The sequence below is a fragment of the Sorex fumeus genome, unplaced genomic scaffold (genome assembly GCF_029834395.1).
Source record: "Sorex fumeus unplaced genomic scaffold, SorFum_2.1 ptg000063l, whole genome shotgun sequence".
Classification (NCBI taxonomy): domain Eukaryota; kingdom Metazoa; phylum Chordata; class Mammalia; order Eulipotyphla; family Soricidae; genus Sorex; species Sorex fumeus.
In genome coordinates this window covers 72,230,833-72,298,601 of record NW_026606120.1, presented here as the reverse complement: position 1 = coordinate 72,298,601, position 67,769 = coordinate 72,230,833, and the positions used below count along the sequence as shown (strand labels likewise).

General features: G+C 55.0%; 5 protein-coding genes across 6 annotated transcripts; 1 reads left to right on the top strand and 4 right to left on the bottom strand.

Annotated features, from left to right (window-relative positions):
• Positions 1 to 10,399: 10,399 nt before the first annotated feature.
• Positions 10,400 to 25,934, bottom strand: OSBPL7 (oxysterol binding protein like 7). Of its 2 annotated transcripts, XM_056126812.1 has the most exons (23): positions 25,772 to 25,934; positions 24,501 to 24,637; positions 24,256 to 24,381; positions 24,077 to 24,130; positions 23,506 to 23,619; positions 22,913 to 23,023; positions 22,719 to 22,830; positions 21,904 to 22,007; positions 21,560 to 21,652; positions 21,337 to 21,469; positions 21,165 to 21,259; positions 20,953 to 21,048; positions 19,463 to 19,600; positions 18,946 to 19,042; positions 17,910 to 18,142; positions 17,680 to 17,817; positions 15,181 to 15,244; positions 15,006 to 15,084; positions 13,826 to 13,970; positions 13,605 to 13,749; positions 13,389 to 13,515; positions 12,733 to 12,855; positions 10,400 to 11,429 (listed from the first exon to the last, which is right to left on the bottom strand). In XM_056126812.1, the coding sequence occupies exons 2-23, from the start codon at positions 24,573 to 24,575 to the stop codon at positions 11,321 to 11,323; spliced, it is 2,511 nt and encodes an 836-aa protein (XP_055982787.1). In that variant the 5' UTR covers positions 24,576 to 24,637; positions 25,772 to 25,934; the 3' UTR covers positions 10,400 to 11,320. The 2 variants fall into 2 exon arrangements, with proteins under 2 accessions (XP_055982787.1, XP_055982788.1); XM_056126813.1 differs by lacking the exons at positions 24,501 to 24,637; positions 25,772 to 25,934 and having other exon boundaries at positions 23,506 to 23,557; positions 24,256 to 24,375.
• A 2,644-nt stretch (positions 25,935 to 28,578) lies between these two features.
• Positions 28,579 to 35,070, bottom strand: MRPL10 (mitochondrial ribosomal protein L10). Its single transcript, XM_056127445.1, has 5 exons — positions 34,947 to 35,070; positions 32,846 to 33,015; positions 30,283 to 30,447; positions 29,952 to 30,096; positions 28,579 to 29,373 (listed from the first exon to the last, which is right to left on the bottom strand). Exons 1-5 carry the CDS (start codon positions 34,996 to 34,998, stop codon positions 29,120 to 29,122), a joined length of 786 nt encoding a protein of 261 aa, XP_055983420.1. The 5' UTR covers positions 34,999 to 35,070; the 3' UTR covers positions 28,579 to 29,119.
• A 227-nt stretch (positions 35,071 to 35,297) lies between these two features.
• Positions 35,298 to 40,138, top strand: LRRC46 (leucine rich repeat containing 46). Its single transcript, XM_056126546.1, has 8 exons — positions 35,298 to 35,471; positions 35,559 to 35,664; positions 37,014 to 37,122; positions 38,178 to 38,224; positions 38,510 to 38,619; positions 38,771 to 38,840; positions 39,368 to 39,531; positions 39,789 to 40,138. The coding sequence occupies exons 1-8, from the start codon at positions 35,459 to 35,461 to the stop codon at positions 40,136 to 40,138; spliced, it is 969 nt and encodes a 322-aa protein (XP_055982521.1). The 5' UTR covers positions 35,298 to 35,458.
• Positions 40,139 to 40,849: 711 nt separating this feature from the next.
• Positions 40,850 to 45,696, bottom strand: SCRN2 (secernin 2). The gene is made up of 7 exons (XM_056127469.1): positions 45,523 to 45,696; positions 44,677 to 44,858; positions 43,083 to 43,282; positions 42,075 to 42,290; positions 41,829 to 41,994; positions 41,424 to 41,604; positions 40,850 to 41,122 (listed from the first exon to the last, which is right to left on the bottom strand). Exons 1-7 carry the CDS (start codon positions 45,694 to 45,696, stop codon positions 40,964 to 40,966), a joined length of 1,278 nt encoding a protein of 425 aa, XP_055983444.1. The 3' UTR covers positions 40,850 to 40,963.
• A 9,806-nt stretch (positions 45,697 to 55,502) lies between these two features.
• On the bottom strand, positions 55,503 to 58,949 carry SP6 (Sp6 transcription factor). The gene is made up of 2 exons (XM_056128072.1): positions 58,893 to 58,949; positions 55,503 to 56,757 (listed from the first exon to the last, which is right to left on the bottom strand). Exon 2 carries the CDS (start codon positions 56,697 to 56,699, stop codon positions 55,566 to 55,568), a length of 1,134 nt encoding a protein of 377 aa, XP_055984047.1. The 5' UTR covers positions 56,700 to 56,757; positions 58,893 to 58,949; the 3' UTR covers positions 55,503 to 55,565.
• Between the last annotated feature and the right edge of the window lie 8,820 nt (positions 58,950 to 67,769).

Genomic DNA, 67,769 nt, shown 5'->3' with positions numbered 1-67,769 from the left:
CAGACCCTGGAGTAGGTCCATGACCCTCCACAGCCCACTCGAACCCGGAGGAGCCATCTACCTACCACAAAAAACTACTCAACCAGACACGAAGAAATAAACTGTAATCACAGGCAACAGCTTGGACAAATCTGCAGGGAATCCGACTGAGCAAAGTGAGGGTTTCTCCATTGGTTATGTACCGTATGGTGCTAATTATATCATATTTGTGAATGACATTTTGGAACCAATAAATGGGTAACTGCTGGGGCTTGGAGGATGGAGGGGAGGAGATGCACAGGAAGGGAGTGTAGTTTAAAAAGGGCAACAGGAGAGATCCAGGGTTGTTAGATCACCCTCCTAGCATACATGAGGTCTTGAGTATGATTCCCCGGACCATCTCACCCTTCTTTGAGGGAATCCCAACTCTTCCTCTTAAGATCGTTGGCCCACTGGGAGTTCAAAACTCTGGTAGAGGGTGCCCTGTACCCACAGAGGGAAGAGAAAAGGAAGCAGAAGCAGAAGAAACAAGGGGAAAAAAGAAAGAAGGAAGGAAAGTAAAAACGAAGGAAGGGAAGGAGGAAGGAAGGGAAGGAAGGAAGGAAGGAAGGAAGGAAGGAAGGAAGGAAGGAAGGAAGGACAGATCAGAATGACAACAGACAGATAGCTTGTGATGGAATCACTTAGTATCTTGAGTGTTGATGGCTGCCCAGCCTATATAGGGGAGAACTTGTAGAGAATTAGAAGCAAGTAAGACTGGGACACTTAAGCCAAAAATCCAGAAGATTAAAAAATTTTTAAAAATTTTTATTTTTATCTTCATATCAAAATCATAGCTAAAATATTACATTGTAATTTCACAAAACATTATCAACAGCAGCCACTGAACCAAGCAGATAAGGAGCTTTCTGCCTTTTTTCATCCTGGAGCAAAATGAGCCTTCAATTATCTCAGTACTTTTGTGTGTGTTTGTGATACTGGGAATAGGACACAGCATCTTCTTCATGCAAAGCAAGTGCCCTACCTCTGGGTAACTCCTCAGGGAGTTACATCCCTGTACCCTTAATAATTTAGAACAAAAACAATAATAAAGACAGCTGGAGAGATAGGGGTTAGGGTGCTTGCTTTGCATGCAGCTGACCCTAGTTCCATCCCCTGGCACCACAGATAGTCCCAGAGCATAGCCAGGAGAGATCCCTGTGCACCCCCAGCTGTATTTCAAAAACCAACAACGACAACAACCAAAGCTGGAGGGTCCAGGAACATAGCTGAAAGGGGTAGAGTGCATGCTATACAAGATAGGCCTGGATTCTATCCCAGTTACCTGGTTCCCCAAGCAATCAGGAGTGACCCCCGAGTGTAGAGTAGGGAATAACCCCAGAATGCTACCAGTGTGACCCAAAACTAATTTTTTATGAGGACCACACTTGGCAGTGATCAGGGCTTACTCGGGCTTTACGCTCAGGGATCACTCCTGGCAGGGCTAGGGGGTTCGTATAAGGTGCCAGGAATCAAACCCGGGCCTGCAACATATAAGGCAAGCACTCTACCATCACCCTGGCCCCAAAAACTAATTTTTTTTTGGAAAAAGGAACATTGGCCTTGGAAGTAGAACTTCGGAGATGGGAGAAGAAGCCATTTTTACTATTTATTTTTGGTTTGGGGGCGACACCTGGCAGTTCCCAGGGGACCATACAGTGCCAAGGATCATACTAGGCTTCTTGCACATAAAGCCTTTCCTGCTGTACTCATTTCTCATGGTGGAGAAAGGATGTTGACACTGGTGGTGGGTTTGGTGTTGAAACACTTTATTCCTGAAACTCTAGCTTCTCTATAAATCACAGTGCCTAAATTTAAAAGTAAAAAGTAAAGGCCCTCCCGTTGATCGTCGATTTGCTCGAGCAGGCCCAGTAACGTCTCCATTGGAGATTTTGTTGTTACTGTGTCTGGCATATCGAATACTCTCGGTAGCTTGCCAGGCTCTCCGAGAGGGGCGGAGGAATCGAACTCGGGTCGGCCATGTTGGCCGCTTGTAAGGCGAATGCCCTACCGCTGTGCTATAATGAAATATTTGTGACTTGACAGTGACTTGACAGTGCGACTCTAAATGTGATTGGTACTTCAGACACCAGGATGCAGAGATCTACAAGCTAAGTTCATGCTTTGCATGCAGGAGACCAGAATCAGTCCCTAGCACCACATGGTTCCCAAGCACCGTGGGAGCGACCACTGAGCATAGAGCCATTACTGAGCATTACTGATTGTGGTCCAAAAACTAACACAAAAATGATTTACAATAAGGGCTGGAGAGACAGTGTGGTAGGTAGGGCACTTGCCTTACACTATATCTATCTGGGTTCCATTTCCAGCACTGCTTATGGTCTCCCAAGTCCTACCAGGAGTGATCCCTGAGCACTGAGCCAGGAGTAAGCTCTGAGCACTGTAGGGTGTGGTCCCCAAACAATACCAAGTTATTCAATTATAATATGCATTGACCAAAATTTTAAAAATTAAAAATAAGAGATATAAGATTTAAAGGCAATTATGATTTCTTTCTCCACGTCCAACTCTATCCCCCTAACTCATGATAGTTTAGTTTGGTGTGTGTCCTCACTTACCATTCTTTGTTTTATTTGAGGGCCACACCTGGCAGTGCTCAGGGCTTACTCCTGGCTGTGCTTAAAGGATTATATGTGGTGCCAGGAATTGAATCTGGGTTGGCCACATGTAAGGAAAATGCCTTACTCATTGCCTTATCTCTCCCTTACTTTATACCTATATGAACATGAAAATATATATATATATATATACACACAAATTTATGACTTTTTTAAATTTCAAAATGAATATTAGGCCATAACTCAACAAGTAACTTAGCATATGCTTTGCATGTGGGAAGCCTAGGTTCAAACCCAAGCATCCTTTGGAGTTATCCTCAAGTACAGAATTCTGGCACCAAGCAACACAATATGTGACCCCAAAACTAAAACTAAATTAATAATGCATATTGAGTCATAGTCACATAACTCTTAAGATTTGGGGGGGGGGGTAGGACCCACATCCAGCTGTGCTCAGGGCTTACTCCCGGCTCTGTGCTCAGGAACCACTCCTGGCAGGGCTTGGGAGACCATAAGCAGCACTGGGAATTAAACCGGGATCAACCACCAGTAAACCCTTTAACTTACTGTACTATCTCTTCGACCCATGAAATTTATTCTTTTTTTTATTTGAGTAAATCATAGAAATGCTTCTTGGCCCATAAATATAAGTCTTAGTCATTGTTAAATTTTATTTTCCTTTCTATCTTTTCATCACACGGTATTTTAAAGAGCCAAATTGTTCTGGAAGGCTGGTTATGAAAAGCTTTAGCCTCCCACAGGCCTCATTATTTGTTCTTTAGCACAAAGCTCTTCAACTCAGCTCAAAATAATTTGTTTACATAGCAGCTTATTTAGTTTTTAATTTGCAACATTATCTATTTACTTCCTATCCTGGAGGCGAAGGCCTCATCTTCCGTCCATCACAGCGTGCTCACCCCACCTCGCTTTCCCTGTGCAATTATATTGTAAATGCAACTAAAGCCAGAAATGGCTTGAGTGTCCTGCTGCCCATTAGGGGTGCCACCTTACTCACAATGGAAACACTTAAAAGACTCGGAGTACTTTTCATCTTCTGAACTTTCCCCTCTGAAGCTCATCATTGCTTCTCTTTACTTATTTTTTTTTCCATGAATATATTACAACTCCAACCCCAAACTCTGGCTACAACCTAAACCTGTTCTTCTCAAGCTTTTTTCTGACCATCGTCCCCTTCAGATCATGTTCCCTTCCTGTAAAACCCCCATTTTAGGTTGTCCCCCTGGTCTCATGCCATGAACCCTCATTTTTCTGATTTTCACCAAAGACCCCCTTTATCTACTAGGGGCCCACAGAGGGAGAAACACTGTTGAGAAACGCTGGTCTGAGTCACTTCTCAGTATTTGGGTTTTTTGGGTTTGGTTTAGTTTGGGGACCCCACTCAGTGATGCTCAGGGGCTACTCCTGGCTCGGCACTCAGGAATTACTCCTGGTCATGCTCAGGGAACCACATGGGTCGCCAGGGATCGAACCCAGGTGGATCATGTGTGAAACAAGTGCCCTTCCAGCTGGATTCTCTCTCTCCAGCCCCCAAGAGCTCATTGTCTCCTAACTTCCTACGCTTTTCCTTGAGAGGTTTTCCTTTCTGATTTTGACCCTTTGTTCTTAATTTCTTTTTTGTCTTGGGAACTGTGGAAAGGCTTGGATTTGTACTCTTGCTATTTTCCTTACCTCTGTTTACTGTAGCAAATATACCTTTCCCCAAAAACTGCATTTTGTAATTGGTTTCCAAGGCACAAGGTGCTGGAGGTTCAGTTCTAATGCAAATTAGCGAAAAGCAAATGAAGATCACGAAAGGCATGATTAAGAGAGCTGAAAACAAGCAAACCCCGGACAACAGCGAACGTTGAGGGTGCTTCAGTTGGATTAGAGCTCCCCTGCCCTCTTCCCAGCATGCACCGGGCTACAGTCACTTTGGGAAGCAGCGAAGTGTCTATGATGAAATTAAACAATGTGCATAAAATGAAATACATACCTTATACAAAACTTCTCAATTCTGTGCCTTGATATTTACCCAAAGAGAAAGAAAACTTAAGTTTACCCAAAAATCTGCATGCAGATGTCTGCAGTGGCTCTAGTTATAGTTGCCAAGAAGTGGAAATAACCCAAATGTCCTTCAAAAGGTGAACAGATAAACACATTAAGATCTGTCTCCACAATGGAAAACTACTCAGCAAAAAACCAAAATGAATGATTGATACATATGACCACATGAATTCGCAAATGCTTTCTGGAAAGCAAGAGGATTCAGGTTCAGTAGCCATTAAGTGCCCTGCTGGACTAGGAAAAAGTTTAGGGACATGAAGCAAATCAAGGGTGATCAGGGCCTAGGGGTAGGAGGGAAAAGACGACACAAAAGCACAAAGGAATTCGGGTGTATGTGGTGATGGTAGTTTTACAATGTCTGCATTTGCAAAACACAGGAACTGTAAAGCTTCTTAAAAGGGTGGATTTTACTCTGTCATAATTATACTTCGATGAAATATTGCTAAAATAAAGCCATTTGGTTTCCTTTCGTGGTGTTTTGGCAGGCGGGGGAAAAATACTTGCATATGTTCAATCTGTCCTCTTTCTCTAAAACCTACCCCGTTTACATTTTAAAGTAGCTTTATAATTTCTGTTGTGTGATTTACTCATCCATTTGTCCCTGGATGGAACTTTGGGTTTTTTTCTCTGCAATTAAGGCTACAGTAAACACGTCTACAGTAAATATCTCCTCTTTGGTGTGCTATTATTGCATGGGAGAAAGTTCTAGAATTGGGATTGCAGGGTCAAGAGGCTCTTGTTTACTTTAGGGAAAGCATGAAAATGCTTTCAAGTCCATATGAGTTGGGAGGAGAGTGGGAAGTGCTCCCCAACACCAACGGTGCTCTCTGTGGCCAAAACCCCTCCCCACCACCCCTCATGTGGAGAAAATCATCTCTCTTTTCTGGTGCATGCTTGCCTCCCCTACCAGGCTCAGAAGTTTAGGTCACTTGACATCCCGTTACTCATCGATTTGCTCAAGCGGGCACCAGTAACGTCTCCATTCGTCCCTGCCGTGTGCTAGAGTAGCCCAATGGTGTCTGCTCGTTCTAAGAACACGAACAGCCTCAAACTGATCGTTCAGGGTCTTGACGAAGAAGTCTGACCATCTTGTAGGTGGGCGGCCACGCAATCTTTTGACATCCCGTGGAATCCAGTCAGTAATGGCTTTAGTCCAGTGGTCGTCTTCGAATCTCATTATGTATCCAGCCCATCTGATTTTCGACGCCTTGGCTAATGAGACAGTGTCCCTGATTCTTGACCGTCGACGGAGGTCAGAATTCTGGATTCTTTCTCTCAATTGAGTGAAGCGTGATACTCCAAGCATAGCTCTTTCGATTCCTCTTTGGGAGACCCGAATAGCGTTCTCATCCTGTTTTCTTAGGGCCCAGGTCTCTGAGGCATATGTTAATGCAGGAAGAACAGTGGAATCGAAGAGATGTGCCCGGAGCTGGAGGTTCTTCGTCCTCTTAGCTATTTCTTTGACGCTCTTGAAGGCGTTCCAAGCTGCTCTCTTCCTCCTGCACAACTCAGGTGCCAGGTCATTCGTCATGTTGACTTCTGGACCTAGGAACACATAATTGTTGCATTCAGAGATGTTCATTCCGTTGAGAGCGAATGGAACATCAGGAATGAGACCGTTTCTCATAAACATTGTCTTAATGAGATTCAGCTGTGGTTCGACCTTTCCACACTCACGGTCAAAGTCGGCCAGCTTTTGTGCTGCTTGGCTGATGTTTGGTGTTATTAGAACGATATCATCAGCAAAGTGGAGGTAGTGTAGCTGCTGACCGTCTATCTTCACTCCCATTCCTTCCCATTCCAGCCGTCGCATGACGTTCTCGAGGGTGGCACTGAAGAGTTTCGGTGAAATGGTATCACCCTGCCAAACCCCTCTCTTGACATGGATGATCACTTCTTTGTAGAATGGTGAGATCCTGGAAGTGAAACCGTAATACAGCTCACGAAGGATCCTGATGTATTGGGCTTGAATGCCCTGATTGGCTAGGGCTTCGATGACTGCTTCTGTCTCAACAGAATCAAAGGCCTTCTTTAAATAAATGAACATTAGACAGAATGGCATCTTGAGCTCCCGATCGTGCTGAATCCTTTGTGGAACCTGGCTTGCTCACATGGTTGTCCTTCATCTAGTGTTCTGCCAATACGATCAACTGGTTCAGCACCTCCATGATTGTGTGAGGAATACCAAGAGAGCCACAAAAAACCGCTGGTCTTAGAAAACTCTTGAGCTTATTCACCAACGTGGCTTGGCGCAAGCCTCAGGCAACCGCAAGCGAACGTCTGAGCTCACAAAGCAGTGCAGAGAAGCAATAAAGGAAGGCCTCAAAGAGAGAAGAGCAGGGCTGGAGTGATAGCACAGCAAGCAGGGATTTGCCTTGCATGCGGCCGACCCGGGTTCGATTCCCAGTATCCCATATGGTCCCCTGAGCACTGCCAGGAGTGATTCCTGAGTCCAAAGCCAGGAGTAACCCCTGAGCATCGCCAGGTGTGACCTGAAAAGAAAAAAAGAGAGAGATGAGCCCCAGTGCTGGCAGATGAGGCAGATACCAGGAAAAGAACTGTCTGCCTGTTCTTGGCCAACTACAAGACCAAGATGACTGCCCTCCAACTTCCTGATGGATCTATCACATCTTCCAGAAGTGCAATGGAGAAGATTATCCACGACTTTTATGACTTCTACTCGAATCTCTTCGATAGCCACATACCTGCCCACATACCAAATTCTGCAGGATGGATATGTCATTCCCAATGTTCTCCCTTCTGAAATCCGACACGCCATTTTGTTGGTAAAGAAGCAAACAGCACCTGACCCAGACAAGGTCAAACCTAAACACCTGAAGAATATGCCGTCGGTACTCATCAATACACTGGCTCAGCTCTTCACACGCTACCTGACCGAATGCAAGGTTCCGGTCCCAATGGAAAACCAGCAGGACTGTACTACTGGACAAGAAGGGGGACATCCATGATATTAGCAACTATCGCCCCATATGCCTGTTGTCTGTCATCTACAAGAAGTTTAGGTAGTAGCTGACAATTGGTACATGATTGCAATTAAAGAAAGATCTTCAGAAAGATTTAATCATGACTCAAAGATTTATATTCATGTGACCACAGAAAGGAATAATGACCCCTCAGTGAAAGGAAGGGGTCTAAAAGATGCTGCTTATCTTTGTCTTGGAGTGATTATTTTCTTTGTGCTTCTGCATTATTTTCTCTGCATTATGAAGAACAGGTTAGCTTTTAAGTTATGTAACCAATGGAAGGTGCCCATGCCACTTTACTATGCAGCCTTTGAGCTGGTCCCAGCAGAAATCGGGGCTCATTATGGGTGCTGCTCAATAGGGCACTGGGTGCTAGGTGCCTCTGGGGATATGGACTGTGAAGGACTTAGCCTCTGAAATGCTCTTACCACAAAGGGAAGCTGGACCTGAATCTAATCAATAGGCTGAGTGTGCGCTTTGCATGCAGGTGGTGTGGGTTCAGTCCCCAGCACCGTATGGTCCCCTACACTCCAGGGCTTTACCTGATTTGGAGCTCAAGGGTCATTCACAGTGGTGCTCAAGGCTCCGTAGAGTGCCAGGAACTGAACCCAAGGCCTTACGTGTACAAGGTAAGTGCTGCATCACTGAGGCACATCCCTGGCCTATGTTCAATGTTTACAATATAGAAGCCAAACTAATAATAAAATATGTTTTCTCTTCCTTAATTAAAATGCAAGTTCATTCTGATCTGGAAGACTGGGTTTGGACATAGACTTCTCAGAGAGCTTGGAGCTGCCTTCCAGGCTAAGTCAGAGGCATGACTCTGGGTCAATGACTGGACCTCAGGTCTGGGGCGCATTGGGAGGGGCTCCACATAGGGCAGACACAGACAGTCCAAGAGGGAGACCCAGGCAAGGCCCTAGTTCTGTGGTTCCAACACCACCTGGTCAGGAATTCCACCAGCAATTTCAGAGTTGTCTGCAGAGTCAGGCACCACAGCCCCTTCACCCCACAGGGGCTGGGGAGGAACACATGAGATGGAACTGGCCTTTCAAAGCCCAGGTGCTGGGCCAGGATCCCTGGGCCAAATACGGAGTCCCTATCCTACTTTTTTTTTTTTTTAAGTTTTTGGGCCATACCCAGCAGGCGCTCAGGGGTTGCTTCTCATTCTGGACTTAGGAATCACTCCTTGTGGTACTTGGGGACCATATGGGGTGTGAGGGTAGAAACCAAGTTGACCGTGTGCAAAGCTAGTGACCTACAGCCCCACTTGTTCTACTTTTTGCTCTGCCCTTCTCATAGGAAGTAGAAGGTATTACTGGAAACTCAGGGGAAGTTCTTTTAGGAGGGCTCTGTGTGTGTGTGTGTGTGTGTGTGTGTGTGTGTGTGTGTGTGTGTGTTGGGGGGGTCTCCGGAAAAGCTATGGGGTGGGGGTAGGGGATGACCCGGAAGTGAGGTGGTACCATAACAGAAGTCAAGTCACTATCCCCTAGAACATCTAGAGAACTTCTGAGAGTCAGTGGGGCTCCCTGGGTCTCCAGAACTGGGGGGTTTCTGACTCAGTGGACGTCCCTAAAATGTGAAGAGGCACAGGGACGGTGAGTGCTGATGAAGACAGCCTGCTTGCCTGTCCTTTCTCACTGCACAGCTGTGCTCAGCCTTTCCCAGAAGCTTGGGGACCTGATACTCCAGGATGGAGCTCAGGCACCAACCTGGTCCTTCCTGGAGACCCAGGCGCCCTCTGGAGGCCACTGGAGGAACTCTCTGCCGGAGCTCAGATTGCCTGACTCTCTCTGGCTGTTTGTTCTCTGTTCCTGCACTGACCTCTCCGGCTCCCTGTCCGCAGCCCGGCTGGCCCATCACTTTGAGACGGTTCTCATATTAAAATTTAAAACTAAAATACCACCCTTGAAAGCCAGACTGAAATGGCCATGGCGGGAGGCCTGCGGCGATGGCCACAGTCCAGACGAGGGAGGCTGGGGGCAGACAGACAAGGCCAGAGAAGCATGAGGTTCCGCCGTGAGAGGCGATATCGGATTTGTACCTTGAGCCTGAGGACCTCTGGGCTCTGCTCAGCTCACACATGCTTTGTTCTTTTTGTTTGAATTTTTTCTTATTATTTTGAGGTGCAAAAAATAGAACCCAGGGTGACCTCACACATGCAAAACACTCTCTACCCCTGAACTTCAGAAGCTTTGCTTGCTTTGGGAATTTTGTTTTGTTTGCAGGAGGCATAGCTGGAGGTGCTCAGGGGCTAATGGTCAAGGGTCTCTCTCCTGGTGGCGCTGGGGAGACCATACGCTGCTGAGGATGAACCCTGGGCCCCGGCAAGCAGAGCCTGCTCTCTTGCCCTTTGAGATGTTCCCCTGGCACCCCATTTTTTTAGTTTTTAATTTTTTATTGGTCAAAATGATCTATAACATGATGCAGGGTTGGGTGTAGAGTATGACAGATAATTCAGCATCTGTAGGGGCTCAGTGAGGACCCCCAACCGAAGTCAAGTCCCCCTCTGCTCTTCTGCTCATATGCTTTGTTTCAGGGGTTGTTGTTGAGGGGTTGGGCCACACCTGGTGGTGCTCAGGGCTTACCCCTGGCTCTGTGCTCAGGGATCACTCCTGGCAGTGATCAGGGGACCATATTGGGTGCTGGGGATACAACCTGGATCAGCCGTGTGAAGTGCCCTACCCGCTGTACTAGCTCCCTGGCCCCTGTTTCATTCTTTTTCAAATGAATGGTCGCAGGCCAAAATTCGGGACAATTTTTATTGGCGCTTGGAATGTCACAGCCATTCACCGTCATTAGAGGCAGACTGCAAGAATGAGCAGCAATGGTGGGGGGCGCGCAGCAGCACGGCACCCGGCTACATTGGGGACCCCGCTCGCCCGCGAGCAGCACATACAGCACACACAGCGCGCGCGCACACACACACACACGCATGCATGCACACACACATGCTCTCTCACACACACATGTGACAGCTCACACACACACATGTGACAGCTCACACACACACACACACACACACAACAGCTCACACATTGGGGTGGGGGTGTGGAGCCAGGTGCCCTATCTGCTCCGCCAGCTCCCCACCTCTTGGAGAGGTTTCATCAGTTCTGGGGGATCCACTGAGCTGGGTCTGAAGGAAACCACTTGGGGACCAAGGAAGGTGCTAGAAGCTGCAGGCGTTTTTGCAGTTTGGGGACTGAGCCAAGGGAGCCCCATGAGGCCAGGACAGGAGCAAAGGGGGGGAGAGAAACCCTTCTCCTCTCCTTCACGCATCCAACCACACAGCTGAGGCTGGGCCCTGGGCATGGGAAGCCTGGGGAGCATCAAGGAGTCCCCTGTGTCCTAGGAAGGCACTGAAATGGGGAACAGATCCTGGAGAGCCTGACGTCTCCCCCAGGTGACCAGGGGGAGAGAGAGGGGGAAGACAGAGCAAGAAGGGTCTTACATGCCGGTGGTCTGGGACAACGAGACTAGAAGAGCAGGAATTCTGTTTCCCACCCCGGACACGGGGTGGGCGATGTGCTGGGGTGTGCAGCCCCCCTGGCCAGCAGAGGGGAGCAGGCAGAGCCAGAGGTGCCCCTCGGTCCTCCAGGAGCCTGGTCTCACTCATGTGTCTGTGGGCGCGGAGGCAGGAGGCAGGAAGCCGGGTCTCCTGCCCCAAGGCCGGGGCTACCACAACACAGCCCCATCCAGGTTCCCGTAGCCAGGTTCAGCCCGCAGCCGCCAGTATGTGTTGTTGGTCACCCACCACTCCTTCCCACTGCTGTCCGTCTGCCGCCTGCAAGAAGAGGCCAGGGAGGGGGACAGGTGAACAGCCGCAGTGAGGACCAGGTGCCTGGAACTGGGCCACGGGCTCAAAGGGCGTGTGCTCAGGTGTTGCACGTTGGGAACCAGCTTCTACTCTCTCCCCCACTCCCAAGCCACCTCGTTCCCCGAGCATCACCGAAAGCCAGCTGAGCACTGAGCTTGGAGTAGCTTCCGGGTAGGTCATAAATCAAAATAAAAACCAAACCAAACAATGCAGATCAGGCATGTGAGGAACCTGGCGAGAGAGTGCTGGGGCTTAGGGTGCCTGCCTGCAGGAGGAAGGTCACGAGTTTAAATCCCCAGTTGCCTATGTGCACCGAGCATGGTCCCGCCACTCTGCAATCTACAAACCCTGGGGACATACCCAGGTGTGTGCGCACATCACATAAAGGGGCATAGCTCCTGGCAAGCACAGCAACTACGGAAGATGCACAAGCATCACAGCCAAGACATGAGCCCTGGTGAACAGGAACGGGCACCACCATGACACGGGGTGAGTGAAGTCAGAAAAATGATAAAAGTGGGAGCCTGGGGCCTGGGGGCACTAACTCTGGCCTGCGGTCTGGAGGTGCTAACTCTGGTCTGAGTACCTGGAGGTGCTAACTCTGGTCTGAGTACCTGGAGGTGCTAACTCTGGTCTAGGGTCTGGAGGTGCTAACTCCAGTTTGGGGCCTGGGGACATCGAATCTTAGAGGTAAGGATCTAGGACAGAGGGGCTGCACCATTCCTGCCCTCAGTCCTGCTTATCACCCCATTCCCTGGCTTCCAGGGGCACCAACCACCTGGGGGTATCCTATCACAGCCTTGCCACCATCACCACGAGTGAGAGCATGTGGGCGAGCCCTGCCACCAAAGGAGCATGGCCTCAGCAAGCCCAGGGGCCACGGGTGCGAGCACTGCACCCCCACGTGCGACCACTGGTCAGCACCGCGGTTAAACGTGTGATCCCACAGCCAGCGTGGGTGTCACCCCCGGTCATCATGACAATATCATCTGCAAAGCAAAGGCAGGGCAGGGTGGAGGGGAGTGAAAACAGAAAGATCAGGCACCCAAGGGGCCAGAGTGATAGCCCAGCAGGTTAAGGGACTCGTCGGCACATGGCCAACATGGGTTTGATCGCCAGTACCCCGTGGAGTTCCCTAAGCCCCACTGGGAGCGAGCCCTGAGCACAGAGCCCGGAAGAAGCCCTGAGCTTCCGGGTGTGACCCAGAACCCAGAGACAAAGACAAGACCAGGCTCCTGAGAAACAGCCGCAGGGCGGGGGGCAGGAGCACCTGAAGAAGCGCGCCTGGTGGGCGATGTTGTTCTCCTCCATCACTCGGCGCCGGTCTCGCTGCAGCTGCTCGATGCGTCTCTTCTGGGCCTCAGCAGCCTGTATGTTCCCCTCTTCCAGGTACCTGAGCACCCAGACTCATCAGCCAAGTCGCCTCCCCTCTCTCCCCCAAGGAGTCCCTCGGCCCAAGGCCTTGATCCCTTGGCCAGCTCTGCCTGCAGACAGGCAGCTCAAGGCCAGGGGCTGGAGCAACAGGACAGCCAGTAGGGTCGACCCAGGTTCGGTCCCCGGTAACCCATATGGCCCCCCTGAGCACAGAGCCAGGAGTAAGCCCAGAGCCTCGCGTTAGGTTGGGCCCCAAAACAAGCAGAAAGAAAAAGGACACAGAGGGCCGGAGTGATAGCACAGCGGGTAGCATGTTTGCCTTGCAGGTAACCAACCTGGGTCCAATCCCCAGCATCCCATAGGGCTCCCCAAGCACCACCAGGGGTCATTCCTGAGTACAGAGCCAGGAGTGACCCCTGTGCATAGCTGGATGTGACCCAAAAAGCAAAATAAAAAAAAGGACATAGTGCCATTACTTGGAAAGGCGAGGCAGGGGGTTAGGGGGGTGGGGCGGGGGCCCTGGCAGTGCAGAGAGGGACACCTGGCACTCACCTCTGGTCTGGACGGAGCCGCGTGTCCGTGGATGGCAGCGACCGTTTCAACTCTGACGTCAGCTCGTTCAGTTCCAAGGCGAATTGAGTGAAGCCAAAGTTTCGCTCGTGGTCTGGGGGCATCGAGTCTGGAGTGGGGAAGGCCAGGCGCTGGGGCAGAGGGACTGTGCCAGAGCTGCCCTCACTCCCACCCAGCCCTGCCGGTAATCCTGCTTACTGGGCTTCCAGATGCACTGACCACCGGGCGGGGGACCCCGGTACAGCCCCTCATGCCACTTTCCGAAGAGTCGGTGGAGAACACGGCCGCTCCGGCTGAACACGGCGCCCTGCACCTCGTGGACGTTGGAGCTCCAGTACTTGGCCTTAGGAGGGTGCGGGACAGGGGCCTTAGGAAGGTGCCCCCTCCACGGGGCAGCGGGGGGCGGGGTGGGAGCCCACCTTGCAGAAGGTGATCTTGCAGTGGCAGGAGCTGTCCTGCGTGTTCCGGATCAGCACCTCCCCGTAGTGTTCGATCCAGCGCTGGCCGCTCAGGATGTTGTGGATGCAAGACGTGACCTTGTTCCACTCAAAGTGATCCCCAAACCTGAGAGACACAGCACAGGGGCAGCAGAAGGCCCCAAAACAGCTGCACCCCCGCCTCAGCCTAGCCAGGGAGCCCGGAGGGCAGGAAGCCCTGATTCCTGCAGCTGAGAAGGGTGTTGCACAGAGAAAGCTGAGCAGCATCGGGGCCAGGGCCCCAGACTCAGTGCCCAGCACCACCGGGTCCTGGTGGCATCACGCACACCCCGCCTCTGCACAGCGCAACTGGAGAGAAAGGCTTCAGCTAACACCTCTCCATTCATTCTAAAGCCTCTAGAGCTGAAGGCCTGTGACTAAGAACACAGCAGGCCTGACCCTGCCCTGCCCTGCTCTGCCCTGCCCTTGGGTGCCAGGTATAGGCAGCCAAGGCCAGCTCTATCCCCCTAGCCCCTTCTCACTCAAGAAGGCACCACTTCTGTCTGCTGCTTGCAGAACGATCAACTAAGCAGAACCAAACTCTCAGCTAGTACCCCCCAAATCCAGGATATCCCCAACACAGGCATCCAGTTAGCTCCTGGCAACAGAGCCTCTTCCCTGTAAAACCAGCTAAAAGACTGTTTAATTTGTCCTAAAATCAATTTAGGGCATGTGCGCGTGTGTACCTGCACCTGTGTGTGTGCCTATGTGTTTGCTTATGCATGTGTATGTCTGTGCATGTATGCCTATGTGCCTGTACATACACATATGAACGTGCTCCTTGCTTGTGTTTATGCATGTGTGTGCCTGTGCATGTGTGCGCCTATATCTGCACCTGTGCATGTACGTGTTTGTGTGTGTGTGTGTGTGTGCGTGTACACACCTATATGTGTGTTGTGCTGCATTTCCTGCTGTGAGTCACAGTCAAAAGTGCGAAAGCCATCGCGTCAGATGACCTCGATAAGCCCTCTGGCTCCCCGCCTCCTCACTGTTCTCAGCAGCTGCTGTAAATGTAGGTGTGAACTCCCCAGGCGCGCCAGGCCAGTCTTCTCTGCCCTGCCCCTGCCAGCCTGGTGCCCGCCCACCTGCTGGGCCTGGCTGCTGAGCACTTGGGGACACTCACCTGGGCAGGCGGACGTTGACAGTCCCCACCGGCACAATCTCCAGGGATTTTCCCCAGAACTTGTTTTTCCACTTCATGTCTGCAGTTGGGTTGGGATGAGGGGGGATGGCAGGGATCAGGCCAGAGGGGGTGCCAGCCCCTCCCCTGCCCTCCACCCTATCCCCGCGCCCCTCACCTTGCCAGAAGATGAAGTTCTCAGACTCCGCGTGGCATGCCGAGATAGGGGGGTGGTGGGAGACCTTGGTGAGCAAAGAAAGGATACCGTGAGCTGTCCCCTCTGACCCAGGGGCCCCAGAGGCTCTGACTCTCTCCCCGGTTCCCCTGGAAACCAGAAGCCCAATCCAGGAGTCTTTTCCCCCTCATCCCTGGCCGCCTCCACAGACCACCAGAAGCCCTGGGTCTCCCTTTCCACTGCCCCGCTCTTTGGCCCTCCCAATCAAGCCTGCAAAGCCTCTGAGAGCTAGCCCTCTCCCGGGCCCCTCACACGCACCAGCCTCCCCCTCAACACTGAGCAGCCCCCTCCACCCTCCGCCCCACGCCCCACCAGGGCCTGGCTGTGAGGCTTGGAGGGGCTGCACATGGGGCCATCAAAATCCGGCTCCTCAGCCTGCCTCGGTCCCCTGCCTGACCCCCAAAGAGACACCAAGCTTTGTCGTGGCCAGTCACTCCCATTCTGCCTTCATTTCCCGTCCTACCAGTGGGGACAGCTCCCTCACTTCCCACCATCCAGTACCCTTGCCAACTCCTACCGTCACCCAACATGGCCCCTCCCCCACTGTGCCCCCACTCCCTGCTCCTCAGCCTCCCCCTCCCCCCCCCCCAGACACGGCACACACTGGAAATCTGCTAGTTCCACGGCATCTTTCCAGCTCTCACTACACCCCCTGGGGGCCTGCACCCAAGGCTGCCCACCATTCCTAATCTGGGAGGACACCAAGGAGCAACAGTAACTCCTCCCGCTGCCCACATGCCCCCCCCTCCCGAGCTGGACTTTCTGCCAGGTTCTTCCCTGGTTCCTGCCAACCCTTCCCGCAGACCTGCAGCCTTTCCCTCTAGGTTTATCCTGGGACAGTAAGTCTCTTCTGCTCCTTCCATTCCAGAGGAAGTCCTTCCTTCTTGAGGTGCCCCCGCACACACACTGGAGGGCCGGGGGGCCTCAGAGAGCCGGCTGGCCAGGATTCATTAGCCACCATGCCCGCCGAACACTGCACGCACCTCCAAACACCGCTAGATCTATGCCTCTGATTCTTTTGCTGTTAGTTGAGGTGCCACAGACCGAACCCAGAGCTTCACACATACAAGGCAAGTTGCTCGATGCTGAGCCACAATCCAGGCCCCAAACATTCAAAACACTCAAACATTCAAACCAAGTGCCTTGGTGCTAGGGAGATGGCTCGGGGCTCGGGTCCTGAGTTCCCCCACCCTAGAACTGCAGCTCTGGTTGTTCCTGACACGGCTGCGTCTGAGCTGCATCACAGTCTAGGCCTGAGGTCTGAATCATTGATCTTCCCTCCCCCCAAGAAAAGCCTCAAGCCTTTAGCACACCCCCCCCCCATGGCTGCCATCCTCTCTCCCTCCTTCTCCTCCTTTGCTCGTGGTAAAACTCTTTTGGAAACAACCTGCATCTCTCTCTGTTATTTTACACTCACTTCACCCCCACCTTTCTCTGGAGCTTGTGCTCACTCAGGAAACCAAGGACACCCCCTGGCCCATGGCCATCCCCTCCCAGGAGCAGCCTGGGACTCCACCCAACATCTAAGTGGTGACCCCCATCTGTCAGCCACACCCAGCTCCCTGCAAAGCCTGGAAGCCTAGCACACAGGGCCAAGGTGTCTTCCTGACTCAGCCACCTGGCCCAGATGCTGCCTCTCTTGCTAACTAGACCACATACCGCTGAATCCCCCAAACCAGAGGCCGCCCCAGACATCTCCTTCTCATCGACCACCTCAGAGAAACTTTCTGTCCTCCGCAAGCAAGGTCAGGGACAACACATAAATAGCTCCTGAATCCACCCTCCCCCGTAACCGTCTGCCAGAGACTAAGAGCCAGGCATGTGCCTTCGAGATGATGGGAATGGCCACCTAATGGCCTCCTCTGACCCTTCGCACACCACTGCCCAGAGTCCTTGATGAAGTGAATTCTACATTTGTCACTCCACTGCTGGAACCTTCTAAAAGCTCCAATGTCCTTCGGGTTTACATACACAACAAAAACACACTCCAGGTGGGGAAATAGCTCAGAGAGCTATTTGCAGGAGCCAGCTAGATCCCCAGCACCACAGGGTTCTCCAAAAGACTGAACAGGAAGTAGTAACCCATGCTTAGGTCTGGAACCTCAAAACAAAATACATCCCCCCCCAAAAAAATAACACCCAAACTCCTTGCAGGGCTCCTCAGGGTCTGGCCCTGCCTTGTCTTCCAGCCTGTCTCTGTTCCAAAAGATCTTCCATTGGCTCCTTGAGCTGGCCTGAAACATCTCTTCCTCCTACCCGGGGTTGGAACTCATGCTAAGACGTCCCCGTGAGCCCTGCTCTAGGACCTATCCTGCAACTTCCTGGTTCTGGCCTGGGGTTTCCGGTCCCCTGGCGCACAGCCGGACCCCCAAATGTTCCCCCGAGCAAGGTCCCGGGCCCCCAAACGTTCCCCCGAGCAGGGTCCCAGCCCCCCACACCCACCTGCTCACTGATGAAGCGGAAGCCCCGGTCGGGCCGCTCGCACTCGTAAGTCTCCCCCAGGACTGGGTTGAAGGGTTTACAGCCGGCGCGGTGGTAGGTGGAGGAGTAGGCGGAGACGGCGAAGGCGGCCACGTACACCTGCAGGGGCGCAGGGGAGGCACAGGGGAGCGGGGCTGGCACCGCCCCGCCCCGAGCAGCCGGCAGCACGGGGCTCCAGGGAGGGGCCCTACCATGCGCTCGCAGGGGTCGGCCAGCCGGCTGGCCTGGTCCAGGAGGCTGCTGTACTCCAGCTCCTCGCACAGCCGCTGCAGCGTGTTGAGCGGCTCATTGAGCTGCACGGGCATGGACACCTTGGACAGGTCCTTGCCGATGTTGTTCCGCAGGATGTTCCACAGACTCACGTCGGCCCCGGGGCCGCTGGCGGCAGGCAGGCAACGGCGACGGGGAGGCCCAGGAGCTCTGCCTGCAACACACACACACACACACACACCCCAGGGCCCCGGGGCCGCTGGAATCCTCCTTCCTGGACGCAGCACCCCTGGACCCTGCAAGATGCCTGTTGCGCCTGCACACAGATGGGACAGGGCGACTGACAACCTGATTCTGGAAGAGCTCTGGGTTGGGGATGGGGGTAGCTGAGCCTGGGGCTCTGGACCACTCAGGGGGACAGGTTCCTCACTGCCACCAGCCCTGTACTCCAGAAGACCTTCCCAAGCCCCCCGCTGCCTGTTTCTTTTCATCAACCCATGTCAGAATGCAGATGATTCTACCCGTTTTAGAGGTGCGGGAACAGGTTCCAAGAAGTAAAATGACCAGTATAAACCACACCGTAAAAAGGTGGTGAGAAAAGGGGCCAGAGTAACATGCAGGGGGTCAGGCACTAGCCGTGTTAAGCAGTGGACCCCAGTTCAACCCGCTGGCACTTATCTGGTCCCCTGAGTGCCAGCAGGGGTCATTCTTAAGCAGAGTCAGGAATAGCCCCTGAGCACGGCTGGGTGCAGCCCAAATCCCAGCTCCCAAACAAGAGTGGTGAAATAGGACCTTCTGCCCTTACAGAAAGTTCATTCCCCAGCTCTCAGTCTAACCCAAACCTGGAAACTTCCAGCGCTCAGAGCTTAGCTTCATCTCCTGGGGTTGCCTCTGGGATCAGCACCCAGAGCCCTCAGTGGCAGTTGTCCCAAAGGACAGTCTCCTGGAGGGCCCTGGTTCCCTGGATTGAGCCTGTGGCTCTCCCATGCCCACCGCCCTGTCCCCAACCCCCAGCACCTTTCTGCCATGGCTCCACCCCCCTGAGCTCCAGCAGTTCCTCTGACAGGCTGGTGGTGACCTCGCTGGCACATGACTCCTCCTCCTCCTCGGTGCCCTGGGCCGAGACAGAGGACAGGCAGGCAGTGCACAGGGAACGGACTCTGCGGGTCTGAGCCCTGGGATGCTGTCCTGGGGTGCTAGCTGGTGGGGGGTGTCTGGCCATCCTCCAAGGGGAAAAGGATGGCTTCCCCCACTTCAAGGAGAAAGCCAGGGAGGGACGCGAGGAAAGGGAATGGGGTCTGAGGTCCAGAGTCAGGGGTAGGGGTCAAAGGAGCACAGGCTAAAATGAGGTCCCAGGGCAATGGCTGGCGTGCAGCGTAAGTGGAGAGTCCAGTGCGAACAGAGCATCCAGGAGGAAGGGCCCAGCAGAGATTTCTGAGCAGGGTTGCGTGAAACCAGCAGGTGACAGGCCTTGGGAGCCATCTCCCAGGAATAGGGAACCCCACCCTCTCCCATTCTTTCCCCCCACCCTTACCTCGTTCTCGGAAGAGCTGGCCGATAGGAGCACCTCACAGGCATCAAAGAACTCTGTGTGTGAGTCAGCGAGGGACAGGACGCTGCTCTGGGACAGCTGCGGGGTCAGCTCGCGCCCCTTCATGTACAGAGCTTCCTGCTATGGGAGCAAGAGAAGCCAAGTCGGGGGTCAGGCAGGGCTCCCCAGGACCTGACCGCGGCCCAGAGGGAAGCTGGAACTGGATTTGTGGTGGGTGCGTGAATCCTGCTGAGCAGGAAGAGAGGGTGCACAGGAGGGGGAAGGGGCCCGGGCATCCCCCTGGGAGCACCAACTCTGTACCCCACCCCAACCCTGGCCCTCGATGCAAGGAAGTCCCCACTCTGCAGACAAAGGCACAGCACCAGCAGGTGATGGTGCCTGATGCAAATCTGCAGGGGGCACTGCTCAGGGTTACTCCTGGCTCTGTACTCAGGAATGACTCCTAGCAGGGTTGGGGGACACCAGGGGAGGCCGGGGATCAAAGCCCAGTTGACTGCAGGCAAGGCAAGTGCCCTACCCCGCTGTGCTATCACTCCAGCCCTTCTTTGAGTCTTTTGTTGTTCGGGAACCACATCGTCTTACTCCTGGCTCTGTGCTCAGGAATCTGTCCTGGCAGTGCTCAGGGGATCGGGCCAGGGTCGACTGCGTGCAGAGCAAGAGCCCTCCCCACTGTACCATCTGCTGTACCATCGCTCCAGCCCAGGCTCTTTTGAGCCTTGGCTACCCTGTGGGAGTCTGCTTTGCTGCCCAGGCTGGGCTGTGGGCTCAAGGGAGACCACAGAGGTCTCATGCATGAGGCCTGGGTCCTGGCAGTACCTGCCCTTCGGGTGGCCACCATTAGAGCCTAGCCTGAGTTGTCCCGGGACTCCAGGACCCCGACACGAACACCGCTGCCTGTGGCCCTGGCGGCCCCTGACACTAGGAGGTGGTTCCGATGTCCCAACCAGGCCCAGCTGTGCTGGGAGCGGCCCTAATCGAAGAGTCCAGCAGGGAGCTGGAAAGAGAGCATAGAGGGTAGGGCGTTTGCCTTAAATACAACCAACCCGGGTTCGATTCCCAGCATCCCATATGGTCCCCTGAGCACCACTAGGAGTAATTCCTGAGTGCATGAGCCAGGAGTAATCCCTGTGCATCACTGGGTATGGCTCAAAAAGAAAGAAAAAAAAAAAAAGAAAAGAAAAAAAAGAGAGCTCAGCAGGGCCAGGGAGATGCAAGCAAAAGGCCTGAACACCACACAGTCCCCCCAGGCAGTGCCGCGAATAACCCCCGAGTACCGAGCCTGAAGTCATTCCTGTAAGCATGACCCTCCCCACCCCCCCACGCCCAAATAATAAATGACTCTCTGCTGAGTGGCCAGGGACACTGAGTGCTGAGCGAGCAGGCTACGGGCAGACCTGCTGACCCCCACCCCCACTCTCCTACCGGGAGGGGTGGCCCAGGGGAAGCCCAGTACCCCGCAGGCCCAGGCCCACCTCCTCGGGGTTCAGGGAGCTGAAGGAGTCCGCAGTGGTGTCGGAGGAGATGGACAGAGAGTGGAGGCGCCTCGAGGCGGTGGAGGCCTCAGAGACCTGTGCAGGGGAGAGGGGAGACCAGGGTCAACTCTGTAGATCAGTCTCGCCCCCCCCAACCCCCCACACCCTGGAGTCCTCTCCTTCCACTGGCCCCCAGGGCCCCCAAGCCTCACCCCCAGCCTCGGCAGCTCAGAGCCCTGGTGCAGGTCTCGGAGGCGGTCCCGCTCGGTGGTGAGGGCGGCCAGGACACTGCTGAGGGAGGTGTGTACTGGGGGTGGGGGCAGGCCGTGAGCCCCCTTTCTCCGCTACCCACCTGTCCCCCTCACCCCTCCAGCAACCACTCACCCTTCTGGGCCAGGGCCCAGAAACTGCGCTGCAGGTGGGCATAGTCGGGGGGCGGCAGCCCTCGGGGACCCGAGGTGTCCCGGGACTCCAGGTAGCGAGACAGGTTGGGGACAGAGCCGTGGAGACGTCCGACCTGTGGGGGGATGGGAGGGGATGAGGGGGAGAGCCTCCTCGAAGGTTCCCGCCCAGCAGCGGCAACGTGGGGGTCCACACCCCACCTCACCCGTCCGATGGTGTCGTCCTTGGCAAAGTTCTGGGTACACCACATGCGGCTCGTCCGCTTCCCCTTCTTGGGCCTCTCGGCAGTCACCGAGGCCTGGAGGACCCAGGTGGGGGACTGTCAGCTCAGAATCGGGAAACGGGGAGAGGCAGCTGGCCACAGAGGAGGGGCAGAGACGCCGGCGGGTGTGTGGGTACAGAAAGGAGTGGCTCCAAGGGGGCAGAGAGAATTACGAGACAGCGTGGACAAGGGCAGGAGGCAGCTGTCCAGGAACTCCACAGGAGGCTCGGGGGACTGAGGGCGATGGGGGGAGGGGGGGGCTTGAGGGGAGAGAAGCACAGACCAACCTGGTGCGTGGGGATGACGGGGGCGGAGGGGATGCGATGCAGAGACTCCAGACTCTGGAGGAGCCGGTGCAGCTCCTGGAGCTTGCCCTGGCACTCAGAGAGCTCTGTGGGGAGAAGAACCAGGGCATCCCTCTCCCAGCGCTGGCCTGGAACCCAAGTCCTGCCCTCCAAGGGTCGCCTGTAACCGTCAGGGAAATAGGGCCCCTTTCCTCCGCCCCCCTACAGGAACCCCCAGCAACTCCCACTCCTGGCTCTGGCCTTCTAGGAAGACCAGAACCCCAGGCCCCTGGGATCTCCTACAGACTAGGGGCCCTCGCTCGCTTGCTTGCTCTCCACTTGGCTTGCACTTCCTACTTGTGGGACAAGAGTCCAGCCCCACCCCACCCCCAACTCTTGAGTATCCCCCTTCCCTGGAGCTTCTGGGAATGGCCCCAAGAAGGGACATACACCAGCCTCCTTTCTGTGCATCCCAGCCTGGTATAAGGAAGGGCTCAGGCGCATGAACCCCATCATCTTCTGAAAGATTGAGGCCCCCTAAGGAGGAGATGAAGGTCACAAACCCCCTTGACCGCTACCACCACTCAGACAACTGTGGCCGGAGAGAAAGTACAGCGGGGATGGCAATTGCCTTACACACAGCCAACCCGGGTTCGATCCTCGGCATCTCATAGGGGCCCCAGAGCACCACCAGGGGTGATTCCTGAGTGCAGAACCAAGGCTCAGCCCTGAGCATTGCCCTGTGTGGCCCCAAAACAAAAAACAAAAACCACCCAGACAATCATGGGTACCCCACATCCTGCAGAGGTGCTGCTCACCATGGGAACAGCGGTCTAGCCCGTCGCTGTCCCTCAGCCAGGAGGACACCTTCTCCCGTGGCCCCAGCCCAGGGATGGCTGCAGTACCCGCTGCTGTCTGGGCACCAGGAGCCTGCGCGGGAATCAAGGGAGGAAAGGGTAGCACCTGAGTCCCAGGATTCCCACCCTCCACCACCACTCCTGCCCTGTCTTACCTTCCGGTGGGCAGTGCTGGGCAGCGAGCCTCGTGACACATCCAGGCGCTGGGCCAGGCGGTGGGCACGCAGCTGGGCCACCCAGCTCTGGAACATTTCCTGGGATTTGATCTGCAGTGGGAGGATGAAAGGCAAAACTGCTTTCCAGGCCAGCCAGGGGGTAGTAGTGCCCAGCGTGTGCAGTGGCCTTTTGTGGGGGGCAGGCACAGCCCCCCAGAGTTGGGTCTTGGTTTTGGCCTGTTTGTGCCCCAGCAATGCTCTGCCCTCGGCTCTCCTTTGTTATTTACTTATTTGTTTATTTTTTGGTTTGGGGGCCACACCCAGCAGTGCTCAGGGGTTACTTCTGGCTCTGCACTCAGGAATTAGTCATGGCGGTGCTCAGGACACCATCTGGGATGCCGGGGATGGAGCCTAGGTCAAGTGCAAGCAAGACAAATGCCCTTCCCGCTGTCTTGTCTCTCTGGTCCAGCTTCTATTCCATCCCTTCTTTTCAAATACAGGTCTACCATGCTCCAGAGACCCCAGCCCTGCTGCCCTCTCTCGCCGGCTGCCAGGGTAGGGCGCCGAGCTGCCCCCTGGCTCTGGACTGTCACCTTGAGGTGGTAGATGTTGTCTTCAGTGTCCAGGTCAATGCGCTGGGCCTTTCTGTTGACGGACATGACGGATAATCGGACATCAATGGAGCCATGGAGCTTCCCCTTGGTGATCTGGGGGCAGAGGGGGAAGGACAGTTGCTGTGAGGCTCAGAGGCCACCACTGCCCCAAAGCTGTCCTGGTTCGGGGTCTGGGGCAGAGTCCACCAGAAGGTCACACGACAGCGTCCACCTGTGCGCAGAGCATCCTGCTATGTCCACTCACATTCCAAGCTTGAGAGAGCCACGAGCCAGGAAGGCTCTGCCCCCCTCAGGGATCCCCAAAGCTGGGGAGGGAACACCAGGCACCTTGCCCCCCCCCACACACAAAATGTCAGGGAGGATGGCAAGGCCCCACCTTTCCAACACTCACTCCTCACTTGGGGGGGGCCTCACCTCCCACTCAGGTGGTCCCACTCTCCCCATCTTCGAGGGAACCGAGACACCCCCGCAAGATGCCACAGCCAGCCAAGGGCAGGTCTGGGCTACCTGAACCCCCTACCCCCCAGCGCCCGCACCAGCCCCAACTCACATCTTGCCGGGTGGTTGCGTAGTGCAGGATTCCATCCTCCAGAACAAAGTATCTCTGTGATGGTCCCAGGAGGCCAAGAGAAAGGCGGGCAGGGAGAAATACCACACACGTGGCCTTTTCTTTTCTGCACCCGCACCTCCCCCGCACCCATCCGGCCCAACCCCTGGCCCTGCGCCTACCTTGTGCCAGCCCTTCAGAGGCCACTTCCTCTTCTTGAGCAGGTGACCTTCCTGCCGGTCCGGCATGATCCCCTCAGGCCCCTGCCTGCCCCGAGGCTCCGCTACCTCCTCCCACAGCTCTGAGGCCTGTAGTGGAGGGTAGAGATGGAGGAGCCATTGGGGAGGCCACCGCTGAACCTCCCCCTTTGGGAGACCTCCCCCCACCCCCCACCAGCCAACAACAGCCAGCTCATGCCCCCTCAAACCTGCTGGGTGCTGCTGGACTTCGCAGACTGGGTCCTCTCGGCCAGCGAGGGGGGGTCCCGCTCCTGGAAGTCCATGGAGAAGGCACAGCCCCTCCCTAAGGCAGTCTTGGGTGGGCGTCACCTGGTCTGAGGGGGCCCTGGGAGGAAAGAGAGCCTGAGCACAGCACAGCCATCACTCTCCTCCCTCTCACACCTCCAGGGCTCAGCTTCCGCTCACCTGCCCCCCCACACACACCCTGGGTGTGTCCCACTGTGTCCCCAGGCAAAGGAAACCGCCAAAATTATGCCCCACCCCACCTTGGACACACACTCCGGGGCTCCAGGAAACCCTGGGTGCTTTCTCAGAAGGCTGTCCTGCGGGGAACCAGGGAGTGGGGCGTGAGTGATCCCCCAAAGGACTGAGGAATTCAGAGCCTGGACCCAGAAGATGGCAGCCCGGCTCCCCTTCCTCTGGAACCCCTGCACCCCCACTCTAGGGCTTTGCCCGACCGTGGCTCTGCCTTCTGCAGTGCTCCCCCCCCATGCCTTCACCCAACTGGCCTCTTAGATAGAGGCCCAAGACGGCCGCTGTCTCCCCTTAACTCCTCCCATCAAACACCCCCCTAAAAGTCCCACTTTGGACCCTCAGCTCCTCCCACTGAGAGCCTCACCGCCCCCTTTCCTACCCTCCCAGTCTGTGGGGCAGGGTAGCACCCACCAGAGCCGGGCACTGGGCAGAAGCGCCAGATGCACACATGTCCCGCCGCGGTGCGCACGGGCAGCCGGCAGCAGCCCGGGCCCTGCCGGCTCCGCCGGGAGATCAATAATGCATGAGGCAGCGGGGGAGGGGACCAGAGGGGCGAGGTTGGCCCGAGGCTGGGAAACCGCTCGGCCCTTCAGCGCGCTGGCAGGTATCTGAGGGGCAGAGCCCAGGTGGGGTCAGGGGCGTGAGGGGCAGCAGTGGCCCGGCCATTGGGATAGGGGGTCCCCTGCTGCAGGAGGCTGATCCCGGGGAGACGGCGGGGGGGAGAACTCCTCCATTTGGCCATTGAAAGTTCCCAAAGTCTTAGGGAGCTGTGGTGCCCTCGGCCCGGCCCCCTGGGGCCCGGACCCCTCACTGCCACCGGGTGGGGGGGCTCCCAGTGGGAAGGTGCGGGGTGAAGGTGAGCCAGGTGGGCACCCCCTCGGCATCTCCATTCCTGATCCCGGTCCCCAGAGGGGCAGAGCTGCCAGCTTCAGGTGGGAGGGAGCTCTCTCGGGGCATGTCAGCTGATGCCAGCCGGCCCCCTTACCCCAGGGTCCATGGACGCCCCGTGCTCCTTGGCCCGTGCGCCGCGCTGCCTCTGAGTCACAGTCTCCGGGTCGCCCGCTCCCTCGTCGCGGGGCTGAGCAGCGGCAGCAGCTGCTGCAGGAACCAGGAAGGAAGGCGACGTCGGAGCCTCCCCTCCAGCCGGATCTCCCTGCCTCCCCCTCCCCGGCCCCTCCTCCCGCCAGCGCCGGCCGCTCAGCTCTGCCCCCCTGCTCCCCGGAGGACTCAGGGCTGAGTGGACTCCCCAGCGCCGTGGCTTGGGAGTGGGGACACGGGGACACAGTCCCCGCCGGGCAGAGTTCCAGCGAGATCACTGAGAACCCGGGAGCAGAGGGCCTCGGGCCAGCACTGGTAAAGGATTTACTCCAGCAGCCTGGCCTTGACCTTAGTTGTTAGCACACGAGGCCATTTTCTCATTTTACTTCTGAAAATAGATTGCACAATTTGCAGCCAGCAAAGGTATCGGGTTAGAGGAAGAAACAGATGCCCCATGGGGACCACAGTAGACCAGCCAAGAGCACGGTCCAGGGAAGTCAAGGCTCCAGAGGGCCGGCCAGAGACCCCCACATCAAAGCTATTAGGGGTGATCCTCCCCCAGGGCAGCCAGGGTTTGACAGCGCCCGGGGAAGAAGGGCAGATCAGCCACACAGGAGCAGGGCAGGAGCCAGCGGGAGGCGGGACCTGTTCTGCAGCCCCTTGTCCCCTTCCCTAGGCTGAGCACTTTGACCCCAGGGTCCGAACCGGTTGCGTGATTCTAGTGAAAAATCAGCTCTTTCAAAAATCTATAACGCACTCTGATGTGAAAAAGTCTGACAGCTCTCAGAGAAGTCGCTTTCTGGGAAGAGTCTAGCTGTGGGGCCTGAGGCTGCCAGTGGGCGGGTGCAGTGCAGGTTTCTTCCGCTCTAGAAAGGTCGCTGCCCCCACACACCCACCTGGGCCTTAGCTCACCCTGCCCATGCTCTCTGCTCCCTTCAGAGCCCCACACTGCTCCTACACCCCAGGAGGAGGGCGGGGAGCAACTGGCACAATCGGAAGTCGGCAGGATGTTGGGCAATGCTGGCCAGACCAGCCCTGGCATCCAGGAGCCTCAAGGGCCTCTTAAGTCAAGTCACTGTCCATTGATTGGGCATCTCTGGGTGTTGGGTACGAGCTGGGCACTGTGGACAGCTGGTCCTGGATAGGCTGCTGCAGACGGTAACTGCCAGAGTGGGAAATGCCCAGGGCGAAGGAAGCTGTGGCATGGCTCCAGGCCCCCGAGGAAACAGATCACACACGAGCGCGCGCACACACACACACACACACACATAACCCTATACACACACACACACCTACACACACATACCCCTACACATACTATACACACCGCCATACACACCCAATACACACTATATACCCCACACTATACACCCGCCCCTACACACACACCCAAACCCCTACACACAATACACACACTGCTACACACTATACACACCCCCTATATGCACACACTATACACTACCTATACACACATCCCTACACACACTGTACACACACCCATACCCCTACACATAATACACACACCCCTACACACTATACACACCCCCTATATACACACCTACACACGCTATACACCCCACACTATACACACACCCCTACATACTGTACACACACCCATACCCCTACACACAATATACACACCCCTACACACACACCCTATACACACACCCCTACACACACACTATACACCCCCTATACATACACCCCTACATAGATCGCTATATACACACTATACATACACCTCTACACACATCCCTACACACACACTATACAGATCCCTACACACACACTATACACACCCCTATATGCCCACACTATATCACACCCCTACATACAAATACACACCTATACACACTATATGCACATACACCCCACCACACACTATACACACACACCCTACACATCACCCCCTACATACACTATACACATACACACTACACACCCCTACACACATACACTACGTACACCCCTACATACACTATACAGATACACACCCCTACACAGAACACACTCCTACACACATACCCTTTGAACCTGGGTCAGGTGCACGCAAGACAAACCCTACCCGCAGTGCTATTACTCCAGACCAAAGGGAACCAGGTTTTTATATTAATGAGAGGGCTTCATCCGGGCTCGTGTATGTGTGTAAATGTAGGAAATGTGTAAGTGTAGGGATGTGTGTGTGTGTAGAGATGTGTGTAGAAATGCGTGTAGGGGTATATGTGTGTAGCGATGTATGTGGAGCTGTGTTGTGTAGGTGTGTGCGTAGTTATGTGGGGCTGTATGTGAGGTGTATGTGTGTGCAGGAGTGTGTGTATAGTGTACGTGCTTTTTGGGTCACACCCGGCAATGCAGTTACTCCTGACTCTGCACTCAGGAATTACTCCTGGCAGTGCTTAGGGGATGCTGGGAATTGAACCTGGGTCTGCTGCATGCAAGGCAAATGCCCTACCCACTGTGCTATCGCTCCAGCCCCTGTGTGGAAAGCCTTTAAAAAAAAACCTGTGGGGCACCATATTATCCCCAAGGACCACCAGTGTGTCCCATAAACAGAGCCTGAAATAGCCCCTGAGCACCACTGGGTGTGGCCCAAACCCCAAACCCTGCTCCTCCCCACCCGCAAAAGATGATCAGTGTGTGAAGAGTGTCACTTGTGGGAGTAGGTACGGGCAAGACACACAGCAAGGTCTACACGATAAGAGGGGAACAAGAGATTAAGTTGCAGGCTGAGAAGCTTATAGACAAAAGCCCAATGCATTTTATTGTATTGTAAAGCAGAGCCCCCAACCTTCCCAAACCTGGCCCAGCCTGAGGGCAGAGTACGCCCGGACACACCTGGGACCCCTACACTGAGGAGCTGGTGTAGAAAGCCAGGGCACAGGCTTCATTCAGACCACTCTGGCCCACCGCTTACGACCTGCTGACCTCAGGCAGGCACACAGTATCGACATCTCCACTGCTGTCACAGTCTCCCTGCCGAGAAGGGAGGTTAACGTGGTGAGAAAACAAGACATGAAAACGGCTAAGGGCAGTGCCACCACAGGTTCTCCAATGGGGGCTGACCAAAGCACAGTGAATAACAGGCAGGTTGGACTCCAGGGGACCGGGGGACGGGACGCACACAGCCAGGGACTAGCTTTATTGCTGCTGTCTTGATCTTGAGCCGAAAGAGACCCCACTCCCATCAGCTCCCCCATCGGGATGGCCAGGGAGGAGGTCTTGGTTCTGATGTGGAGGTGGGGGCCAGTGTCTGAGGAGGTCGCTGTCAGTGGCCAGGCCAGTGATGGTACACTGGCTAAGAGTCCGGCCCGGTGCCAGGAGCTGGCTGCCCCTCAGCTGGCCCCGCAGGGTCCTCTGTGGGTTGCTGCCTGGCGTGCTGATCCAACAGGGCTGTGAGATGCAGTGGCTGGTTCTGAAGCAGGGTGTGGGTCTGGGCCATGAGGTGGGTGAGTCTGCCCACCAGTTCCGCCTGCGCCAAGGCCAGGCTGGGAAGCTTGGCATAGTTGACAAGGCCCTGCCTGCTGAGGATGGTGTCATCAATGCAGCCGCCTGTGGGGACACAGAGGCAGCTGGAACCCCTGAAGAATGCCAGTCTCCTTTTCTGCAGTGCCAGGCTCAAGCCCCAGGCCTCACCCATGGGAGGCACGCTCTCTGTTCCGGGGCCATGGCCCTGGCTGACTCTTCTTTGGAAACTATGCTCCAACCCTAAGTGCCATCTCCCAGCTGGACTCCCCATCTGGCTCCTGCTTGCACCCCGCCCCTGCCCCTCATGTTTACCCCGTCCTCCTTAATGCTTCGCTCCCACCATCTGGCTACCTGGCTGAAACCCCAACAAGACTACGTTTCCTAAACCTTCCTGAGGAACTGCACGTATGGGGAGATGCAAGAGGGGATCACACACAAGTTTCTGCTCCCTGCGACCTCCGAGCCCAAGGAAAGCAGAATTCTCCACAGGAGCACCTCTGGGGAGTCAGCCGTAGGTGCGAGTAGAGGATTGGGCAAGCCCACTCTCCGGCCCTTAGGGCTATTTAAGCATCTCCGCAGCTAGACGAAAAGCATCTTGAACATCCTGTCCCTCAAATGCCCCCCACATGCGTGTGACTGATCCCCCCAACCCAGCTGCTCACCGAGCAGAGGCAGGAAGGGCACCCCCTTCAGGATGCGGACCATCTCCTTGACCTTGGGCTCCTCACTGACCAGCAGCAGATTGTGCCCCACAAACAGCGGTAGCAGATTGCGGTACTTGGAGTCCTCCAGGAAGGGCTTCAGGATCTGGAGGCCAGAAGGGATTGCTGGGGTGAGTGGGGAGACCCCTCTGCCAGTCCCAGGTCCCGGGAGGCTGGCAGGGAGGAGTCACCTCCACCCCTCAGAGGTATCCAGGCACCAGCCAGGCAGGTGGCGGGCGGCAGGGGGAGCCGGGCACCCTAGTTCCTGGGAGAGGCGGGCGCAGCGCCCCACCTGGTTGGGGTAGACCTTCATCAGGATCTTGTGTTTCCGCAGCTGGTGACGGAGCAGCAGCTTGTCCTCCGCCCCCATAGCCACGTTCTGGCAGACGGCGATCATGCGGTTGTTGCGGAAAAGTGCCTCAATCTCCCGACGGAGGAGCCGGATAAGGCCCGTCTCCTGCAGACACAAAGGGGGTGAGCAAGGGGAGGGAAGGTGCTCTTTCTCCCTGGACGCCTCTTGCCTGTGAGGCAGCTGGGGCCTCCAGTGACTGCCCCCCAAAAGGAAAAGATAAGGGTCCCTGCAGGGGTGGGCCCAGACCCTGAGAGACAGTGTCCCCTTCCCCTACTCTCACAGTCGCTGCAGAGCAGTGACTCGAACCCGGGAAGGCTCCAGCCCCAGAATGGCCAGGACCTGAGCCAGTCAGCCCTAGCTGCCTGCAGTAGTGGCCAAGTTACTTCAATTCTCCCTCTGACGCTTTTCTCGTTATTTTGACAGTTACAAATACAAGATAAGGGGCCAGAGGGATAGGACAGCAGGAAGGGCATTTGTCTTGCCAGCAGCCAACCTAATGGTCACCCAACCCTGCCAGGTATGATTCCTTAGTGTAGAGCCAGGAATAAGCCTTGAGATCAGTCAGGCAGGTGTGACCCCATCCACAAAATAAAAAATAAAAACAGGGGCTGGAGGGGCCAGAGTGATAGTACAGCTGGTAGGGTATTTGCCTTGCATGTGGCCGACCCAGGCTCGATCCCTGGCATCCCATGTAGTCCCCTGAGCCCATCAAGAGTAATTCCTGAGTGAAGAGCCAGAAGTAACTCTTAAGTACCACTGGGTTGATCCAAAAACAAAAACAAAAAAACAGGGGCTCGAACAATAGTATAGTAGGTAGGGCACTTGCCCTGCATATGGCAGTACTAGGTTCGATTCCCAACATCCCATATGGTACCCCAAGCCTCACCAGAAGTGATTCCTGAATGCTAAGCATTGCCAGATGTGGTCCAAAAACCAAATAAACAAACAGCCCAGATACAAGATAACTCTTCTGGGTGCGCAATCTAAAAGGAGGTACTTCCACAGAACAAGATGCTGCTTCTCAGGCCGAAAGATACACTTCAGTGAGATGGAGTGTGTGCTTTGCATGTTCAGTCTCCAGCATCACATGGTTTCTTGAGCACCACCAGGTGAGGCCAAAACAAACAAGACTGCTCCTCGAAGCTGGAACTTAGAGAAAGTACTTAAGACCTCCATAAAGTGTCTGACATGAGGTTTTTTGTTTGTTTTTGTTTGGGAGCCACACTGGAAATGTTTGGGGTCTATTCCAGAGGCAGTGCTCACTGGCCACTGCTGGCGGTACTTGGGTTCTGGGGATTTCCATGGCTCTGGGGATTCAGCATGCAAAGCAAGCAAGCCAGTCCATTAAACGAACCTGTCTGGGCCAAGAGACTTTTTTGGGGGGTCATTTCTTTGGGGGGGTGAGGGGGGTCATATACAGTGCTCAGGAGCTATTCCTGACTCTGTGCTTAGAGAAGGTATCCCTGGCAGTGCTCAAGGGACCATATGTGGGATTGAACCCAGGTCAGAGGGATGCAAGGCAAGTGCCTTCACCCCTGTACTATCTCTCTCTGGTCCCACAAGAGAAGTCTTTTTCCAACTACAGCAGATTCTAAACTACACTTAAACAGTGGAGTCAGGTGACCTCTGCAGAAATCCACTTAAATATTATACACAAGTGAATACATACCATCTCTATACATACTAGCCTATTTATTAGATACCAAGTCAAAGGGAAGAAAGGTTTGCTAGTATGAACCTGCTCTATCCAAAACAGTAACGACCAGCCACATATGCACATGCTAATTATATTTAAATTAATTAAAATAAACTACACTTAGGAGTCCAGTTCCTCAGCTGCACACTGCCATTGGCCTCAAGAGCTGCAGTGCAGGTTTTCTTCTAGATGCTTTGAAGGGATGAGGTAGCATGCACCACTGCTTTAAAAAAAAAAAAAGCAAGACCCCCAAACACCACCAGGAATGATCCCTGAGGACAAAGCCTAGAATAATTCCTTAGCACTCACCCCAGGCAAGAAAAAAAAAAATAAACAGTGAAAGAAATCCTGAAGGACTGTGCATTCAGAAGCCCAAAGGCCAATGCAGAGCTAAATGCAGGTGGTTCTTTAAGATACCTGGACTGTGGCAAGTCCATGTGGATTGACATGGACCATTCTACATACCATACTGTCTCCCCTCCACCCCCTACCCCCCACCCTCCATTGCCTTCTTGTTTGTTGTTTTTGGTTTCGGGGCCACAGTTAAGGGTTATTCTTGGCAGTGCTCTGGGGACGATACTCAAGGGTTATTCTTGGCAGTGCTCTGGGGACGACACGGGATTTGGGGGATTGATCCCAGGTTGGTCACATGCAAGGCAAGTGCCCAGCCCGCTGTGCTATCTCTCCAACAGCCCCCTGTGGTGGATGGGCCTCTGCCCTGGAGGTTCACATCACTACAATCACTAAGGATCATTTCCGTCACTGGCCCAGCACCAGGTGACATGACATGCCCAGTTTCCTCCTTACCTCCTTGGGGGGGCTAGGAGGAAGTGGCAGGCATCTTGGGTTGACAGCCGGTTTGGGGGGGATGTACTCCGTCACAGCCATCAGCTTCTGCCTTTCAAAGTGCATCACGCGTCGGTGGCGGGTGACGGCTTTGGAGCCATAGCGGACAGTCTGGAGGGTGGGCAACCGGCCTGGAAGGAAAAGGAATGTGTGAGACGCAGTTTCCTAATCTAGTTGGCCTGGATGAACGAAAAGCCCGTCTCCTGTGCAGCATCCTCCACCTCCTCAGCACAAACTTGAAACAAGGAGTCAGGAGTTCTGAACCCTCTCTTTCAATGTGTGACCTCGGATGAATTACTTGAGTATCTGAGGTTTCTATTTTTCCCATGTTTCCTTAAGAACAAAGATGAGATGAGAAAAAAGGAAAGGGTATTTTGAACTTCTTTTTTCTGTTTGTTTTTGGGTCACACCCGGCAGTGCTCAGGGAAGACTCAGTTACTCCTGGCTCTGTGCTCAGAAATCAAGTCCTGGCAGGCTTGGTGGATCATATTGTATGCCAGGAACTGAACCTGGAATCGAAAGTGGGTCAGCCACATGTAAGGCAAGTGTCCTACCCACTGTACTACCTTCCCGACCCCTGAACAAATTTTTTTAAAAAAGAGGGTTCCTCTTTATCGAGAAAAGTTTTTTCCTAAATAGCTAAGGAAATGGAAAGCATTGTGGGCTGGAGAGAGTACTGGTGGGTATGAACCCAAAGCAAAACAAAATAAATTAGAGAGTCTTCTAGGCTCAGCAGAGAATACTCAGCTCTGTCATTGTGTCACAAAAGTAATCATAGACAATATAAAACAAGCAGTTTTAGCTGTGTTGCAATAAAACTTTATTTACAGGTTTGGATAGTACAGGGATTAAGGCAATTGCTTTATATGCAGCAGATCCACGTTCAATCCCCAGCACCCATACAATATCCTAAGTACCACCAAGAATGACCCAGGGCTCAGAGTGAGCACTGAGCACTGCAGGGTGAGGTCCAAACAATAATTAAAATACAAACATACAAAAAATTACAAGCATGGTAACCAGCCCTCCCAGTTTCAGCTTACTTTTGTCTAAGTTCTAGCTTCTTAAATTTTAAGTGGGAGTTTAATTTTAATTTTAAATTCTTAAAATTTAAGCAGATGAGGGTCACCTAACTGAATATGGGGATTACACAACATTGACAATAGTAAAAAAGTTTCTGAACCATACAATGAATTTCAAGGTACTTCTGGAACTGCTCACTCATGTTGCATTTCTCTTGGGAAAAGGAATCCTGAGCAGAAAAAGGTTAAGAAGCCTCGATCAAAGCCAGTGGCTGGCAAAACCCAACCAGCCACTCCTGCATTACCGGGAAACTCATGGAAACCACACACTTGCAGGACCCATCCTGGACCAACTGCACCAGCAGTTCAGGAACGGGGTACCACAAACTGTTTCCATCCACCCTGCTGCTGCTACCCCCATGTGCTAAGGTTTGCACACGACTGCCCGACTGCTGGAAATCTGTACTCCTCATAGGATGCAAATGAGAAAAATGGTCAAAAGAAGTGACCCATTAAATACATTTTGCATGTCAGGTTACCAGGCCACCCGCTGGCAATGCCCAACTCACATGGTTCTGCCCTTATGAATTCTAATAAGACATCAAATAAAAGCCTACAGAGATGACAGGCGAAAGGTTCGATAAAAAGGTGCAATATAGTTCTAACAGGGGTAGGCCTGAGGAGACGACCTTTAGCTAGACCTAAGAAAGGGGCATAATGCCAAGGTGGATTCAGAGGAGACCGAGGGGGGTTAAGGGCTGGGTAGTGGGTAACACTCAATCAAGGCGAGGTTACTGGACGGCGGGAAAGAAACACTGTGGCTGTCATGGGCGTTATCGCTGTGTTGCTATTACTACTAGAGGCTGGAGTCAAGGCACCAGGTGGAGGAAGGAGACCTCCGGCGAAGTAGCCGGTGCCCAGGGGTCAAGGGGAGCTGTCCGGGGTCAGAGGCTACAGGTGAAGATCAACAGTGGCGAAGGGGAGACGAGGACTATAGAGCATCGACCGGATCGCTCAGTCAAGCCTGGGCCACCCCTTACCCGCCTGGGGCAGGAGACCCCCTCGCAGCATCCCAGCCATGGGCGCAGCCATCGCGACCGGAAGAAGGGTCGGGAGGCGGGCGAGACGAGAGGAGCTGAGGATTGTGGGAAGTCTGGAGCCGGAAGCAGTGGGCGGAGCCGCCCATTGGACCGCAATCCGCACGCGCCGAGCCCGCCCCCTGGTCTCCAGGCAACGACGCCAGCGTCCTAGCAACGGCTTTTTTCTCTCTACACCCACGCATACTAACACACAAACACACACACGCGAACTTATATCCACAGTCTCCCGGTTTGCAGCCGGCAAAGTCTCTCTACACCCTTCAGTCTCCAGACCCCGCTCTTTCATTTTTTCTTCCATCCCACCCACAGCGATTTGCTCTGTATCAAACCCTTTCCCTTGTTCCCCTCCTTCTGAGCTTCTTTCGCTTCACACCATCCTGCATTTAGCCGTCCCTAGGGCTTGTCCAAGGGCTCCTCTTGATTCCAATCCCCTCTGTCCCCACCAGCCTGTGATGATGCCTGGAGGTGAGTAGGTTGGTGGGATGGAGGTAGAACAGATGGGTGGGCAGGCCCCAAGAATAAGGAAACGCAGCAACTCGTCTTTTTTAACAGATGAATCTTCTCAGAGTTCAGAGGAAAGTGGCGTGTGCATTACAGAAGCCCTAATCATTAGGCGCAATTTGTCCTTCCCTGAGGATGAGGATCTGTCAGAGAAGATGTGAGTTCATGTGGGAGGAAGTGGGTGCTCAAAGATAGAAACACCTAGGATGACCAGTCCTATGAACTCTGCTGATTTGTCATCTCATTTTTGTTTCTTTATTTACTCCACAATACAGTCAGTGGTCAGGTGCAATTGATTTACCCTTCTCAAAACTCATTTTTCTTCTTTTCCACCACGCTCATTTAAATGTTTTAGATATAGCTCTTAGTTCCTCTAACAAACTCCTAATAAATCTTCCTGTGCCCCATCCAGGCTTCTCATACTGTTGCCTCCAGAGTTATTTACATGACAAGTCTTATCAGACATTATCGATGGCCCCTTTCTTGGCCCCTCAGTAGCTCCAGAATAAAAACCAAATGCTTTAGCATGAGTTGCTCTTTGATAAGCTTTCAGGCCTACTTATTGCCACTCTCCACAAATATGCAATTCTTCTAATACCCACGTTCTCATGCCTTAGCACCTTGCTGTTTGGAGTGGTGCTAGGGCTGGAGAGACTACACCACTAGCATCTTCTGGGAGCTTCTAATAATCAAGAGTCCCAGGCCTGTGCCTTACCTGAATTAGAATATGCATTTAAACAAGACCCATACACTCCCTCTCCCCCCTCTTCTTTCTCTCTCTCTCTCTTTCTCTCTCCCTCTCTCTCACACACACACACACACCACATGTTCAAGAAAAGCTTGATTAGCATATATTATTCCCTCTGCTTGAAATTCCCTCTCACCTTTCTGGTTAACTCTTTTTCATCTGTCATGTCCAGGAACCATTCTGAGTCTCCTGATCTGGACTTGGTACACTGACCACATATACTTTTTTTAGTCCTTGCCTGTGCCAGCCATTTGTTTCACCTGCTTCACTGGTAGGGACGGTGGGGACTCTACCATTTTTCTCTAGTAGGCTCTTGGCAAAGGTTGTGGAATTAACAAGTAAGTGAATGGAACAAGTGACTTTCCCTCCATGGACCACAGCAGAGGTAGGTAAGAGTGGATTCGCTTATAGAGATTCATCTCTGTCCACTCCTGTTCCAGTCCCATACCTTCACCATCCACACTGGCCTGCAGAAGGCTCTTGGGCCTCTGAGTCTCTCCAGAAATCATATGCCAGCAGCACTCAGTGTCCTACTCCAAATGCCTTTATTCCTTCTCTCATACTGAACTGTTCCCAGAGCTTCAGAGACCCGGGGCTCCAAGTCAACCTATTTTCATGGTCTGAACGTCACATCATGAATCAAAAGTTGTTTCTGACATCTGATCACTTAATCACCCACATTTACCCTCCCACCTCCCATCTTCCCTGATGAGAGACTTGGGCATTCCATTATACCACCTTGCTGGCCTTTCCCCCAGATTCCAAAGCCTGGCTGATCTGCAGACTGTTCGCCTAGACCGGGAGGGGATTACCACTATCACGAACCTGGAGAGCCTCCAGAATCTTCACAGCCTCTATCTGCAAGGGGTAACTTCTGTCCCTGCCCTGTCTTGCCCTCTGCCCCGCTGTGAATCAAGTCCCTCTACTCTCAAAGGAGCCAGCCCGGTCCATGAAGTTTGGGCTATAGAGCTTCATTTCATCTACTCCCAGATGAATCAGGACTTCTGAGTTGAAAGAGCAGTTCTCCCAAAAGGGACTCTGCATGTTTTGGAATTCGTGTTTACATCAGACACTACTCTTGATCTAGAAGTCCTTGGGGTCTACATCAATCCCTCATGTTAAATAGGAAGCACATTTCCTGCTCTGAAAAAGTGAACTAAGATGATTCCTAGGACTAGAAAGATAGCTAAACGGTATAGAGTGCATGCTTTGCTTTGCATGTATGAGCTTTGCATGTTCAATTCCCAGCACCGCATGACCCCCCCAACACTGACAAGAGCAACTCTCAAGTGCTTTCATATGTAGCCTTCAAACCAAAACTCTGATTCCTGGAGCTGAAACGATAGTACAGTGGGTGGGGTGCTTGCTTTGCATGCGGCTCACCCAAGTCCCCGGCATCCCATATGGTCCCCTGAGCCCTGTCAAGAATAATTCCTGAGTGCAGAGCCAGGAGTTACCCCTGAACATTGCTGGGCATAGGCCCCCCAAAATGATTTCTGAAAGAAGTTTAGTGAAGGAGGAGCTAGTGAGTGGTCTTCCATTCCCCCCACCCCAGTTTAGTAACCCCAGAGCCCTTAACCTTATCCACAGAGATTTCACAAATCTAAATAATATATATTCACGGTTCCCTCTGTGGAAGTAAGTCACTTCAAGGCTTGTTCCCTTTCTTTGGACCCCTAAGGTTCTTGAAGTCCCCCCCACCCAGGAGTGCAGAGTTCTTTCGTTAGCCCCCCTACCCTGTGTACACTCAGTAGCCTTACCTAAAGAAAGCAAATCATCCCATATTGTGGTAACAAACAGGTCAAGGAGTGGGATGATCGTGCCCCACATGCCATATCTCCAGTCTCAAGAGACAGGATTGCTAGGCAAGGCTCCTTTAAGAGCCCTGCCCCTGGTGATCTCCCCTTGGTGTCTTTCTGCAGAATAAGATCCAGCGAATTGAGAACCTTGGCTGCATCCCTTCTTTGCGGTATGTGGCACCAGGGTCCAGGCGGATGAGGGGAACCTGGGACACCTCCCGAAGAACCTATTGCCCTGACCGCTACTACTCTTGAACGTGGCTTCTTGTCACCTGAGGACCCAGCCAGACAAGCTCTGCTTCCCTCACCCCCAAAAACCATGTCTCCCCAGCTGCTTAGGCAGGCACCCCACCCCGCTGACATCCCGCCCACCCCCAAGCACAGACAGAGCCCGCTTCCCTTCTTCCTGCTGATCTGGGACTCACTCTGTGCCCGTCCTCTCCTTCCCCCTGCAGCTTCCTGTCTCTGTCAGGAAACCTCATCAAGCAGGTGGAAAACCTCCGTGACCTCCCACACCTCCAGTTTTTGGATCTTTCTGAGAATCAGATAGATACACTGCAGTTAGGTAGGAAGGCCCCCCCCCCCACCTGGTCGGGGAATGGGTCTCCTCTGCCCCAGCACCTCCCCTGCTGGGGGGCACAGGGGCTATGCAGAGGCCTCGGCTCTGAGCCAGAAGAGGGTCTGAGCACCCTAATCCCTCTGCCTGATGTGTGCAGATGAGTTCCCGCAGAGTCTGCTCATCCTCAACCTGATAGGAAATGGCTGCACCAACCAGGATGGTTACAGGTGAGGAAGTGCTGGAGGGTGGCGGCTGACCTCCTCCTTGGTTCCATGGGAGTCCCTCTCAGCGCGGAAACCTAGGGGCAGGGATGGCTCTACAGGCTGAGCCATAAGCTTTGCTTAGCTGGAATGCCCAGGTTCAATCGCTGGCACTACATGGTCCCCTGAGTCCCACCAGGAGCAACCCTGAGCAATGGGTTGGGAGTAGCCCCTGAGCACTGGGGGTGTGGCCCCAAACCACCAAAACAAAACAGGGGCTGAAAAGCTCATTGGACTGAGTGTGTGCTTTGCCTGTGAGGTCTGGGAGCAATTCTCCCCCCAGCAGAGTCAGGCGTGGCCCTTGAGCACCACTGGGTGTGAACCCCAAACAAACCTGGGGTCGTCCTCCATAGCACCTTCTCCCCCAGCCCAGCTCCAGGCAGCCCCTGCTTCCCTCCCATCCCACCTCCATGAGGATCCAGCCCTTAGCCCTTTCGCAGAATCTGCGCTGTCCAGCAGCACCCCCAGGAGCACTCCCCTGACCCGCCCGGCAGGAAGCAGCTGGTTCGAGCCCTGCCGCTGCTCCTGGACCTGGATGGTCAGCGGATCATGGAGCGCTGGGTCTCGGATGATGAGGACGGAAACTCAGAGGAGGAGGATGGCAACAAAGACGACCAGGAGTTTCCGGAGCTGATTGGCCCCTTCTGCACTGAGCGAGGTGACCTCGCTCCCCAAGGCTGGCAAACTCCTGCAGCCCACCCAGACCTGGGGGTGGTGGTGGGGAAGCTGAACTGGGGGGTATGAGGGAACAAAATTGGGGGGTGTGGGGAGCTGAACTGACCATGATGTCTGAGGAGGGGCCTCAAGCCCAGAGCAGTGCCTGGACCACACAGCAGGACAGGGCTGCCAGACCATGGGCTCCTCTCCCTGCCCTACTGCGGGCGGCCCCCTAGAGCTCCCATCTGCCCTCTGCAGGCTTCTTCAGGGAGCTGGAGCAGGAGCTGGCCAAGCATCGGGAGCGCAGGGAGCGGGAGGCCCTGATGGAGCACCAGCTGCGGATGGACACTCAGCCAGTCCTCACCAACCTCCCTCCACTGCTCCCCGGGCCCCCAGCTGACCAAGACAACGCTGCTGTCGCTCCAGACAGAGGGCAGGAGACGATGGCCCCAGAGCCTTCCTCTGTGTCCCCAGCCACCTCCAGCCGGAGGCGCAGCAGCCAGCGACCCCGGAACCAGCCCAGCTCTGAGCAGGCCAGGAAGGGGGGATCCCGAGCAGCTTCAGGCCCCAAGGCCTTTCCAGCGGGGCGTCTTCTCCAGCCTCAGTAAAATGCTGACCCGGAGCAAGAGATGAAGAGCACTCTAACTCAGCTAGTCGGCAGGGGTGAGGAATGAGTATGTGTGGGGAGGGCTCTCCTGCTTCTCCAAGCCTTTCCCTGTGTCTCCAATAAAGTGTCCCAAGGCCTAACTGCAGCTTCCAGGTCATTTGCTGGGACTCTTGGGAGAGTACAGATACAGGCCCCTGAGGAACAGCTGGGAGAACCCAGAGCGGTCCATTCTCAAGAACCAGTTCAGAGTGGCCAATGCGCTTGCCTCATACACAGCTGACCTGGTTTCAATTCCCGGCACCCCATATGGTCCTCCAAGCACTGCCAGGAATGACCCCTGAGCACAGAGCCAGGAGTAAGCCCTGGATACTGACAGTCCCCAAACCACAAAATAAAAATAGGCTCAAGGGTCTCATACATTGACTCCCAACCTTGGTGAGGGGAAAGTGGGTCTCCTTGGAGAGAAGGCCAGCTCACTTCCTCCCACTTTCAAACCAAACACCTGTGCTGTTCGTTGTCCCAGAACCACAGTTATGAGTGTTCGAGGCATGACCTTCCCTGCACCCCAGGAGGCCACCGCCCATAACAGAAGGCAGAAGAGTCTGCCTGCAGCAAAACAACCAGAGGCCCCTCAGCCAGCTCTGGGCTGCCCTTCGCCCCTCATCTGCCAGTCCCCCAGACTTCCCCTCCCCCCAAGGCCACTAAGCAGGGAAGTAAAACATTTATTAAGATAAAGGTCCAAACAACCACTGAGGACAAGATTGACAGGTGGAAAGGATGGCACAGCTCCTGGGACCCCCCTCTACCTCCCCCCACAGGCAGTGCCTCAGGCATATGCCTGGCTCTCCCTCTCCACGAAGGCCTGGAAGAGGCCCCCCAGCTCCTCGGCAGGTGGGGGTCCCTCCCCAGCCAGCAACCTTCGCACAGCCTCCAGGCCTTCCCGCTCCAGATCCTGCTGCCGCTGCCGAAGCCGCTGCCCCTGATCCTGCCCGGGAATGATAGAGAGGCGGCCCTGGAATGGGGTGCCCTCCCGAGGAAGGGGGGAACACACCACATCCACCAATACACACACAAGTAGAGCAAAGAGCAGCTGACTTGCCCAGGAGAGTCTCCTCCAGCCCTAGGGCCCTCACAGGAAGTGGGAGGAGGACACAGACACACATACAGGCACACATGCACATGCACACATGTACACACGCACATACAAATGCATACACGCACGTGCACGCACACACACACACACATACACACACACACACACACACACACACACACACACACATTACCTGCTCACTCTCCATAAGCCCCAGCGCCACCTGGTGCCCACGGTACAGGGGGTGGCGACGATCCACCTGAGTCTGGAACCGGGGCAGGCTCCGCACAGGATCCTGTGCTCCAAAAGTGGGGGACAGCACCTGGGGAGCTTGGGCCGCCCCCATCCCAAAGATGAAAGGTTTGAACACTGACCTAAAGGGGCGCAGGAGGTGGGGCGGGACACAGAGAGTGCCAGGGTTAGGGCACTTGCCTGGCCACTCCAGCTTGATCCCTGGCACCAGCTGGTCCCCCACGCACCGCCTGGGGCCACTCCCCAAACACAGAGCCAGGAAAAGCCCCTGAGCACTGCTGAGTGTGTCCCTCACAAAAATTAAGGGAGCACAGCGAGAAGGACTGAGGCTTCCAATCTCTCTCACCGGGAAGGGTCGGGCGTGGCAGTGAGGAAGTGGACGCAGGGCAGGGCGGGGTCCCGGGGAAGCACGGACACCATGCTGGCCATGGTGCGGAAGCCACCGGAATCCATGCAGATGCCGCTCTCCTTGTTCCTGAGGATGTCCATCATCACCTCTGCCGTAATGGCACCTGCAATGAGAAGTGGGGTGAGGAGCCCTCGGCCACTGAAAGTGATGGGAGGAGGTGGCCTGGCCTGCCCGCTTACTCACCCTGCTGTTGCCGCAGCAGCTCCCGGCCGGCCTGGAAGCGGGCCTTGGCGGCCTCCATGCGCACTGGCTGCTGGGTCAGCGAGAAGACCTGGGCGAAGTCAAAGGTGCCCTGCCCACCCCACCAGCCCTGGGCCTGCGCATGAGGCCGCAGCTCGGGGTGCTCGGCAGAGACGTCTGTGCCAATGCTCAGCTGGTTGGAGAGGTTTCGGGCCCCCTCTGTGGAGGAGACGGGAGTCACTGACTTATCCAGCACTGTTCTGTGCTGGGCACGCAGCGAGGGACAACCGTCAATAGATACAGATACACACACACACACACACACACACACACACACACAACACCCTGTCACGGAAGACAGACAAAAGGATGACAGAAATAAATGGGAGCCTGATCTGGGGCTGGAGTGATAGAACAGTGGGTAGGGCGTTTGCCTTGCACGCGGCTGACCTCGGTTCGATTACCGGCATCCCATATGGTCCCCTGAGCACCGCCAGGGGTGATTCCTGAGTGTAGAGCCAAGAGTAACCCCTGTGCATCGCCAGGTGTGACCCCTCCCAAAAATAAATAAATTAAAAAAAAAATTCATCTGATCTGTGGTGGGCTGGAGCAATGGCACAGTAGTAGGGCATTTGCCTTGCGCGCAGCCAAAGCGGCTGAGCCGGGTTTGATTCCTCTTCCCCTCTCGGAGAGCCAGGCAAGCTACCGAGAGTATCTCGTCCGCACAGCAAAGCCTGGCAAGCTCCCCGTGACGTATTAGGTATGCCAAACACAGCAACAAGTCTCACAATGGAGACGTTACTGGGCCCGTTCGAGCAAATCAATGAACAACGGGAGGACAGTGACAGTGACAGTGATCTGTGGCAAGTGCATACAGTGGGGATCAGGTGTAGTGTCAGTGGAAGTGTCAGCCCTATCCCTGAGAATAGGGCTGGGAGATGAAACGGGAGATCTGATCACCAGGGAGTCCAGGGCTGCCCTGGGGTCACCCGTGGAGACGCAGATTCTCACCCTGAATCCTCTGGGCAGCCCAAAGCCTCCCTGCTGTCTCCAGCACCCATGCCTCTGTCCGGTCTGCCAGCAGGAAAGTGTTGTGGTAGGAGAAGGGTGTGGGGTCCTCCCGGCAGCTGCCACCCTGTCCGTAGCACTCCAGCAAACCAGTGATCACGTCCACGGCCTTCCGGGCAGAGCGGCTCCGTTCCAAAGCCAGCCTGGCAAAAGAGGAGCAGAGGACACAATGTGGATGGGGGCAGAAGCCCCAGAGGACAAGGTCCAGGGAGGGTTGGGGACGGACTGAGGCCATAACACAGATGGTATGACAAACATCTGAGCCAGCAGCTGTCGGGCTCTGCTCAAGGGTGCCAGAAAAAAAAGACCCAAAGCCATCTTGGGGAGACAGAAGTACCCTGAGCCCTCTCAGTTCTCAATCAGAGCTGCTCAACTTTGTTTCATTTTGGGTCAGATCCAGCAGTGCTCAGAGCTTCCTTCGGGTTCTGCTCTGGGATGTCGGGGACTGAATCCAGGTCTGCCCCATGAAAGGCAAGTGCCACTGTAAGTTTGATACATCAGAACGCTGCATGAGATTTTATTGGAAAAACATTTACTTTGTTTTTGGGGGATGGGGTGAAGGAGGAGAGCTACATCCAGTTGTGCTCAGTGCTTACTCCTGGTTCTGAGTTGAGGAATAACTCCTGGCAGTGTTGGAGGGACTATATGGGGTTCAAGGAACAAAATCCAGGAGCCAGAGAGAAAGCACAGCAGGAAAGGCCTTGCACGAGGCCAAGCCAGGTTCAATTTCCAGCAACCAATATGGTCCCCTGTGCACTGCCAAGAGTGATTCCTGAGTACAGAACCAGGAGCAACCCTGAGTGTCACCAGGTGTGGCCTCAAAACAGAAACAAATCCAGATCATCTATGTGCAAAGCAAGAGTCCTACTCTCCCTACAATTTCTCCAGCCCCTCAAAACATTTTACTTCTGAAGGAGATAAAATACAGAGAGATAGGGGCTGGAGCGATAGCACAGCGGGTAGGGCATTTGCCTTGCACACAGTCGACCCGGGTTTGATTCTCAGCATCCCATATGATCCCCTGAGCACCGCCAGGAGTAATTCCTGAGTGAAGAGCCAGGAGTAACCCCCTGTGCATTGCTGAGTGTGACCCAAAAAGCAAAAAATAAATAAAATGCAGAGAGATAGTACAGGGGACGAAGGTCCTTGTCTTACATGAGGCAGACCCAGGTTCGATTCCCAGCACCACCTAGGGTTCCTTGACCATCACGAAGAGTGATCCCTGAGCACAGAGTCTGGAATATACCTTAAACTCTGCCAGGTATGATCCCAAACAACCCCTTTTCCCTGCCCACTTCCCCTCCAAAAGAAAAAAGAATGCAAATGTACTACTCTCTTCCTGGGCTCAGAGAGGCCTAGAGAAAGCCAGGTTGTTTTAGCTTACTAGATGGGGCCATGAAGAGGGGCAGGAGCACCTCCCTGATGAGGGTGTGAGGGCACAGTGGGCAGAAAGGAGGAGCCCCAGGGAACTGAGGCAGGTGGCCCACATCAATGCTGAGCCTGATCCTGGGCAGTGGCAATGGGGCAGGGCTCGCACCTGAGCAGATCCATGCCCAGCAGGGCCTCCCCCTCCCGGACAGGCTCCTTGGTCCACACTGCTTCATTGCCAATGCAGACCCCATGCTCGTTGGCGCCCATCTCTGCCCCCCACAGCCAAGAGGGGCGGCTCAGGATCACAGCGTGGGTCTTCGGTACCTGCTCCACTTCTATGTAGGTGCACTGTGGGGAAAAAAACGGAGAGTCCGCTCAGAAAGGGAAACACCGCAGGAGTGCTGGCTCTCTGCCAGTCTCCTTATCTCGCCCTTTGAGAGTAGTTTTCTTATTCCCATTTTAGAGGAGGGTACAGATCAAGAAGGTGACGGCGACAGATCAAGAAGACCCACCTCCACCGTGGTGGGTCACTGGAGAGAGTACAGCAGGTTGGGCATTTTGCCTGGCCAACCTGGAATCGATCCCTCCCCCAATGGATCACGTATGGTCCCCAAAGCACTACCAGGAATAACTCCTGAACATCTTGGCTGTGGCCTCAAAACCAAAAACAACAACAAAAATCAGTGGGGGGTAGAAGGGAGAAAGTATAATGTATAGGGCACTTGCCTTGCAGGCAGCTGACCCAGATTTGATTTCTGGCATCCCGTAGGGTCTCTTGAGCCTGCCAGGTGTGATCTCTGCGTGCGCGCACGCGCGCACACACACACACACACACACACACACACACACACACACACACACACACTGCGGCTACAGGGTAGGCCCTGATGGCCTACTCTGAACTCATGCTCTTTCCGGTACATCTGGTGGCTTCCTAGGTGTGGGGAGTGGAGGGGGGCCTAGAAGAGAAGTGCGTGCGGCACAGTTCTGCTCCCCTCGAGGTCCGACCCACCTGGAGCCGGCTCCCTGGGGCGTGAGTGGCTGCTGGGAGGAACACCACCTCTTGCACCTCATCCCGAGGTCGGTCAGAGTTCTTGGCAAAGATCACCGCCGGCGTGGCCGAGGCCGGAGGCACCGAGACAAAGCAGTCACAGGAGCATGGGATGTCGGGGGCCGGCGATGCCATCTGGGAAGAGGTGGGCACAAGTGAGTCCCTCCTGGGTTTCCTCTCTCCCCCGCCCCTCCCCCCATCCCCGCCCCCGCTCAGTTCCAGAAAATCCCTCATCTCAGCAGGTACAAAAGAACTCAGAGAAGACACCGACCGCCACGGGGTTCTGGACACATAGCACCCCACGCACAGTAGACTCCAGCCTTGTGCAATGGGCTCAGGCACTCTCCCCGCAAGCTCCAGGCTCAAAAGTCAGCAGGGTTGGGTGCAAACTGCACGCCCCGCGCGTCCTGCCCAGGGAGGAATTGAACCTTCCGTGCAGCCAGGGGACCACCTTCCTCCCCAGCCCACCTTTCTCCAACAGTGTCACACTCCTCCTCTCGCCCACTTTCTAGCTTCCCCAATTTACACGCCCCTCACCCTCTCTCCCTTTAGACCCCCAGCAAAGTCCCGGGCGCCAACGCCTCCCCTCCGGCTCCAGTACGTCCTATTGGGCGCAGGCTCCCTGGCGACCTTTGCCCGGGGCGGGGCCGGGGGCGGAGCCGGAACCGAGAGCCTGAAGTTCCGCGCTCCTCCGCCAGGGCGCGCGCCAGCACCACTTGTGGGCGCCGCGCGGCTTTGCCAATCCCTCCCCGCGGCCCGCCCTTCTGAGCAGGCGCCTCTTTTCAAACCTGCGGGTGGCTCCGCGGGTTCCTTCTCTGGAGTCACAGTCGGCGGGGTGGGGGTGGTGGGGGTCGGGGGGAGTGGAAGGGAGTGGAAAGGGAGAAACGAAAAACCGGGCTGATCTGTTAGAGAGCCAGGACTGCGGCACTTGGTTATTTGTGTCCTGGTGTGAATCCAAAGGCTAGTCCTAGGCTGTTCGCGTTCCGGGAATAAGATCTATAGGAATGAACACAGTAGTCGGACTGGAGGTGACACAGGGCCCCAGGGGGCGAGGGGAAGAGGTCTTGGGCATTTTGCTTCTTTTCTTTTTTTTGAAGGGGTGCTACACTTGGCTGTGCTCAGGGCTTACTCCTGGTTCTGTGCTCAGGGATCATTCTTGGTAGGCTCGGAGGACCACATGGGGTGCCGAGGCTCGAACCCCGAACAGGTATACACAAGGCAAGTGGGTCACTTTGGTGGTGGTGAGGTGGGGTAACTGTGTATACCAAGAAAATATCAGTACCATTGTAAACACATTGCCGTAACTATTAAAAAATATATAGCACAAAGGGTCGAAGACATAATACAGGTTAAGGTGCAAGGCCAGGAGTGATCCCAGAGCACAAAGCCCTGAACACCCCAGGGTATTGTCCATTGTCCCCTTTACCCCCAAAAAAATGTTCACAGGTCAAAGAAATGTAGAGATAACAGATTAAGGCAAATTTTAGCTTAATTTTCATTATACTAAATTTTTTTTCTTGGCGGTGTCACGTGCAGCATTGACCGGCAACCACTTGTTCAGGGACCACTGGTGGCAGTGCTATGGGACCATCTGTGGTGCCAGGAGTCAGACCATTGTGGTGCAACACACAAGATCTTAACCTATCCTGTCCCTCCAAACCCTAAAAAAAATTCGGGGTGTCGAGGATTAAAGCAATCCATAAGTCAGCGTCATGCAAGATCCAAGGCAAGTGCCGTAGCCGCTATATTATCGTTCAACCCTATTTATTCTTGTTTTGGCCTTTTGAGTCACACCCTGTGAAGCACAGGGGTTACTCTTGGTGGTATACTGGGACCATATGGGATGCAGAGGATGGATCCCGGGTCTGCACGTGGAAGGCAAATGCCCTACCTGCTGTACTGTCACTACGACCCCTCGTAATTCATTTTAATTCCCTCTCCCCTGATCTTCCCTGTTGCTGCTGCTGTTCTCGCGATAACTGGGGTTGCAAACAATCCTAGTTGTGATGCTCTCACAGTTCTAGCTGTGGGCCTCGAGGAGGGTTCCCACACCAGGTTGCTGCCATGCACTGGGCCACAGTACTCATAAAGGTCTGTGTTTAGCTACTGGTACTTGCACATGGGATCATTGGGGCCAGTGCCCTTGTTTGAGGCATGAAAACTACGGTTGAGTAGGGGTAACGCTTCCCACATCTTTTGGTTCCGGTGCTCACTGGGGCAGAGGGGGGTGTCACAGCCATTTTTTTCTTTTGGGGTTACACCCAGACGATGCTCCCGTTACTCCTGCTCTGCACTCAGGAATCACTCCTGGCGGTGCTCAGGGGGCCATATGGTATGCTGGGAATCAAACCCAGGTCGGCCGCTTGCAAGGCAGACGCCCTACCCGCTGTGTCACAGCCATTTTTGTGGTGCATACACACACCTGGTTGCAGTGGGGCCGGAAGTCATTTCTTCCAGCTGTGGCGCATGTTTAGAATCATAGCAACGCTTCCAGGATAGTACTCAGCACATATGACCCCAGGGATTTGAATTCATGATCAGTTGCTTGCAAGGTAGATGCTCTAAGCTCTTGCAATATTCCTCCCTACCCAATGCATTTTTTGCCCCCCTATCCCAAGGAGACTCCACCAATTAGGCCAGCAGTTTCAAAGCTAGGCGAATGCAACCTTAGAAAGATATCTGAAGGGATTTCAGTGACAGTAAAGCAGGGAGGGCATTTTGCTAGCCCGTGGCCAACCTGAGTTTGACCCTAGTATCCCATATGGCCCTCCCAGAACTGGCAAGGGTGATTCCTGAATGTGGAGCCAGGAGTAACTCCTGAACATTGCCGGGCTTGACCCCCAAACAAATAAAATATATGTGAGGGGGTCAGAATGATAGGACATTGGGCAAAGCACTTGCCTTGCACGCAGCCAGCCGAGTTCAATCTTCAGCACCCTTATGGTACCCTACGCCTGCAAGGAGCGATACCCAAGTACATAGCCAGGAATTAGCCCTGAGCACAAGCTCATTTTGCACCCCCAAAAAGTATCTGAGGGACCAGAGAGATAGCAAAGGGGTCTTACCTTGCATGTAGCTCATCGTGTCTTGATCCTTGGTACCCAGGGGTAAACCCTGAGTAGCACCTGGTGTGACCACTCCCCCCAAAGCAAAAACAAAACAATACCAAGTTTAAGGAGCTTCCCTTGCCTGCAGTGGACCCCAGTTTGGTCCCTAGCACCACATATGATTCCCCCAAGGACAGCTAGGAGTAGCCCCTGAACATTATTGGGTATAGCTTAAACCATTCCCACAAAAGATATGCAAATGCCCAAAGCTCATTTGACTCCCCACGAAAAAAGGCTATTCTGCCCTCACAGTGCTCACACTGATAGGAGGTGGCTGTGAGTTTTATATATTTGTGCACGGGCCACACTTGGCAGGACTGGGGTAGGGGGTTGATCCCCTGTCATGTAGTACAGGGGATCAAATTTGAGTCATCCCACATGCTAAGCCTTTTTTTTTATGCCTTGTTTTGAAGCCTTACCAGTGGTTTTCAGGGGCCACTCCCAGCTTGTTTCTCAGGGGGTTGCTCCCATGGCAAGTTAAGGGCACTGTGAGGAGGTTGGGATCAAACCCAGCCTCCCACATGCAAAGAAGAGCCCCCTGGGCTTTCTCCCCAGCCCAGGCATGCACTTCCTACCACCTGAGTCATATCCCCCACCCAGGAAGATAGCTTTGAAAGAAAATTTGGAAATTTCTTTCTTTCAGGGAGCTCTCAAATGGTACTCAGGAGGCTCATTGTACCCCGTTGGAAATTTTCGGCTAACCAACCACACCTGAAGTTCAATAGAAGGGTCCAAGGATGCGGTGCTGCAGTGTCAGGGGCACCTGGGTCACCCCAGTGGTGCATTGGGGCCATATATTGCTGGGACCATATGGCGTTGGGGCCCCCAAATCTGTAGTTACAAGTCTATAACTATTTCCCTGCCCCAGATCTTAAAATTTCTGGTCCAAAGATTTGGCACCTTTCCATGGAGTTGGAATGGGAAACTTTTTTTTCTGCCAAGGACTATTTGGATATTTATAACATTCACAGGCCATGCAACAAGGCAGACAGGCTGTGGGCAGAAGAGAAGCCTGTGTGTCCCGTCCTGTACCAAGTCCAAACCCCAGGATTTTACAAGGGTCTGTGGACTGGACATTCCCCCACCATCGAGTGAAAACTGAAACAACAAAGACAAAATCTTGGTCAAAGCGGGGGAGGAGGCTGCACATCTGGGAGATATGTACCCCTGCTATCCCCAAGTTTCTTATTTCCAGGCTTCTTAAAAAGGATCCTTTCCATCTCACACCTTTTCATCCTTTGGCTTCAGGCAGAGGAGGGAGGAGACCCCTGCAAGATAATGGCCTGCAAACCCCACCCCACCCCACCCCACCCCCCATCCAGGCGGGCACTCCAAGCCTAGGCTATGGCATCCAAACTGTGGGCTGGAAGAAAGACAGAGGCCACTGTGGGCAGCATTCTGGGTGCTGGCGGGAGAAAATCTGCCAGAGGGAGAAGGGAAGTTTGAACTCAATCCCAACTGCCTTTAGATCATTGAGGCTGGTTCCCAAGCAGAGTCAGCTTTCTCCAGGAAACAGGGCTTCTCTTCTTCTCAAGGGCACCGCCATGTGCAGAGAATGGCAGGGAGCTGGGTTAGAGGCAGGGGACGGGTTACCCGGAGCTCTGCAGATGGCGTCCCATCTCGCATCTCCTGTGGATCTGATGGATCTCTTTGGGCAGATCACTTTCCCTTCAAGGACTCTGTTTTCCCAGCAGCCAAATGAAGGCTCCGGACTAGATCAGTGACCTTCAGTAAGTGCCTTCCCTGCTGTTCTATCTCTTCAGTCCCTCAACTAAACAACTTCTGTCACATAACATAATACTTTTTATTTATTTATTTTATTAGTGAAACACCATGAGGTACATACTTTTTTTTTGAGGGGGTCTTCCAAATGATGCTCAGGAGGCTCATTGGGCCCCGTTGGCAATCCTTGACCAACCAGGCCTGAATTTCAATGCCAGGGACAGATGATGCCAGGGCCTCACATATGTGGGGCAAGCACTCTAACACCGAGCCACATCCCTGCCTCCAGAACACAATATGATTTAAGCGGGAGGGGTTGGGGCCATGTTTGATGGTGTGCATGGGCTCTTCTGGCTCTACACTGAGTATGCTTCAGGAACCATTTGTAGTGCTATGGTCAGTCACATGTAAGGCAAGAACTTTACCCCTGCACTCTCTGTTCCACAACATGATAAAGTTCAGTATTCTTCCAAAGTGTTTTAGACTGCCAGCATCAGCATCGCCTCCCCCCACAGCATCAGGGATGGAACCCAGGGCCTCATACATGTGAGACATTTGCTCTACCACTGAGCTACATGTCTCTGACTCTTGAAAATTGTTAAAATTGTAGAATCTAGGTGTGGTCCTGGAGTGACTCCCTACCTCCCATCCTCAGGTCTTTACAGTGAATAGGACTGGTTGACTGAAAATAGCACGGAAGGACCCCTGGGCCTGCTGATCACTGCTAAAGATCCCTTATCTCCATCCCCTTTTTTAGAGACAGGAGAAATGACTCAATTGGGATGTGCACATTATTTGAATCAAAAAAGCTGGATTCTGGGGCTGGAGCAATAGCACAGCAGGTAGGGCGTTTGCCTTGCACTTGGCCGACCCGGGTTCAATTCCCAGCATCCCATATGGTCCCCCGAGCACCACAAGGAGTAATTCCTGAGTGCATGAGCCAGGAGTAACCCCGGTGCATCGCCAGGTGTGACCCAAAAAGAAAAAAAAGCCAGATTCTAACCCAAGCACCTGGTCATCCCCTCCTCCCCAGCATAGCGGGGAGCAAGTAGCCCTCAGCATCATCCCCAGTTAAGAGTGCAGAGCTCATGGGCTGCCCCCCCCACACACACACACACTGAATCTGAACCAGCATGTTAACGAGACCCCTGGGTGCAAAGCAGGCTGCTTTAATCCACTCTCAAGGGGCATAACACCATTGTGGGTGGCGGGAAAATGGGCATATTTTGGAAAAGTCCGTGGGTGGTTCTAGTATGGCTTCTACTGGGTAAAAACAGATGGACGATTTGGTTCCTAGGATTCTTTGCAGACCGACACTGCTAGATGCCGAGCCCCAGATCACTAAGGTCAATGGGAAGGAGAGGGGGATTATTGGTGGCTGGACAGAACTTCAATGCTCAAGTGGCCTGCCTAAAGTGCATCTCCTGCACTTCTGCAACTGTCCACTGGGGGCGGGAGAGGCGCCGAGGGAGGCCGCGTTCCCAGGTGGCCCGCACCTCTCCAACTTCCTCTCCAACTTTCCCATTCTGGACTGCGCTCACCCAACCCAGGCCGACTTTACCCCACTCCCCAGGAGTGGAGGGGGCAGCTCGGTAGAAAGGTCACCCGGAGGGTCAGCTCAGATGCTCGGATTTCCCTAACTCCCACCTGGTCCCTTCCAGACTGGTCCCGCCAGGGGCACTAGATCTGAGGGTTCAGAGGTGGCCCTGGGCTCCATGAGATTTGAGAGGGGGTGTGGGGGATGCGGGGGGGGGGGGGGGAGAGGCCAGGCGGGCAGCATTGCTGTCAGCAAAGGCCCCCGCTAAGAATGCAGGTCAGCGGGAGGAGCTGCGAGGGGAAGAAGGGAGGCGGGGCCCTGCCCAGACAGGCCCAGCAGGCCATACAGCTGCCCTCCTAACCCAGGGATAACTCTCCAGCCTCCTGGGGTCCAAAGCCTCCAGAACCAGGAAGACAAAAGAAAGGGCCCCAAGAGTAGGGTGGGCACGAGGTTGTCAGGGAATGCGGTGTCTGTCCCTCCTGCCAGGCTCTCGAATCCAAGAATAAAGAGAAACTAACCATTGCTCCTTCACCCTCCAGTCTGGTTTCCCCTCTATCCCCTAAACCACCTTGATGTCTGAGGACCCCATGCCAAGGCAGCCTTCAACATCGTGACCCCCGACTGCCCCAAATCAGTGAGAGAACTGTCCCACCTGAGGCCCAGATGTGGCTTTGGACAGGGAGGCAGGTAGGGAGTGAGAGATGTGGGAACCACTGTGGAGAGTCCGTTGGGCCCAAGTGTAGAAGGGACAGTTAGAAGAACACATTTCCTTCTGCCGTCCCTGGGTTCGAGACCTCAGTGCCCCCTTCCTAGCTTTGGGGTGCTGGAGCCCTGAGATTTCCACTCTCTGCCATCAACCAGGCCCGGCTGCCTGGGAAAGCGGGCACAGGCGGGTGTTCGCACAGAGGGGAGGGCGCCACCGGGCCCAGCGTGGGTGCCCTGCGTGGTGCGGTTGTGTCACTGGCTGTTCCCTGGCTGGAGTCGCTGGAGGAACCTTCCTCTCAGACGTTCCAGCTGGGCGGGAGCCCATCAGATAGCGTGGCTGCCTTTCATCGCCTTGTCCCTGATAGCAATCGTCCTGGGTGAAGAAATCGCTGTCAGTCACCCCCACCTCGCTCCCAGCCAGAGGGACCGATTGACACGCACACACACACCCCCATGGGGTGCCAGGGCGGGTGGGGTGCGGGGCCCAGAGGCTGACTCTCTGCTGGAAGGCGGGAACCTCGTTCTTGGCAGGAGAGGGCAGGGAGGAGGTTGGTGTGTGGAGGAGGAAGGAAGTATCTGGAACCTTCTCATCCCCACAGGTGAAGACCACACCCCCACCCCAGGGAGCTCCTCCCCCCCCCAGCACCAGCCCCTCAGGGCAGGACAGGACCCTTCCATACTCCAAAACCAAGCACCCCAAATGCTCAGGAACTGCGGTTGTCAGGGCAGCAGATCAAAGGGAAGTGTCTGCCCAGCCCGAAGCCAACCTGCCCTCACTGCCTGCTGGGGACACTGAGTCAAAAAGGAAACCCCACGCGCTCTGGAAGACAAACGAAGCAGTGCAGTGGCTGATGACTTTATTGTGGCATAAAAAACACAGGATGTTTCTTCCTCCTCTCCCCCCACCCCCCAAAGTGGGTTCACAGCAGTTACAGAAAAAAAAAAATCCTACATTTCTCCTCTAGGGGGCCGCTGCCAAGGGGGCACACAGCCAGGCAACCTAGATCTAGAAGGGGGGGGAACAGAACACCAACCCCAAGCCCTCACCTGCACACCTCAGCATTCCAGGCCTCCCTGCCACCAACCCCCCTCCAGATGGTCTTGGGGAAAGGCTGGCCTGGTGGCGCCAGGGAGGGATGGAAGGGATGGGAGGGATGGGCTAGTTTCAGTGGGAGGAGAGAAGTCTGTGCCCACCATGCCCTCCCGCTCCCTCCCCACTGCCTGGCCATTCACAGACACTGTCCCAACTCTCGGGCCAGGAAAGGAAAAGAGGGAGCATGGGAAAGGCCTCTACTTCTTAAAGGGGGAGAGCCTCCCCCTCAAGAAGGGCCCCCTTCTCACCAACACACACTCCCCACTTCCCACAGAGCTGCTCCTCATCCTTGAACTGGGCTCTACCATTCCCCAGGGAGGAAGAGACACTGGGGGTCTAGACCCCAGACCTTGCACAGGGTGAACAAGATGGGGTCTCCCTGGATGGAGACCCCCAGGCTCAGTAGAGAAACACGCATACACACACCACACACAGTTCCACACCACACACACACACATATACACACACACGCCCTAATATTAAATAAAATACCCTTTGCTTATAACTTAACAATCAATACACAACTAAACCTTGACTAGGGTTCTAGGTGGAGAGAGAGGGCCAGGGGGCCCAGAGGGGCTCTCTGGGCCTCTCCCTTGAGCCCGCCAACGCCCCCCAGCCCACGGCTCCAGGGTCCCACGCCAACCAGACCCTCACCCAGCTCAGCCTCCTCCCCTCCCCACTCCATGAGGGAGATCAGTTTTAAACTTCTAGTATCTACAGAAGGAGCAGAGAGCTTCCAGGGCAAACCCTTTCCGATGGGAGAACAGCTCCTTCCAGGAAGGGGTGCGTCAGACCCTGAGCCCAGGCCCAGAAAGGAATCTGGGGAAGAAGGAGGCTCCTAACTGGCTAACAAGGCTTGCAGGGGGAGGGAGAAGAGGGTGGGGGGTGGGACTTAACTTCTCCACTCCACTCCAAATGAGGGAGCCACTGGGGGTTCCCTCTGCAAAGACCCTTCCCCCAGACTAGCCAAAGGTGAATGTTGGGAAGTGAGGGGAACTACACCAATTCTAGAGCTCATAGATGCCTTGACAGTCACCCGGGATAACAGATGGAGAGAAGGGACTCCCCAAACTTTAATTTTTATGACCAAGAGTGAAGGGCTGAATAGGAATTAGACAGGGAGGGGTGAGTTCCTTCCACCCCTCCGCGCCCCCAACACATCCTCTTCTCCTTTCCCAAGGGGACTTCCCCGCTCACCCCCTACATGAGCTCTCTACTCCAGCCCACGGTTTTACAGGGAAGCTGCCGGGGGACTGGGCGCCTCCCCTCTTCCTTCGTGGCGCCACCAGACCGGGTCTGGAAGGGTTAATAAGGAGGCGCCAGCAAAGAGTGGTTCTCCTGCAGCCACCCTCCTCGCTGGAGGGGCGTCCTCCCTAAGGAGGACCCCCTGGTCTCCCCCAAGCCGTGTCAGCTCTGTCACCGAGTGGGCGCCCGGGGGAGAAGTACTCGGAGGGGATGAAAGGGGCGCAGGCCACGGGGCGGCTCCCGAGGCGCTTTTATGTCGGGGTTCCCAGGCGCTAAGGGCGAGTCCAGACAGCTACCCCCGGCGCCCCGGGGTGGGGTGGGGGGGCACTCCGCTCTGCTCCGGGACGCGCTGTCTCCTCCTCCGGCCGCGCGCCGGGCCCCCCAGCCCACCCACCAGCCCGCGACCTAGAGGAGGGGGCGTGCGCAGCTCCCACGGTCCCGTCCACCCCCCACCCACCTCCGCGAGCGGCCCTCCCCGGCACCGCACCGAGCTTCCTCCCCGTCAATAAATAACCGGCGGCGTCTCCTCTGCTCCAGCCATCCCCACCCTCGGGACGGCGGCCGGCGGGGAGGTTGGGAGCCAGGGGGGAGCTCAGTTGGAGGGGGCCGCGCTGCCCTCGGCCTCCCGCTTGCCTTTGGCCCCGGGGGGCTCCACCGCTCCGCCCGTCTTGCCCTCGCCCGCCGCCGCGGCCGCCGCCGCCTCCTCTTTGGCGCCCTCGTGGGTCTTCATGTGCTTGGCCAGGTGGTCGCTGCGCATGAAGACCCGGCTGCAGACGGCGCACGGGAACTTCTTGGTGCCGGTGTGCGTCTGGAGGTGGCGCTGCAGCTCGTCGGAGCGCGTGAAGCGCTTGCCGCAGAAGAGCCAGTTGCACACGAAGGGACGGTCGCCGCTGTGCCAGCGCAGGTGCGCCTTCAGGTGCGACGTCTTGGCGTAGGCCTTCCCGCAGCCCGGGATGTGGCAGTTGTGCAAATGCTTCTTCTTGCCTCCGTCGGGCCCGCACGGAGCCCCCAGTCGCTCCGCCTCCAGGCAGTTGGGGCAGCGGCAGACGGTCTGGCCGGAGCTGCGGGGCACTGACCGCCGAGAGCCTTTGGGTCTGGCCGCCCCGTCCAGGCTGGAATCCAGCCCCTGCGCCTCCGGGGCGGCCGCTTCCAAGGCCTTCGCCCCGTCGGGCGGCCCCAGCAGGTGCTGCCCTCCCGCGGACTGGAGGAGGTGGTGCGGGTGGGGGTGGGGCGGCGGCGCACAGAGCTGGTGGTCTCCGACGTAGCCCCCCAAGCCCGCCTGGAGCGCCCCCGGGTGGCCAGGTGAGGTCAGCGCGCCCTGAGTGTGGGGGAGGTCCATCCAGCTGGTGCCCGGATGAAGGTCCCACCACGAGCCATCCTCAGTGCCGGGGTGAGTCGGCCGGAACCACGATTCATAATGATGTGACATGTCCGGCTGCAGGAGCTTGGAAAAGGGTCCTGGGGCCAAAGGACTGTCGCTTTCCAGGTCCTCGCAGGTTACCCGAGAGGAGGTCCCCGGCAGCTCATAGCCCTGTGAGAAGTCCACCTCGGGGCCGAGCGGGAGGCTCTGCAGCTCTCCAGCCTGCAGCGGGGAGGGGTAGTCCCCGACCTCCGGGCTCGTGTGGCCCTGGTACGTCTGGAGCGGCTGCAGGTCGAGGCGCGGCGGCGAGGCGTGAGGCGCGTCCGTGTGCTGGCTGCCCAGAGAGCCGCAGACAGCGGTTAGCATTGCCGGGATCCGGGGTGGGGTGGGGGACAGGGACGGTCAGGAACACCTCAGGTGGGACCTAAAGGAAACAAATAAATGACGTGAGAGGACAAGCAGCTCCAGTTCCATCCTCAGCCAGGTGCTTGCCTGGGTGGACAGGATGCACCTGTGGGTGGGGGCTGAAGATGGATTAAGGGAGGTGGGCATGCTGGGAAGGTCCCCACTAGAAATGGAAGGCAAAGGGCATCCGCCTTCCCCTGGGGGCTGCCTCCCATGGCAGCGGGCTATCCTGGGAGCTGGGCTGGGTCCCAAGAACCTGAGCCTCTTAGTCGACACAGGACCAGGACAGAAGCTGTCTGTATTCAGGAGCATAGTGGGGACAGAGGGATGGTATTAGGAAGGACAGTAGACGCTGGGTCGTTACAAAACAATCACCCTATAGGTCAGGTGGTACAGCCCAGTGCCCTAATAGCCTCAGTAGCATTCCCACCACGGAGCAGCTGCTTGACCCCATACCAATGCCCCTCTCCCCAAACTCAGGATGCAGAGGAGAGCAAGGCAGATTCTGCAGCTCCAAACCGCAGTGGAGGTGGCCTGGCTGTCCGTAACTGGGAGGGAGAGCGGCTTGCGGGGAAGAAAGCCCCCTTTATTTGGGAAGCTGACTGGGGGCATTGCACTACTTTCCACCACTCACCTTCTGGATCGCCAAACCCACCAAACCCACTCCTCCACCTGGCCCCCTCCCTTCCCCTCAGGCGGGCACTTCACTACCCTGGGTGCAGTCATAGAGCCAGTTTCTGGGGATTCTTCCAAGGCATCAAAGTTGAGCCCCCTTCCTTCTCCTGACCTGCACTAGTGCCAGCAGGCTCTCTCCTGCGGTTTAGGGGAGACCCAGATGGAGGAGCATGGTCTGCTTCCCTTGCGAAGTAGATCAGCCAAAGACCCCAGTGACTGTACCAGCTTAGCTCAGGGAAATACAAGGACCAGCCCCTTATGGGGATGAGGTGCAGAATCAGAGTGAAGAGAAGGGCAACAAGAAAAGTGGAATCCCATTTTCAAGGGAAGAATTACCCAAAGGAAAAAAAAGAATAAAAATAATTACCCAAAGAGGCAATATAAATGGGGGTGCATTCAAGATAAGGGCCATCTTTTAGGAGCTCCCCTCTACTCCTCCCCCCCCCCCCCAGAGTGATTCTAGAGTCAGGAACCAACCACTACTCTTCTCTTAAAGAGGAAACAGAGGCATTATTTGGAGAAGCGAGTTGAACAAAGACATTCACTTTTTCGTTCACTCAACTGTAGGGACTGTGTGGGCCTCTGTGAATGGGTCTGGCTGGGTTCCTCTTTCCTAAACCACTGAGAACCGGCCACTTTTTCTCCACCCCTTAGACTATGACTTGAATGACCCCTTCTCTGGGTTTGTGTTCCTGGGATGGTCAGGAACACGGCGGCGCTGGTTCAAGTCAGGGACCTGTCCTTCCCACCCACAGCCAGACTCCAGTGGATCCTGCCCCCTTCTGCGGCTGGGACCGGGGAGGTGGCCCAGGTTGTCTGGGAGAGGGCGGGAGAGGGGGACTGGGGCGCCTACTCAGGCTCCGGCTGCCTCACCACAAGAAAGGAGCGAAGCTGCAGGAATGGAGCCTCGGGCCCAGGCGGGGCGGCCCAGCAGGGGCTGGGCGGGAGCCGAGAGGCCAGGACCCTAATAGCTCTTGGCGCCTGGGAGCTGCCCCGGGGATTAGGGGGCGGGGAAGTGAGGCCCACCTGGGCTCCGGAGTAGTCGCTCCCGAAGAAGGGCCTGGGCGCCCCATCTGGGATGCAGTGACCCACCTCCAAGGTTTGGAGAAGGGAGACCGCGGGCCGCGCGCTCCGGGCTAAGGAGCGAAGGCGAGGAGAGACTCCCGCATCCCCTCTTGCACCCGCGGCCTCTCCCGATCGCGGATGCTCAGGGGGCCAGGACTTCCCCACGCCCAGTCCTTCTGGGTCCACGGCTCCGGTCGTCCCAGTCACTCCTGTTCCCCCAGTTTCCAGCCTCCTTGATCCCGCCAGCCTCTCCCGTCCGCCCACTTTCCACTCCGCGGGGAGGCGGATGGCTGGGGACCACCTCGGATCCTTGAGCGCCTCCTTTCCCCGAAGGCTGAGGCGCTTTCGGGGCGCGTCTGGGCTACAGGGATCCCGGGAGCGCGCACCCCTCGCCGCCCAGACCGGGGCTCCTACCTCGAGGCTGCGCTCGGGCTGCGGACACGGCGGACTGGAGGCGCTACAGACGGCCACTCATGGGCCCTGCGCGCCAGTGGACTCTCCAGCGGCTGCAGCGGAGCACGATCGGGGGGCGCAACCGGAGCGGGCGGCGAGCGATCGGCGACAGCGGAGGGGCGGGGAGAACCGGCGAGAGGGCGGAGGGCGGGCGGGAGCCTGCGAGCCAGCGAGGAGCAAGCGAGCGAGCGAGCGAGGCCAGCTCCGCCCGTGACTCACCCGCGCGCTCTGCCTTCATCCTCGGCCCTGCGCTCCTTTTTCCCCAACTCGCGGCTCCGCCCACCTCACCTGGCCGTCTTTAACCCTTGCGGGCTCGGCCCGCTGGGAGAGGCCGAGCCTGGACGGGCTCGCGGGGAGGGGGTGGGCGAGCAACGGAGGCGGGGATCACGAACTAGGTCGCCTCCCGCCCCTCCCTCGCCCCTCCCTCGCCCCTCCACTCCTTTGGGGAAGGGGCCTGCGCAGAAGTGTTTCCCAGCTTCTGAGACCCGCCCCATCGGGTGGAAAAGAGTCTCCGAGCCGGCTTTAGTTTGGCCTGGCACACAGGACGGTGGGGGACCGGGCGGCGGGAGGAGGGGGTGCCACAGAGTCACTGTAGTAGGGTTCTTTGCCTCCACGGCCCTCGACCACCCGCCTCGGCCGGCCTGGGCTGCCCCGCAAGACAAGAGACAGGACTGAGCGCCAAGTACGTGTCCTTCCCGCGCCCCTCCACACCCCCAAGCCGCAGCCTTCATCTGGGAGAAACGTATTCAGGTTGCACCTTCCTTCCTTAACCGGTACCCCAGCGCTTCTCCATCCCCAGCGCACTCCTCTCTCCCGGGCTCCGGAGAGTCCGATTCCCCCTCCGGGGACGCTCAGCTTTAGGTGTTTATTTCCACCGCTCCCCTCTCCGCTAGCCCATCTCTGGCCCCAGGCCCCTTCAACTTTCGTTCCCCAGCTCCACCGAAGTGCATCCCTCAAATAGACCCTTTCCTGGGCGCTGGAGGAGCGCAGCCTTTGCGCCACCAGCCGAGCCCCGCGCGCCCACCCCTGAAAGGTGAAAGGGGCGCCAGAACGGTCCCAGGAAGGGCTCGACTTCTGGGCAGAACTGAGACGTGCGGCAGCCGCGGCTCCTTCCTCACTCCCCCTCCAAGTTCTTTGGGAAAGGGACTGGGACTCCTCAGCGGAAAGAAAAATAAACCATAAAGCAACACTGCAAAATGTAAGGGCGTTCGCCGCACTCATCTAAAAACTTCTCTCAAGATATCGAGCGCCCGACGGTGAGCGAGGTCCCCGGCGACCCGCCCGACTAGCCAGTGCGCCCCCGTGCCCGGTGGCCCCTTCTTAACTGGTACCTCCACTGACCGCCGCTTGACCCCCGTCTTACTCGCTTTCCTACAGGTCACTTGTGATCGATTTCTGCGATTTTGTTCTTGTTTTTGTTTTCCTGGCTCCGACTGGCTTTTCCTAGGCGCTTTGCCATCGGCTTTCTAAATTTCGTTTTTTTTGGTTTTTTGCCTTTACAGTCTATTTCATACAGCCGCAATAGAATTGAGTCTTGATTCGATCTCACCAAGCACCTTTAGTCCCCTCGACAGGCATTCTTGTTGGGAACACACTCCAAATGCCCTCAGAGAACATCAAGTTACTTGAAATGTGTCTCTGGGTGTTGGCGTTTCTCCCCAGAACATTCTCATGCTCAGATCCCATTTCTCATTCCTGCGAATGACCTGTCATTTTTAAGACTATTTCTTCATCTAAACAACCTGGGTACAAGTTGGTGGGGTTTCCTGGGACTTAAGGAAATCCATTACATGACATACCCGCAGGACCCCCTCATAAATTCATGATTAATGGAAAGTACTGTTGTTAACAGGGTTCAAATCATTCACTAAGTCCGTTCCCAGATGATGCTTGTTGGATTAAGTTCCATGCACAGGCTCTTTAGAAGTTGACAAATCTGAATTCTCATTTGCTAAACTGATCCGGTGAGTTTGATAGCCCTGAACCTCAGTTTCCTCTGAGGTAAAATAGAACTACAGAAGCTGCCCTTAGGGATAGAGAATGAGTTTTCCTGGGAAGCCTGGAAGCATCTCCCCATCACTGGGAATTGTATTTGCTGATTACTTGAGTTTCCCTCCGACACTCTAGCCCCCATCCCACACACAACACTAAAAAATTTAAAAACAAAACAAGCGATTCTAAACCTTTCTGGATCTTCGTGGCCACAGTTACTTGGGCAACGCTCCTCAGAACGGTTTTACCTCCATTCACACAGCCTGCAATTCGTAGCTACTTCACAGAAATGTCTGGGGTTCATGTCCCAGAACCCTGTAACGGAAATTTCTGGTTGCAGTCTGATGTGACCCCTGGACCCCGTATTCTCTGCTTTCTCTGCAGCTTGCTCCCGGCAGCTCCAAGTCTATTCACCTTCTGGCTGTTTCCGCAGCTTAAGGCTGTTAGGTGCTTAACCGCAAGGAGCAGGGTTCCGATTCCGTGTGAGACAGATTCCAGATTCCCTCTCGCATATTTATAGGTGCCAGATTGCCTTATTTTTCCTGGATTTTTCCAGTTTACCTGAAAAGCCACAGGGAAATATACCCACAGTACTTGGAAGGTAGAAAACCTGTCCACACAGTTAAATGGGGTGGGGTGGGGGGGAGGGGAGCAAGGGGGTGGGAATCCCAGGAGCAAAGTCCCTGTCACCTACAGGAAATTCAATAGTAATAGAGTCATCCCAGAAAACTCGCCCTTCTGATTTTCTGCCCTGCCTAGTTTCTGCCTCTGGTTTGGGCACTTTCTTCCATATCTCACTCCCCCACCTGCTACCGAGTTCTTCTGATTCTAGCTCTTTCCTTTTCCCACTTGCTAGGCGTTTCCTACTGCTGTGATATTGACAGATCCACCAAGACACCATGGCCCCTTGTGGTCATCTTATCTCAAAAACTGAGCAACACCATGACCATGTTTTCCACAGAGGCTGAGATATGTCCAAGACTCAGCCATTTCTTTTATTTTTCTTTTTTCTTTCTTTTTTCCCTTTTCTTTTCTTTTCTCTTTTTCTTTCCTTTTCTTTTTTTTAAGCCGGGCACCCTTTTTTTCTTTTCTGTTTCTTTTTTTGGGGGGGTGTGGACACACCCAGTGCTCAGGGCTTATTCCTGGCTCTGCACTCAGGGATCACTCCTGGTGGTGCTCAGGAAACTGCATGTGTGCTGGGGAGTGATCCCGGGTTGCTGCATGCAAGGCAGATGCCCTACCCGCTGTACTATCTCTTGGGCACCACGGACTCAACCATTTTCAACCATTTTTGCTGTTCTTCTTGCCCCCATTTGGGTACATGGGCATATTTTTGTCCATCCCATTTTCCTGTCAGCCCTCTTCTTATTTCTAGCCAGCAATCCAATCCATTTAGTAGCTGGAGCTCCCTCATTAAGCTCCATGTTTGTCATGACCCTTATTTATTGATTGAACACCTACTATGTTTCAGGAGCTATATACAACTATCACTGTTTCTCACAAGGGCAGCAAAGTAGTTATTATTAGTCCCCCATTGTACAGATGAGGAAGCCAAAGATCAAAAGAAGTTCCATGACCTGCCCAAGATTACAGAGCTGTTAAGAGACAGAGAAGGAAGCCGCCTTTCAGATCAGCCAGGAAAGCCCATGTTCTACCTGCTATTCCATGGGGCTTCTGGCTGAGAGGATGGGCCTGGGAGTCCTGCTCTCCGGGATTCTGGAGGTGGAGAGTGTAGCACTCACTAACTCATCATTAGATCAAAGCCATCCGTGATCCAGAGTTTAATAGGACAAACTGGTCCCATCCTGGATTGTTGAGACAAGTCACAACTACATCTCTGGTCCCTTCCAAACTTTGTCCTATAGAGGTTATACTATGAGATTATTGAACCTAGGCTTCCCATAAAAATTGTCTAGAGCGTATCCTCATTTTCCTAATGGGAACAGGAAGGTAAGTCGCTCAATCAAGGAAAAGAAACTCGCTAGAAGCAGAGTGAGGCCCAGTCCCAGGTCCCCTCTGTCCTGCTTCTCAAGCTACTCACCCTTCTTTCTTCCCTCTGGCCCTTCCAAGAGATGTTTAGAAAACCCTGGAGGCCAACACACCCCTCCTCCCTCAACCTCTCTCTGTCACTCTCCCAGGCTGAGTAGGAAATAATTGGTTTTCTTTCATTCATCCTTTATTCACTCAACAAACACTTAGGTCCTCAGGGGAGCCCAGCACCAGCCAGGACACCAATTCTGCTATGAATCCCAATATCATTAGCAGCCAAATCATTTTTCAGTCTGAACAGTGAACCCCGCTGAGTGTATAAGTGTGTGTGTGGAAACCTGCAAAAGTGTGTGCATGTGGGGTACCTATTCTCTCTCTGTGCAGCCCCCCTGGGATGGTCTCCCTGCTGTGGCTCGTTTTCCAGCCCATGTGATGTTCCGTGTGGTGAGCGCGTGCCCTGCGCGTCTTACTATTTGCGCCTCTTTTCTCTTGCAATGGTTCAGTCAGGCTTCTCCGCACAGCTGAATCCCCACCTCCCTTCTCCCAGATTTCAGTCCAGACCTAAGGCCTCCGTGGAACCCTCTTTTGCTCCTCCACGCAGACCCCTCCCAGTTCTCCCACTTCCGTGCCCCCTCCTCAGTTCAGAGTGAATCCAGGCTTCCAGACCCTTCTCTAGGATTCTCCACTCTTAGAGTGGCAACCTGATCCTCCTGGACCCTGAACTGAACGAGAAATAGCCCTTCTTACCAGTCCATGGAGCCCAGAGCTGGGAGCAGCAGTGAGGGGCAAGTGGGGGTGCTGGGAGAGCTGGGCTTTATAAAGGAGGCGACAGTCAGCCAGGGGGGAGGCGAGAGCCGCGGGCAGGGATGCTGCCAAGTCCTCAGGGCCTCGGAAGCTTTTAGGATAATCCAGGAAACAGTGGCCCCCGGCGCCCCTGGGGGAGTGGTAGGGGGTGAGAGCTGAGTCTCTGAGGTCTGCCAGGAAAGGGGGATTTCACTGGAAGAGGCAGCTGGGGGTGGGGGTGGGAGCAGGATTCCGCCCCCCCACACACACATTGATGGGCAGTGTAAGCTGGACAAAGCATTCCGGCTCTCCAGGTAGAACTGGGGTGCCCAGGACCTGTCCCCCTCCTTTTGCGGTTTCTTTGTAGACTTAGTTGGGGGAGGATAAACCACTTTTAAGACCCCAGCAGATGCTTCCACCGGCCCCTTCGTGTGGTGTGGGACCCTGCTCAGAGTAAATCCCCCCCAATCCCCCTCCCCTGTGTGGGTGTTTTCGAGCCTCCTTTCTTCAGCTCTTTTCCTTTACCCCCCTTTTAGCTCTTCCCCACCTCATATCCGGTGTGAGCCTCCTTTTGTTGCTGTGATCTGTCTCTGGTTGGGCAGCTGGAAGTGGACAGAGAATCTCCTTCCCCTCCACCCCCTGCCCCCACCCACAGTCCCCGCTGCCCCCTGACCAAAGGCAGAACCAGGCCCAGAATGTTCAGAAAGCCTGAGGCTCGGTAGAGTGAAGAGGCTGGACATGGGGCCTGGAACAGGACAGGAGGCAGGGGGCAGTTGAGGCAGAGCCCCTGCCTCTCCTGTTGACAGGAACGTCTCTGAAGTTCTGGTTTGGGCATGGGTTGGCCGGAGCAGGTCCCAAGGCGCAGAGGGGCACAAGGCCAGTTTAGACACTGGGGCGATCAGGGCATCAGAGCAGCTCCTCCAAGAGCTGGGAGCCGCCCCTTCTCCCCATCACCCTGTGCTGGAGAATGAGAATCACATCTGTCTCCTGATCTCCTGGGTCACAGGCAGTGTCCTGAGCAGCCCCCTCTGTGCACACACAACTCATTGGGCCTCTTCTCTCCCACCCAGTCTCCCCCAGAGTCAGGAATCAGAGCATCTTCACCCTCAACTCTTGACCTGCCCCTCCTCCCAAACCCCCAGAAGTCTCTAGTCGGGGATTCCCAGTCCCTTCATTAGCTTTTCAGTAATTAGCCTGTAAAGCCCCAACAGCTCCTTCCTCTCCCCATTTCAGAGATGAGAACACTGAGGCCCTGGAGAGAGCGGAAAAGTTCAGCTGCAAGCACCTATCAGACAGGAGGAAGGGGGGGCAGTGCTAGGAGGCAGAGCTCTACCCCTTCCTTCAATCCTAGGCAAAATTGGGAGGACTCAGCCAGCTCCACTCCCTGGAGGAACCCAGGCGTCAGGAGAGAGACAGGCTTCAGGGAGGGGCTTCCCAGTCCCTCCTCATCTTCCAGCCCAGAAAAATCAGAGTTGGGGCGGGGGGGGGGGGGGGGGGGGAGAACAAGCTGAGGAGACCACACAGGTGGAGTAAATAATGTTAATACAGGAGCATTATCACTAGGGCATTTCCTCATGGATAAATGTCTCAAATACCAAAGGATGCCTCCAAATTATAGTTAATTACAGAGTTGATTTGCATAAATTATAAGGTGAGCATACAAATTCTTTCAATCGGTTCCATATGCTTAGGTAGCAGGTCCAGTCCAAAAGATGGGAGAATCTTGGGGTGGGGGGCACTGGGGAAAGGAAAAAAAAAGATTCCCAACCTCTGGATCAGGAAGGGTGCAGGGTGGGGAGCGGGAGGGCTCTGCAGAAGCCAGCCCCCATTTGACAGGAGACCCCCCCCTCCTTCCAGCACCTCAGAACCAGGTACTTCCCCAAGGACAGAGGCAAGAGAGATGAGGTAGGAAAGCGGGCTGGGCATAGTGGGCCCCCCAACTTCCAGTGGGGCAGACTCTCCAGTCCTGGCTTTAGTGGAAAGTGGCAGCAGAGCTAGAGGATGCTAGAGCCCCCGCAGGGTGGAAGGCAGATTCTGGGCCCTCTCTCCTGCAACTGCTCCCCCTACACCCCCCACCCCCACTCTTGGAGCCAACCCTGGATCCCAGGTTTGATGTTGCCGCTGCCTGCACCTTCCAGGTGGCTCCTCAGGGGCTCAGACTCCCAGACTTTTGTCTCCAGTGCCTGGGCCCATTTCCTCTGCCCTCGCCTCCCGTCCCCCACCTCCCCCCTTATCCACCTCTCTCTGCTAAGACTCTGCTTCCTTCTCCAGCTCTCTAATTTGTCTCTCCCTCCCTCTGGCCCAGCGATCTGTCTCCTGCTCCTCTTTCCAGCTCTGCTCCTTCTTCTTCGGCCCCTCCCGCAGAGACTAGGGGTCTGCCTGCTCTCCGCCATCAGCCACCTTCTCCCACCCACCCAAGCTTTCAGCCTGAGCTCTGGCCCCCGCCCCTCCCTCACCGATCTGCCTACATCATGCTGTTCCCCACAACCCTTTCTGCAAGTCAGGCTGCACCCTCCAGCCCCCCTCCTGCTTCTGCTTGCTGTGCTTGCTCCTCTTTTTCCCATCCATCTGATCCAAAAGCAGAACTGTGGCATTAGCCCGGGATGGGGAGGAAGAGGCTGGGCCATGTGCCCCAGGACCTGTGGGAGTTTGCTTCTGCCTTCTCTTCTCAAAGTGAGAGAGAGAATCTAAAATGGTTCCCGCATTTCATAAACAATAAATATGTGGTGAGTGAATTAATGAGAAGTGGACACCGTCTGTGAAAGTTCTACAAAGTGCCAACTTGGTGGCAGGAATTAGTTTCCTGGTCTCTGATGTCTTTGTCACCACCTCTGCCCCCTCCCGTCTAAGCTGGCCTGCAGGCCAGGAACAGATGGATCATGCTTGCCAAAAGACTGCTTCATCATGGCACTCTCCCCCTCCGACACATTCTGTGACTCTTCAAGGCCAACGATGGTATTCAACACTCTCCTCCTTATTATTTGTTGTTGCTTTTTGGGGGGCCACATCTGGCAGTACTCAGGGCTTATTTCTGGCTCTGCAGTCAGGGATCACTCCTGGCAGTGTTCAGGGACTATATGTAGTGCTGGGGATTGAACCCAGGTTGGCGGCGTGCAAGGCAAGTGCCCTTATCTGCTGTAGTATCTCTCCAGATCCGACCTTCCTCTTTATTTATCATCTTTGCAACCTTAACTTCATTGGTCTTTTTGCCCCCTTTCTCATCATCCTTGTGTGTTTCTTGTGATAACTGGAGGTCACACCCTTGGTTGCAATGTACTAGAGACTGCACCCTTTTTGCCATACCAGGGAACCTGAGGGCAGTGCCCACTGCTCCCAGACTTGCATGCAAAATATGTGAGCTGGGGCCAGGGACTGCACCAGAGACCTCTTGATTGCAAAGCAGGCACTCTGCCACTGGGCTGTTACTGACCCCGTCCATGGTCTTGTGTTGGAGTACAAGGAGCTTGGGAGCACGTGCTTGAGAGATCCTGGGGCCTCCATGACATACATCTCTTCCATGTAATAAACTGCTGCTAAGACCAACCAGCTTGGCCTCGTTTCCTTCCTCCGCCTGACCATCGCCATCGACCTCCCTGGAGTGGGGAAACAGCCTGAGACCACCGAACACGGGCGGCAGATAGGCTGCTGCCGTCCCCTTGCCCGTCCTTTTTTGTGTGTTTACACAGTCTTGTACAAACCCTCCAGCCTAGCCCAGCACAATGGACAACGTTCACTAAACTTATCCAGTATTCCAACTTTTGTTTTTTTGGGGTCACACCCAGCTGTGCTAGGACTCACTCCTGGTTCTGTGCTCAGGAATAATTCCTAGTGGTGCTCAGGGGGACCATATGTTGTGTCAAGTAGCCAACCCGTGTTAGTTGCTTATAAGTCAAGTGCCCTACCCATTGTACCATCTCTCCAGTCCCCAGTCTTTCTACTTTTGCTCAGCCTTGAAGCAGAGCAGAGGCAGGAAAAGCAGGATCCCCTTTGTCCCTCTGTGGGTGATACCCTGATACCTTGACTCTGCGTCAGGGAAGCATATAACCTCCAAACTCCTGACTCAAAGCCTGCTGG

What these genes read in the sequence shown, in the direction of transcription:
- OSBPL7 (XM_056126812.1), bottom strand. Translation starts at nt 24,575, where the DNA reads ATGGACTTCCAGGAGCGGGACCCCCCCTCGCTGGCCGAGAGGACCCAG. An exon ending in ACAACATCTACCACCTCAAG is followed by an intron (nt 23,024 to 23,505) that starts GTGACAGTCCAG and finishes CTCCCACTGCAG; the next exon opens with ATCAAATCCCAGGAAATGTT. An exon ending in TCAGTGCATCTGGAAGCCCA is followed by an intron (nt 13,516 to 13,604) that starts GTAAGCAGGATT and finishes TCCCCACTCCAG; the next exon opens with ACTCGATGCCCCCAGACCAC.
- MRPL10 (XM_056127445.1), bottom strand. Translation starts at nt 34,998, where the DNA reads ATGGCTGCGCCCATGGCTGGGATGCTGCGAGGGGGTCTCCTGCCCCAG. An exon ending in GGGTCTCCTGCCCCAGGCGG is followed by an intron (nt 33,016 to 34,946) that starts GTAAGGGGTGGC and finishes TTTTCCTTCCAG; the next exon opens with GCCGGTTGCCCACCCTCCAG. An exon ending in GCCCTTCCTGCCTCTGCTCG is followed by an intron (nt 29,374 to 29,951) that starts GTGAGCAGCTGG and finishes GTGTCCCCACAG; the next exon opens with GCGGCTGCATTGATGACACC.
- LRRC46 (XM_056126546.1), top strand. An exon ending in GAGGATCTGTCAGAGAAGAT is followed by an intron (nt 35,665 to 37,013) that starts GTGAGTTCATGT and finishes CCTTTCCCCCAG; the next exon opens with ATTCCAAAGCCTGGCTGATC. An exon ending in ACAGCCTCTATCTGCAAGGG is followed by an intron (nt 37,123 to 38,177) that starts GTAACTTCTGTC and finishes GTCTTTCTGCAG; the next exon opens with AATAAGATCCAGCGAATTGA.
- SCRN2 (XM_056127469.1), bottom strand. Translation starts at nt 45,696, where the DNA reads ATGGCATCGCCGGCCCCCGACATCCCATGCTCCTGTGACTGCTTTGTC. An exon ending in GGCTGCCCAGAGGATTCAGG is followed by an intron (nt 42,291 to 43,082) that starts GTGAGAATCTGC and finishes TCTCCTCCACAG; the next exon opens with AGGGGGCCCGAAACCTCTCC. An exon ending in GCCACGCCCGACCCTTCCCG is followed by an intron (nt 41,605 to 41,828) that starts GTGAGAGAGATT and finishes GCGCCCCTTTAG; the next exon opens with GTCAGTGTTCAAACCTTTCA.
- SP6 (XM_056128072.1), bottom strand. Translation starts at nt 56,699, where the DNA reads ATGCTAACCGCTGTCTGCGGCTCTCTGGGCAGCCAGCACACGGACGCG.